Here is a 72,089-nt window from a genome sequence, read left to right on the forward strand (position 1 = left end):
CTGAGGGAAAACCAGGCTGGTTTCAGAAATGGAAGATCTTGTGCTGACCAAATTGCCTCCCTCAGGATTATAATAGAACAATCCATGGACTGGAACTCACCGGTATATATTAATTTCATAGACTTTGAAAAGGTGTTTGACAGTGTCGACCGTGAGACACTGTGGAAGCTGATGGCACACTATGGCATCTCACCGAAGCTCATCAACATCATCAAGAGCACTTACCAAGGGATGCGATGTCGTGTCCTACATGTCGGATGCCCAGAGGAGGCCTTCGAGGTCCTGACTGGGGTGGGTCAAGGATGTCTGCTTTCGCCTTTCCTTTTCCTCCTCTGACTGGACCATGAACCAAACAACCAAAAACAGCAAAACCGGCATACAGTGGAGCCTTAACGAACAACTAGAGGACCTAGACTTTGCAGACGATCTAGCTCTCCTGGCTCACACTCACCAACAGATGCAGGACGAATCACAAAAACTAGAAAGAACTGCTGCATTTCTTGGGCTTAAGATCAATTCACAAAAAACAGAAGGTCATGCGTATCAATAACAAGAACAATACACCAATAACAATGGACCATAATCAATTAGAGGAGGTAGTCAGTTTTACATACTTGGGGAGCATAATCAGTGTAGATGGAGGGACAGATGAAGATGTCAAATCCAGAATAGGGAAAGCAATAACATCATTCAACATACTAAACTAAATATGGAGAGCAAAAAACATTTCTCTCAAAACCAAACTGAAAATATTTAACTGAAATGTCAAATCCATTCTGCTGTACGGATCAGAAACATGGAAAACCACCAATAGCATACTCAATAAATTACAGACATTCATAAACCGTTGCCTCCGTCGGGTCCTAGGAGTCTACTGGCCAGACACCATCACCAATGCCAACCTGTGGGAACTCACCAAACAAGAACCAATGGAACTGCAAATCAGGAAAAGGAAGTGGAGCTGGATAGGCCACACACTCAGAAAACCCAATAAAGCAATCACCAAACAGGCCCTAACATGGAACCCACAGGGAAAAAGAAACAGAGGGAGACCAAAAACAACCTGGAGAAGAAGCACGGAACAGGAGATGAGGGCTGAGGGGCTGTCATGGCAACAACTCGACCGAAAGGCACAAGACCGAAATGGATGGAAGGCTTTCGTCGTCGGCCTATGTTCCTCAGGGAATACTAAGGCCTAAGTAAGTAAGTAAGTCAACTGTGGTCCGTATGGGCCGCAGCGGTACTCAGTTGTAGTACAGCCGTGGGTTGCTGTACCCCGTGTTAAACTGTGTGTAGGTTAGATATGGTTAATAAAAACGATTAAAATCAAGACAATTTCTGAGTCAATATTTGCGTGGGCCCTTCCGGACTGGCAAAGTTGGGCGTACGTCGCATGCAGAGGAATCCAAAGGTGTGCAAAAGAGAAGTAGAAGGTTATTACTCAGTGTACAAGTGGTACTTTTCATTGACAATATCAATCAAGTTGTAATACACTTACCCACCACTTGTGACAGTAATAACAATATCAATCAAGTTGTAATACACTTTTTTCACCACTTGTGGCAGTAATGATAACATCAAACAAAGAGAAGTCTGGAAAAATGTTAAAGCCCAAAAATCATGAATAAAGTCTACTGTGGTCCGTTGTAGTACACTTTTCCACCACTTGTGGCAGTAATGACAATATCAAACATTAGAAACCATTAGTAAATCAGAGGCTACTCAGAAGGTGAGATAACTCCTGGAAATTACTGGCTTTTAACGGCCAGATGTATAGATGTGTGTGTCCAAGTTAAAGGAAACGGCAGGCTGTCTTCTTTTAATAGATTTATTACAATCTTTGGCAAGCTAGGTAATGTTTGCTGTGGTCTGGAACAACATGGCACACAAACAACTATCAGAAATGCAGCCAATATTACACACAGATAATGTGTCATGAGACATGCAAAACTAAATTATATACAAAGAGGATAAATATAAAGGAAATTAAATGAGCTCAAATATACCTACAAATGAGGCATAATGATGCAATACTGAAAATTGTATTTTCCCCTCGGGGATTAATAAAGTATTTCTGATTCTGATTCTGATTCTGATATGTACATACACAGCTAGCCTAAATAGCATGTTAGCATTGATTAGCTTGCAGTCATGCACTGACCAAATATGCCTGATTAGCACTCCACACAAGTCAATAACTTCAACAAAGGTCACCTTAGTGCATTTACGCACAGCATAAAACGTTTGGTGGACAAAATGAGACAAAGAAAGAGTGGAAGATTTTACATGTAAGCAAACTGTTGCGTCACAGTCCACACTATGGTGAGTTCAAGAACCACCGAAATTAGTAGGACAAAACGACGTTCACTAAATACTCTCATCAGTGAAGATACACACAACCATATTAATCAGTGGGTTTTCTAACAATTGGGAAGGTTTGTGTCATGTTTGTCTTCAAACAAAAAACATACTAACACAAAAAAATTATTTTTCCCACATCTTTTTCCATTTTCAATCATTTTTAAAAAATGCTCCAGGGAGCCACTAGGGTGGCACTAAAGAGCCGTGGGTTGCTGACCCCCGTGTTAAACTGTGTGTAGGTTAGATATGGTTAATAAAAACGATTCAAATCAAGACAATTTCTGAGTCAATATTTGCGTTGGCCCTTCCGGACTGGCAAAGTTGGGCGTACGTCGCATGCAGAGGAATCCAAAGGTGTGCAAAAGAGAAGTAGAAGGTTCTTACTCAGTGTACAAGTGGTACTTTTCATCAACGCTGCAACACTAGAGGTACATTTCCTCGTGACCTTTGACCTGGGTGAGGAAAGTGGGTCACCTGTACCTGTCAGTGAGCCAATATGCCCGCCTAGTCGCCAGGTCACGCCCACCTACCTCCCCTCACCTGCCACAGAGAGCAGCCTTGTTCCAGCCCACTCCTGCTTTCCACTGGGACCCCTCAAAAATCCCAGATATCCCTGCAATTTCCGCTGCAGTGTTTATTTGGCCGGGGGGGGCGCGAGATACGTTGGAGAAGGAGCCTCACTCACAAACACTTGGAGGGTAAACATGTGCAGGACAGCTATGTGGGACTGAGGCTTGTGTGTTCTGGTCCTGACACGCCCATCCCACCTCGGCCTGCACATACAGCGCCGCTCTGTTCAGGTCCCAACCGCCACAGTCCAATAAACACCAGCGCTGGGCAAACCCATCCAAGTATCGATAGCACTGATGCCCTATAAGGCAGTATGGAACCCATACTAGCCTGATCAGGTTAATATTGGATGTTTATTTCCTATGTTGTTGATACGCTTACAACTGTGTTGAACTGGGCTCCTATTTGGTTAGGTTTGCTGTCATTAGGGCCCGGCAGCGGAGTAAGCACCGCAAGGGCCCTATTGAAATTGCTGTGTTTTTTATTATAAGGGCCCGACCAGACAAAGTGTTTGCAAAGACCCTATGAAATTGCAATGTTTATTATTATTAGGGCCCGACCAGAATCAGAATCAGAATAGTTTTTTATTGCCATTGTTTGAGAACGGGTTCACAAAATAGGAATTTTACTTGGTGCAATCGTGCAACATAAAACACATATAACACAGAATAGAATAACATGAGCTGTAACTGAGCTATCAGATCTTGTTATTGTTCATGTGCCTGATGGCCGAGGGGAAAAACTGTTCAAGTGGCGGGAGGTGTGGGTCTGGATGGACCGTAGTCTCCTGCCTGAGGGGAGAGGGGAGAATAGTTTGTGTGGCTGCGAAGGCCCTATTGAAATTGCAGTGTTTATTATTATTAGGGCCCGACCAGGCAAAGTGCCTGCGAAGGCCATATTGAAATTGCCATGTTTATTATTATTATATTATTATTAGGGCCCGACCAAGCAAAGTGCCTGCGAAGGCTCTATTGAAATTGCAATGTTTATTGTTATTATTATTAGGGCCCGACCAGGCAAAGTGCCTGTGAAGGCCCTATTGAAATTGCAGTGTTTATTTTAATTTTTTATTATTAGGGCCCGACCTGGCAAAGTGCCTGCAAAGGCCCTATTGAAATTGCAATGTTAATTTTTATTATTATTATTATTATTAGGGCCCGACCAGGCAAAGTGTTTGCAAAGACCCTATTGAAATTGCAATGTTTATTATTATTAGGGCCCGACCAGGCAAAGTGGCTGCAAAGGCCTTATTGAAATTGAAATGTTTATTATTATTATTATTATTATTATTATTATTATTATTATTAGGGCCCGACCAGGCAAGGTGCCTGGGAAGCCCTATTGAAATTGCAATGTTTATTATTATTTTTAGGGCCCGACCAGGTAAAGTACCTGCGAAGGCCCTATTGAAATTGCAGTGTTTATTGTTATTATTATTATTATTATTATTATTAGGGCCCAACCAGGCAAAGTGGCTGCGAAGGCCCTATTGAAATTGCAATGTTTATTATTATTATTAGGGCCCGACCAGGCAAAGTGCCTGCAAAGGCCCTATTGAAATTGCAGTGTTTATTATTATTATTATTATTAGGGCCCGACCAGGCAAAGTGCCTGCAAAGGCCCTATTGAAATTGCAATGTTTATTATTATTATTATTATTATTATTATTATTATTATTAGTATTATTATTAGGGCCCAACCAGGCAAAGTGCCTGCAAAGGCCCTATTGAAATTGCAATGTTTATTATTATTATTATTATTATTATTATTATTAGGGCCAGACCAGGAAAAGTGGCTGCGAAGGCCCTATTGAAAATGCAATGTTTATTATTATTATTATTACAAGGGCTTGACCAGGAAAAGTGCCTGCGAAGGCCCTATTGAAATTGCAATGTTATTGTTTATTATTATTAGGGCCCGAGCAGTGAAATAAGGCCTGCAGGGGTGATGCAGAGCACAGCAAGGGCCCTATTGAAATTGCTGTGGTTTTTTTTCTACATGTCTGGATGCCTTTTTAAGGCCCTCAACATGCAGGAAAAGTCCCCATAATTTGCAGTTGTATGGTGAAAAATGCGATACTGTTGGGATCTGAAAAATGACATTTCAAAATGGGCTCACTCTCACCACATTTAAAATGAGAAAAAAAAAATCAGCCCCTCCTACCAGTTTCAGGCCTGGACAGAAAAATGGCAGGAGATGTCCATTATGACGGTACGCACATAAAAGTCTCGAGAACCCATACCTGAAAACGCACAGGAAGTCGGCCATTATTTATTTATTATCGCCCCCTTGTGGTGGAAAAACATGACAGGTGTAACTTCCTTTCACAAGCTTTAATCTTTCTGATGTTTTGATGCTAGGTAGGGGTGTTGGGCGGGATGCAACTGCATGACTACTTTATCGCTCCATTGTGGTGAACTACACCATAAAAGGTTTCTTACACATACTATGGTGGTAGGAGTATTGGGTGTGATGCAACTGCAATACTCCAATATTGCCCCCTTGTGGTAGAAACCTTTAAACGTTGTAACTTACACTTGTTCCGATCTTCTTGAATTTTTTCGATGACGGGCTGCTGAAAGGCCACAAAAACTTTAGAAGGAACAACTTAATCCCCAGAGGAGTGTCATGTGGGTAAAGTGGCGCAAATTGCCAAAAGGATCTCCTTTTGGCAATTTGAGATGTTTACTATGCAATGCAATATGCAATGCAATATGCAATATGCAAATGCAGATGCAATATGAGATGTTTACTAATCATACTATTGCTTGTATTCCGTCACGTGACGTCTTGCTTTAAGTGAAAAGCAGTGGTGGTCAACCAAGCCAAGATGGTGCGCAAACTGTCCTATTAAAATCTTCTTGCAAAAAGAAGATGCCAGCAAAAAAATTTAATAAATCTTCATAATTGATCCAAATAACATTTGTGGAGTGATATCAAAGATTAGACGTTGGAACTATCAGACGTTCAAGTTGGCCTCTTTGTTTTTAATTTGCGGAGTGTGGGAGTAAACCAGGGTGCAGACTTGGTGAAAGAGACACTTCTGTTTTTCTCTGGAACCAGCATGTCCAGTAAATTATGAAGATTATTGTTGTCGTAGGTGACCAGTTCGTCGGGAGAAGAAAGAGAGTCTATGCTGCAGTGGCGTGCAGTCACTAGAGGCAGGAGAGACGGGGCCTCACCTGCCATCATGGAAAGAAAAAAAATTTAAAAAGAAAAAAAAATTAATTAAATTGTTATATGTATCCAGTGATTATACTAAAGTTATTTTCCATTTAACTTCACCAGTTTTAGATTATTTTTATTTTTATTTTCACATTTGCCGTTCAAATACTGAGAAGAGACGGTGCGGTGATCAGCAGCCAGTTGAGGCACGTCACTGATTTGTGCCTCAACATGGATTGTGCACAATGACTTGGCTAACTGCTGAGCTGCTGTGCAGTGAGACTGTATTGCTATATGAATTATATCAGCTAACTAAACTATGGCATAGTTTAGTTAGCTGAGGTATATAATGTACAGTGTATTTTGTCAAAAACTGTATGTGTGTAACGTATTTCTTGTGCTGAGCATTCATAAATCTGCTGCAAAAGACGTACTGGTTGAGGCTCGCAGTAATCCGGCCTCCTGGTGGTAGAGGGCGGTAGTGATCCCAGAGATCATTCCTCGGCCGCAGAAGAAAAGAAAAAAAAAAAAAAACGTTTGCAAGCGATTGTTTATTTCCTCTCGCCTGGACTTTTATTAAAAACATGGAGGATTACATATGTAAAATAAAACAGTTTTCTAAACTGGACTTTCAATCGAAGCAGGAGGTAATAATTTAAGGTAGACCAACGCCGGAGCTAAAAGGTTTGCTTTTGACTTCGGGACAGAAGACCCGTTCTTTTCAAACAGCGTGGTACATACGCAAAGGCTGGCTGTGTGGATGTCCAGCAAGAAAGGTAAGACCATAATAATGTTTTTTTTTATTAAATGTGCTTTTTTGTGTGCTACAGTTGTGTAAAGAATGCTGGTATGAGCTTTTAAACATAACCCGTTAACTGCTGCCAATCACATGGTGAATAAGATACTATTTAAGGTTCAAATGTTTGTAAATCTGACTGTGATGATGCAGTGCCTCACCAGACATTAACCTCACCGCACGCCACTGCTATGCTGTCTAGGCTGTCAATGGCGGTGGAAAGAGTGTCAGAGTTGATGTCCTTGATTTTGCGAAAACAGACATTGCGGAGAAAGGTAATTGTAGAAAACCTTTTTTTAATTTGACAGTGAAAGATACTAGCAGGTGATCGGAGTAAGGCAATGAATTGGAAGTGGCATTAACAACATTTACACCTGAACAGCAAACCAAATCGAGTGTGTGTCCTTTACAGTGGTTAGGGAAGTTGATGTACTGCTGCAGACCGAAGCTTTGAAGACAGTATGAAAATCACTGGCAATTGTATTGTTAGTGCTGTCCATGTGAAAATTAAAATCCCCCAGCAGTACAATATTAGGGGAAAGTGAGGAAAGATGAGCAAGAAAAGCCGAAAAATCACTAATAAAATATTTGTTATATTTTGGTGGTCGGTACCCAGCAGCAATGGTTGTGGGAGTAGGTCCGGATAGTTGCAAAACTGTGCATTTAAAGGATACCATCAGGACATTTATTCAAAAAGTAGATTTTGTCAACCTCAGTCACTTCCGCCCCGAGTGACTCTGACTCCGCCCCTAAGGACTCTAGCCCCGCCCACGACACAGACTTTTTCCTCCTATCCTCCCACACAATCTCAGGTGGGGGGTGGGTGGAATAGACAATTTGGACAATTTAGAGGGGAGGGTTCTGCCCCCCTCCTGACCTCCCTCCACCCACCCCGAAAGACTGTTCCAGACCGCGAGGAGCGTGTCTGCTATCCGCTTTTTGGGGGGCTTGGACCGGGAGCTGTGCTGATGGGGTGGCTCAGCTGCGCCCAGCCAGGCAGCAACCTCCAGCCCGGCCGCACCACCAGTCTTTCGACCTGCCAAGCCGCAACCTCCGGCCCGGCCACCACCACCAGTCCGTCGGCATGCCAAGCCGCAACCCCCAGCTAGGCCACCTCCGCCATGCTCATGGCTAACCTCAGCCTGTGTGGGCCTGCAGACGCCACCATCATCTCCGGTGGGCTTGCAGACGCCATCATCATCTCCGGTGGGCCTGCAGACGCCACCATCATCTCCGGTGGGCCTGCAAACGCCACCATCTCCAGTTCCTGTTCCTGCACTTCGGCTGACACCAGTTCCTGCACCTCGGCTGACACCAGTTCCTGCACCTCGGCTGACACCTGTTCCTGCACCACGGCTGGCTCCAGTGGCTGCACCCACGCCTGACTCGTCTGCTGCGGCTTCCACGCCTGACTTGTCTGCTGCTGCGGCCACGCCTGACTCGTCTGCTGCTGCGGCCACGCCTGACTCGTTTGCTGCTGCGGCCACGCCTGACTCGTTTGCTGCTGCGGCCACGCCTGACTCGTCTGCTGCTGCGTCCACGCCTGACTCGTCGTCTGCGTCCACGCCTGACTCGTCGTCTGCGTCCACGCCTGACTCGTCGTCTGCTTCCACGCCTGCCTTGTCCGCTGCTTCCAAGCCTGCCACGACGACTGCGACGACGCACCCACCTCCCTGTCGACCATGGATGTGGCCGCTCCCTGGTCGTCCGCCTCACCAAGTGCGCCCACCTCCCCGTCGACCCCGGATGTGGCCGTTCCCGGGTCGCCCGCCTCGCCTGCTGCAGCGGCGAGTGACGCCGCCGCCACTTGACTTGTCCTCGGTGGATTCGGGGACACTTGGCCTGGTGACCCACCGCCATGTCCCCCTCCCGCCCTCCCATGACTCTCGATCCTGCCTTGTTTTTTGTTTTGGTGTTTTGGACATCTGGAATCTGTCCTTAAGGGGGGCTCTGTCATGATCCGTGGTCCGGATCATGTTTTGTTTAGTTATGTTCTGTTAGTTTTGGACTTCTTTAGTTCCGTCTGCGCTTCCTTGTTTGTTTTTGTCACCATGGCGACTCATTAGTTTCACCTGTCATTTGTTGTTTGGATCACACCTGTCGTTAATCAGAGACTTCTATTTAAGCCTGTCTTTTCCAGTCACTCGGTTTGGCTTCATTGTTTACGTCACGTTCTGACCAAGTAAGTGTTCACGTTCTATGCCATAGCTTCTGCTAAATATTAGCTTCATGTGTTTTAGGCACGCTTGCCTTTTTGTTGTGTTGTTTGTCTTTTTGATAGTTGGGTGATTTATGTTAATAAATCCAATCCTACCTTTACGCCTTCGTCCGGAGCCGTGTTTTTGCATCTTGGAAGAACAACCGCGCAGCAAGCTGCGACCCGCCATGACATAAATGGGATGAAAATTAGCTCTATTTGAGAACTATATCTGCTAGAAAAGTGTGACTGAGTTTGTACACCTGGCACCCCATACATACCTGCATGTGCCAAATCATAAATCATAGAAGAACAATGTTTGTACCTAGATCTATGAACAATTGAAATGTCACTGACATTTGTGGGACACATCAAAAACATGGCGCTTTCAAATGTGCAATCTCTGTAGAAGCTGAGCAGTACAAACGTTTGCAATGCAACTACAGCCTCATTTGTTTGTTGGTCAGGGACTGGACCGTGTTTGGCAGCTTTACATCATCCAGTTTCAAGACAAGTACATTCAAATGTCTATACTTTAAGGAGCCATATGTAATAATCTCATGTCAAGTCATGATTAAATGACATGTCAAAAGGCATTAATAAATCATGTTCTTTTCCAATACCTCTATAACTGATAACGGTAGTTCAGCCGGAATATGCTAATTTCAAAATTATATTTACAGCCCAAAATCTTGTTATTATTTTCATTTCGATGCCCCGCCCTCCATCGTTTGACCAAATAGAAAGTCTGTGAGTGTGTCACATCCAGGTTGCCAGTTACGCCATACTTGCCAACCTTGAGACCTTCGAATTCGGGAGATGGGGGGGTTGAAGTGGGGGTGGGGGGGGCGGATTCTGGTGGTAGCAGGGGTGTATATTGTAGCCCGGAAGAGAAAGGGATGCAAGGAATTCTGGGTATTTGTTCTGTTGTGTTTATGTTGTGTTACGGTGCGGATGTTCTCCCGAAATGTGTTTGTCATTCTTGTTTGGTGTGGGTTCACAGTGTGGCGCATATTTGTAACAGTGTTAAAGTTGTTTATACGGTCACCCTCAATGTGACCTGTATGGCTGTTGATCAAGTATGTCTTGCAGTCACTTTCGTGTGTATGCAGATGTGACTGGGCCGGCATGCTGTTTGTATGGTGAAAAAGCGGACACGTCGACAGGTTGTAGAGGACGCTAAAGGCAGTGCCATCACGGCACGCCCTTAATATTGTTGTCCGGGTGAAAATCGGGAGAAATTTGGGAGAATGGTTGCCCCGGGAGATTTTCGGGAGGGGCACTGAAATTTGGGAGTCTCCCGGAAAAATCGGGAGGGTTGGCAAGTATGAGTTACGCACCGCCCTCTTCGTCTAGCTACTACCACTGGTAAAGTTACTAAACATGTCAGACCTTAGTCAATCTAAAAGTTACCATTCTCAACTTATTCATGACAAAACCAGGAACAAAACTAAGATTTGTATTGGGGATGCCTTTGAAAGATGGAGACCATTAAAGATTTTTTCATCTGACGCCAAATTTGCCAATTCCCTTCTTGATAGGTAAGTCAGGCATTTAACTTTTCTTATTACTTGTAATAAATAGAAATGGACACATTTGGTATGTAAACTATATTATACAATACAGTCTATGATCTTTTCTAACAAAGATAGTATGTTCCTGCAATCAATGCTTAGTGTGATGTGTAATGCTTAGCATGCTAGCCCGGTCAATGACACATAGACATACAGGCTAACGGGGGAAATATATGCCCGTTAGCCTGTATGTCGATGTGTCATCCAATTGACAGGTTTTATTTGTCCAAAATATATGTTGCCCAATGTGGATATGGGTAGTGTCAGTGCCTATTTCCTTCTCAATATGCTGATACGCTAAGGAAATGGGTTCCAACATTAGCACGGCTAATTGCAGTTTCTGGTACATATGGGGTGGTATTTGCTTGGCACAATATAATGCATTACATGTAATGATTTGTGTATTGACATGATAATAGACGATATGATTTATGTGTAACGTGGTTTATGCGTAACGTGGGTTGGCTCACAGAAAGATGGTGATGCGCTTACATGGAAGACAATGCAGTGCGTCAGGTTGGATGCAACATGGGGTTATGCTGAACGAAATGTGGCGACCATTTTACTGTTGGCTTTGGCTTGCCATCAAAGTAGGCCTATGCTATCTAAATATATAATTTTCTATTATATATTATTATTTGGATGGTGGACTGTGCGGTCAAACTAGACAATTTAACAATCTGTCCCGACTCTGGACTAAAATATTGCTGCGTAACTTTACAAATACATTTGGCTAATGGACATCAGTAAAATTTGGCATAATTACTTAGTAAACCATCTTGCAAGAAGCATAAACAAGAGAAACCTACAGCGTAGGACTCGTCAATTGAAGTTCCTTGGAGTAGGATTGGTATCTGGCAACCTCAGTCAGGGAGAGTGGGAAGCGACGACAGATTTTTGACCATGATTGCAGTACCATTTCTGGCCACATTCCTACATATGGCACCTTTAAGCTGAATTGGTGAATTGGTCAAAAATGTATAACAAGATTGATTTGGATTATTTTGAGCAATTTTAAAGAAGCTTTGTAGCATTTGAGTCAACATTGCCACTTTTTCTTGTCGCATTTCATCTGTTTGCTCTTTTTTTCCACTTTTTGGTGTTTTTATTTTTTTAGGGACGGCGTGGCGAAGTTGGTAGAGTGGCTGTGCCAGCAATCGGAGTGTTGCTGGTGACTGGGGTTCAATTCCCACCTTCTACCTTCCTAGTCACGTCCGTTGTGTCCTTGGGCAAGACACTTCACCCTTTGCCTCTGATGGGTGCTGGTTAGCGCTTTGCAGGGCAGCTCCCGCCATCAGTGTGTGAATGTGTGTGTGAATGGGTAAATGTGGAAATACTGTCAAAAGCGCTTTGAGTACCTTGAAGGTAGAAAAGCGCTATACAAGTATAACCCATTTATTATTAATTATTTTAAATTTTGAGAATGCGCCGCGGACCGTTAAAAAATTAGCCGCGGCCCGCAAATGACCATGCTTTGGACACCTTTGGCGTAAATATAAAGGGGCCTCCAATTAACAGTATGCTTACAGGGGAACTGCACTTGTTTTGGAATTTTGCATATCGTTCACAGTCAATATAAAAGACAAGAAGACAAAAGGTTGATTTTTTGCATTCTAACATGTAAACTCTGCAGCTAATGGGAGTAATCAGTTCTACCTCTAAATCACTTTAAAAATACATTCAAAACGTGGCAACAGTACTTCATTTACGTTCTGTAACCTGTATAATAACCAAACTTTAGCGACATTGTTATTGTAAGTGCGATTTGAGTTTGTAATACACAACATAATGGGATAGGACACCAATTTCTACTGACTGAAAAACATGAAAAATCATATTACAGTATCTGTAAAGTATTATTTTGTGTTTTGTTTGTACACAGCTAGCCAGACAGTGTAAGTACTGTAGTTATAACAACACGCATGATGTGCTGCGTGTATCATGATCAATACAAAGTGTGACTCATTCGATGGACAGTTGACTGTTTGATCCAGCTGGCAGGCGATGTTTTTTCCATTTTATTTGGGTAGGCCCTTCATTTATGTTGAAATAACTTGGCTCCAAGTTCCACATTTACAGCGTCAAAGTCGCTATCACCTCACTGTCTCGGCTTCCGTCTGCTTCAGCGTCTCACTCTTCCTTCATGTTGGCTTCTATAAGCAGCAGTTCATCCTCCGTATATTCAGCTTCAAAAAGATAAGGTTGTGAATCCTCATTTGTTCAAAAATGTTTGTTACCGAGTCTGCCATGATTAGAAAACATTTGTGTTGGTTTCCGGAAGAAGGAACACACAATTGTTGCCAGAAGTGAAGTTGGAACTATGGAAACGGAAATCATGGCGCGGAGGAAGTCATTCAAGCGTTTTTTTGGTCATCTTTAAAATGCTAAAAAAAAAAAAGATATTTGTTCTTGTCTTTCATAATGATTGTGAACAAAATTCCGAAAAAAAAGTGAAGTTCCCCTTTAAGTGATTCCACGCAACCTCCTGACTATAATTTCAAAAAGATCAAATCAACGTTACTGGACTTATTTGTGCGAGTCGACCAAAACAAGTCGAGTCCACACATCTCACGCCAACGCCTGCGGTGGTGCGCTAAGGGACAAGGTGTTTGACTTCAGATTGAGGGTGGGGGCTGACAAATGTCAAAAGTGGGACTCCTGTCTCTGCTGTGGCTTGCCGCTGCGTCTGGCTAACCCGGATCCGTGGTCCTTCCCTGCACGCGGACACAAATAGCCTTTGCGTGTTGTGTTGTGTATGCTAGCAGTCAACTTTGATCACAGCACATGTCACGTACGCCCTGCGGCTGTCTGCTACCGGGTGGACAAAGGGTCACAAAGTTCATCTTTTATTTCACACCTTCCCTTTTCCATACAGTTAGTCCTCCTGGAGCCTATCCCAGTCCAGATGGTTGGTGCTGGTGAGGTCAAGAAGCCAAGTTATTTCAACATAAATGAAGTGCATACCCAAATAAACTGGAAAAAATGTCCCCAGTCACGGACAAACAACCCTTCACACTCACCGGACGCTGGGGGTATATCGACGTCATCGTGTAACTTTTGTAATTGACCATGACGCATGTGCATACATTTTTTTAAAGCTAAAAAAAAGTTTTCTTTTTATTTATTTATTGGTATTAAAATGTACACTTTTTCTTTCTTCTGTATGTTATTTTTTTGTTTACGGGCCTATTAAAGGCCTACTGAAACCCACTACTACCGACCACGCAGTCTGATAGTTTATACATCAATGATGAAATCTTAACATTGCAACACATGCCAATACGGCCGGGTTAGATTAGTAAAGTGCAATTTTAAATTTCCCGCGAAATATTCTTCTGAAAACGTCTCGGTGTGATGACGTTTGCGCGTGACGTCACGGATTGTGCGGACATATTGGGACACCATTGTGGCCAGCTATTAAGTTGTCTGTTTTCATCACAAAATTCCACAGTATTCTGGACATCTGTGTTGGTGAATCTTTTGCAATTGGTTTAATGAACAATGAAGACAGCAAAGAAGAAAGCTGTAGTTGGGATCGGTGTATTAGCGGCTGGCTGCAGCAACACAAACACGTAGCGGCTACACCGTAGCCGGTGTTTCATTGTTTACATTCCCGAACGATGACAGTCCAGCTTTACCATTGGCCTGTGGAGAACTGGGAGAACAGAGACTCTTACCAGGAGGACTTTGAGTTGGATACGCATGCTTGTGGAGATGGGACAACAGAGACTCTTACCAGGAGGACTTTGAGTTGGATAGCAGATGCGCTACCGTGAGTATGCAGCTGCGGCTTCCAAACATTTGATCGCTTGCCCGTACGTGCGTGCCGCTATGTGCATGTCACGTACTTAACTTTGGGGAACTATATGTGCTGTATGAACTTCACGGAGGTGAACGGTACTTTTGGGCTGTGGGATTGAGTGTGTTGTGCGGGTTTTTGAGTTGTATTGGTGGGTTATATGGACGGGAAGGGGGAGATGTTTGTTATGCGGATTAATTTGTGGCATATTAAATATAAGCCTGGTTGTGTTGTGGCTAATAGAGTATATATATATGTCTTGTGTTTATTTACTGTTTTAGTCATTCCCAGCTGAATATCAGGTCCCACCCGCCTCTCACAGCATCTTCCCTATCTGAATCTCTTCCACTGCCCTCGAATCCTTCACTCTCACTTTACTCATCCACAAATTTTCATCCTCGCTCAAATTAATGGGGTAATCGTCGCTTTCTCGGTCCAAATCGCTCTCGCTGCTTGTGGCCATGATTGTAAACAATGTGCAGATGTGAGGAGCTCCACAACCTGTGACGTCACGCTACTTCCGGTACAGGCTAGGCTTTTTTATCAGCGACCAAAAGTTGCGAACTTTATCGTCGATGTTCTCTACTAAATCCTTTCAGCAAAAATATGGCAATATCGTGAAATGATCTAGTATGACACATAGAATGGATCTGCTATCCCCGTTTAAATAAGAAAATGTCATTTCAGTAGGCCTTTAAAAAGAAGCTGCAGTCAACAAAAGACCCTTAGACTGCACTGGACATTATGTATAAAGATAAAATAGGATTGTAAAATGTATCTATAATGATAATCAACGATTGTTAAATGAAATATAAGACAATAGTGTGTTATTTTTTTTGGTTTCCTGTCCATTTCCTGTTTCCCTCTTTTTGTCTCTACAACTCTTGGCTGAGTGCTGGCTTCCTCACCTGTCCCTGATTGGCAATCAGGACACACCTGCACCTGGTTGCCAGTCAGGATATGCTTTGAATGCCAGCCTTGTCTTTTGGCAAAAGCCAACACGCGTATCTCTTTAAATGTTTACATTTAGTAACACACCGCATTATAATAGCAATTGAGAGGAGACACAAACACGACACAGAACAAACCAAAAGTAGTGAAACAAAAATGAATATTATCAACAACAGTATCAATATTAGTTACAATTTCAACATAGCAGTGATTAAAAATCCCTCATTGACATTATCATTAGACATTTATAAAAATAAAAATAAAAGAACCATAGTGTCACAGTGGCTTACACTTGCATCGCATCTCATAAGCTTGAAAACACACTGTGTCCAATATTTTCACAAAGATAAAATACGTAATATTTTTGGATAATTTATTAGTTAAAACAAATTTACATTATTGCAATCAGTTGATAAAACATTGTCCATTACAATTATAAAAGCTTTTTACAAAATCTACTACTCTGCTTGCATGTCAGCAGACTGGGGTAGATCCTGCTGAAATCCTATGTATTGAATGAATAGAGAATCCTTTTGAATCTTGGCAAAAATCTTAGCCACACGATTATCAAATGTAATAGGAAAATTAATTCATACTGACCAAACTGGCTTCATGGAAGGTCGACAATCTTCAGACAATACAAGGAAATTGTTTAATGTTATTTACTATGCTAGAAGTCTCCCTTATCCCACAGCAGTATATACTGTTGATGCGGAGAAGGCATTCGACCGCATAAACTGGTCATTTATGTTTTGCACATTAGGTAAATTTGGATTTGGAGATAATTTTATACAATGGATTAAGATGCTTTATACAAGGCCCGTGGCATCAGTCAAAACCAATAATCATATTTCAGAACCTTTTTCGTTAAAAAGAGGAGTAAAACAGGGATGTCCTGCATCTGGATTATTATCTAATTTGGTTATTGAACCCTTAGCTGCAAAAATAAGAAGTGAAACTAATATTCATGGTATAGAAATTGGCTCTCAGTATAATAAGCTATCGATGTATTGTGACGACAAAATTCTCTACCTGTCACATGTTAACTCCTCTCTTCACTAGATCAATAATGTCATCACTGAATATGGCTGTTTATCAGGGTATAAATTCAATTGGGACAAATGTGAAATATTACCACTTAATAAACACTACAAGAAATCACAAGTTCAGAACTCCAAAATTAAATGGAAAGAGGCAGAAATCATATATCTAGGGCTACACATTACACCAAACCTTTATACAAGCAGAGATCTAAATCTTAAACATTTAAAAAAGAAGATAGAATCCAAAATGGAACGCTGGTCACGTCTCCAAATATCACTTTGGGGTCGAGTGAACATAGTAAAAATGAGTATACCGCCAGCAGTTAATTATATACTGAAAATGATGCCTGTCCTAATTAATAAAAGTTGGTTTAAGAAAATACATACAATGATATCACATTTTATATGGTGTGGAAAGAAGGCCAGTTGTTCATACTTAAGGTTGTCTTGTACACAAGATAAAGGAGGACTACAATTACCAAACTTCTTACATTATATCTCCTTCGGTTGTGAACAAGCAAGCCACTTATTCAATTCTTCTGCAGATAAGGACTGGATCAACATAGAAAAAAATATGTTAATAAATTTGGACATTGATGTGGGGAGTTTATATAATATTTAAAAAAAATACCTAATGAATTGAGGCAGAGCCCAATAGAAGCCACCTTTAACATTCTAAAACTGTGTCAGAAAATATTAGGAATCAAGTCAATGACATCTGTAAATCAACCACTTTGGTACAATCCTAATATCATCATTAATAAAAATGTGGTTAAATGGACAACATGGAAAGACAGAGGAATTACTAAACCTCATCATATTATTAATAAAAACTCTTTTAAACTGTTCAATGATTTAGTTGATCAATATAATGTACCCAGAAATCATTTTTTAAATTGTATTTCTTTAAAACACGCTGTAAATAAATGCATATCCTCTGAAAGTATGTCTTTAAATAGCCATGAACTGGAAAATGCACTTTTTAATCAAGATACATTTAAGAAATTAATTAAACTATTTTATGGAATAATAAATGAACACCACTCTACAAATGCAAATGATGCATGTGTTCGGAAATGGATGATGAACTTAAACATTTTAGATGAAAGAGACATATCATAGAATGATATTTGGAAAAATGCCAATAAGCCCTTTAGAAGCATTAAAGATAAACTGACTCAATTTAAGATATTGAATAGATTGTATTTTACATCTTCTCAGCTGTTTAAAATTGGTGTAGTAGATAGCAAGTTATGTATGAAGTGTCGGGCAGCCGAGGCAACTCTTGTTCATTTATTGTGGGAATGTCAGAGAATTAAAGAGTTATGGTTGAAAACAACAAAAGAAGCAATCACAGTCCTCAATATAAAAATCCCAATGACACTGTAAACTTGTATTCTTGGGGCTCTCCATCAATTTAGTAACGTGTCATTAAAGAGTAAAAATGCATTTCTTTCAATATGCATATATGCATATATATACACACACACACACACATGTATATATATATATATATATATATATATATATATATATATATATATATATATATATATATATATATATATATATATATATATATATATACACACGTGTGTATATATATATATATATACACACGTATATATATATATATATATATATATATATATATATATATATATATATATATATATATATATATATATATATATATATATATATATATATATATATATATATATATATATATATATATATATATATATATACATGCATGTGTATATATATATATATATATACACATGTATACATATGTATATAACACATGTATACATATGTATATATTTATACATGTATACATATGTATATATTAGGGGTGTAACGGTACACAACAATTTCGGTTTGGTACGTACCTCGGTTTAGAGGTCACGGTTCAGGTCTTTTCGGTACAGTAAGAAAACAACAAAATATACATTTTTGGGTTATTTATTTACCAAATTTGTAAACAATGGCTTTATCCTTTTAACATTGGGAACACTATAATAATTCTGCCCACGTTAATCAACATTAAACTGCCTCAAGTTGTCGCTCAGATTAAATAAAATGACAAAACTTTTCTTCTACATATAAAAAGTGCAACATTAAACAGTTTCAAGTCAACTCATCATGCTTAATTTATTACAGCATTTGGGAAGCCTGTAGTTGATTTTTATTATGTAAATGTTATATTTTTATCAACATGTGATAGCAGGGACCCTGCCAATTAAAAACTAGGCTGCTGCATTACTAATGATTAATGTAACTATAGCTGAAAAAATGGTACAATAGCAATAGGAGAGACTATTCATCCCTGAACACCATGGAGTTCATGTAGGCTTAATGATGCAGTTACATTATTATATGAACTATCAGAGGCAGAAACTCTTCATTTAACATAATGTCCTTTTTTTGCTGCACACACACACACCGCAAAATGAGCTAACGTTACGCTAAAAGCTATAGCCTTCACCTCAAGCCAGCTGCAGTTTGTTTCTAAAACGTCAATGGGCTCATAGTGATGTTACTAGTAGTTGACTGGGGGGTGTTTATTTTAATTTGGGGAGAGTCCGCTGCCTGATGCTCACCTGCTAAACACCTATCTGCTAACCCCACCGCAGAAGCACTGACTCCATGCGCTCTGAATACGCAATGCTGATTGGCTGTTACCGCTCTGAATACGCACTGCTGATTGGCTGTTACCGCTATGGTTGTAACCAATCAGATGGTTGTGTGGGTGGGACAATGCTGGGTGCTGTGTAGGAGACAGAGACAGAAAGCAGAGCAGCTTGTTAAGACTTTAGCTTAAGCTTAAACTTTAGCTTAACTTTAGCTACTTAATATGTTCGTGTGGAAACTCGTTCGGTACACCTCCGAACCGAACCGGAACCCCCGTACCGAAACGGTTCAATACAAATACACGTACCATTACACCCCTATTATATATATATATATATATATATATATATATATATATATATATATATATATATATATATATATATATATATATATATATATATATATATATATATATATATATATATATATATATATATATATACATATATATATATATATATCAGTGACGTGTGGTGAGGTTCAGGGCTGGTGAGGCACTGACTTCATCACAGTCAGACTTATAAACATTTGAACCCTAACGAGTATCCTATTCACCATTTGATTGGCAGCAGTTAACCGGTGAGGTTCAGGGCTGGTGAGGCACTGACTTCATCACAGTCAGACTTATAAACATTTGAACCCTAACGAGTATCTTATTCACCATTTGATTGGCAGCAGTTAACGGGTTATGTTTAAAAGCTCATACCAGCATTCTTTACACATACAAACTGCAGCACACAAAAAAGCACATTTAATTAAAAAAAAAACGTTATTATGATCTTACCTTTACTTATAAATGAATCCACACAGCCAACCTTTTCGTGTGTACCACGCCGTTTGAAAAGAACGGGTCTTCTGTACCGAAGTCTGAAGCAAACCTTTCAGCTCCGGAGTTGGTCTTCCTTTAATTATTACCTCCTGCTTCGATTGAAAGTCCAGTTTAGAAAACTGTTTTATTTTAGATATGTAATCCTCCATGTTAAAAGTCCAGGCGAGAGGAAAAAATAAACGATCGCTACCGCTGCACTTGAATTGCTAACTGTAGCTTGTTGTCACTTATTCTGCAGCCGAGTAGTCGCAAGAGTGATCCCTGGGATCACTAGCGCCCTCTACCACCGTGAGGCGTGCTTCACCCAGTGCGTCTTCGCAGCCGTTTTATGATTCCTCAGCACAAGAAATACGTTACACACATACAGTTGTTGACAAAATACACTGTACATTATATACCTCAGCTAACTAAACTATGGAAATGAATAATGAAATTCATATAGCAATACAGTCTCACTGCACAGCAGGCCAGCAGTTAGGAGAGTCATTGCGCAATCCATGGTGAGGCTCAACTGGCTGCTGACTCACCGCAAGTCTATTCTCAGTATTTGAACGGCAAATGTGAAAATTCAGCGATTTTGAATAAAAATAATCTAAAACTGGTGAAGTTAAATGGAAAATAACTTTATAGTATAATCACTGGATACATATCAGAATCAGAATCAGAATCAGAATCAGAATAGTTTTATTGCCATTGTTTGAGAACGGGTTCACAAACTAGGAATTTTTCTTGGTGCAAATGTGCGACATAAAACACATAACACATATTTGGTAATAAAAAGAGCTGTGACTGAGCTATCAGATAGACTTAGAAGGAATTCAAGGAATTCAAGGAGCTGCTGTTAGGAGTTATTGTTCATTTGCCTGATGGCCGAGGGGAAAAAACTGTTCAGGTGGCGGGAGGTGTGGGTCTGGATGGAGCGTAGTCTCCTGCCTGAGGGGAGAGGGGAGAATAGTGTGTGTCCAGGGTGAGAAGAGTCAGCTGTGATCCGACCCACACGCCTCCTGGTCCTGGAGGAGAACAAGTCCTGGAGGGATGGGAGCTTGCAGCCAATCCCCTTCTCAGCAGCACGTACGATGCGCTGCAGTCTATTCTTATCCTGGACTGTGGTGCCGGGGAACCACACTGTGATGGAGGAGGTCAGGATGGACTCTATGATGGCTGAGTAAAACTGCACCAGCATCTCGGCTGAAAGGCTGAAACGACACGTCGACGTAGTCGACGTCATCGGTTATGTAAATACGTCGACGCCGTTTTTTTGCGTCGACGCGTCGCATAATTACGTCACACTACCGTCATGGCGGAGCGCAAAGCAGACTGTGCGAGCGAGGGGAAAAACGCTCGCCAAAAGTCGTCAAAAGTGTGGGAGTATTTCAATACACAGCCTAATAATGTTGTTGTATGCACACTGTGTCGAGCGGAAATGGCCTATCATAGCAGCACAACGGCTATGAACGAACATTTGAAAAGAAACCCATCAACCATCAACTAGTCAATCGTCCGCGTTAGCATACGTTGTCATCATTACACAAAAACATGAATGTGTCATTTGTATCTGCTAGGGGTGTAACGGTATGTGTTTTGTATTGAACCGTTTCGGTACGAGGCTTTCGGTTCGGTACAGGGGTGTACCGAACGAGTTTCTAAGCTAAAGCTAACTTTAGCTGCTAAAGTCTTAACAAGTTGCTTTGCTTCTCTGCCTCTGTCTCAGCACGCAGCATTGTCCCACCCATACAACCATCTGATTGGTACACACGCAGCATTGTCCCACCCACACAACCATCTGATTGGTACACACGAAGCATTATCAGCCAATCAGCAGTGCGTATTCATAGCGCATGTAGTCAGCGCTTCAGCGTCGAGCAGATAGGTGTTTAGCAGGTGAGCATCAGGCAGCGGACTCTCCCCAAATGATAATAAACAACTCCCAGTCAACTACTAGTAACATCACTATGAGCCCGTTGACCTACTAGAATCTTAAACTGCAGCTCAGCTCGCTCGCAGTCCTGGTTTGAGGTGAAGGCTAATTACCTCTCAGTTCCAGCCACATCGACCCCTTCTGAGCGCCTATTTTCAGCTGCTGGGAATATTGTAAACAACAAAAGAAGCAAAGCATGTAGACATGCTAACCTTTCTTCATTACAACTGTTAGTCACTCACTGGAATGAGTAGAATTGGTTATTGTGTACTGTGTTGGACTGGATGTTTATTTTGCACATTTTAAAAGCAATACTTAATGTTTACAGTGCTCCAGAATATTTAGATTGGCACTTTTTTGTATTGGATATTTATCTTTATTTTTGCACATTTTAGCAAATAAGCAATACTTTCACTTTTGTTGAAATGTTTACACTGTTGTTACAGAATATTTCGTTTTGCACTTTTTTGTATTGGATGTTTATCTTTATTTTTGCACATTTTAAAGCAAAATAAGCAATACTTTTACTTTTGAAATGCTTATACTATTGCAGAATATTAAGATTTGCACTGGATGTTTACTTTTATATTTGCACATTAAAAAGCAAATAAGCTACTTTTAATTTTGTTAAATGTTAAAAGTTTTAAATGTTTACATTGTTACAGAATATTTTGTCATGTTGTTGTCAATGTTGACTGAGTGGCCATACTTTTTTTTTTTAAATAAAAGCCATGCCTTTTGAAAAAACTGGCCTACTTTTATTTTTTCATCTTCATTTTAAATAAAATAAAATAAAAAATAATCGGTAAAAGGAAAAATAATCTATAGATGAATCGAAAAAAATAATCTATAGATTAACCGATTAATCGAAAAAATAATCTATAGATTAATCGATAGAAAAATAATCGTTAGCTGCAGCCTTAGTCGGCACCTTAAGTTTCCTCAGCTGCCGCAGGAAGTACATCTTCTGCTGGGCCTTCTTGATGAGGGAGCTGATGGTCAGCTCCCACTTGAGGTCCTGGGTGATGGTGGTGCCCAAGAAACGGAAGGAGTCCACAATGGGGACGGGGGTGGGAGAGTCAATCAGGGTGAGGGGGGATGGTGGGGCTGTGACTTTCCTGAAGTCCATGATCATCTCCACTGTTTTCTGGGCGTTCAGCTCCAGGTTGTTGAGGCTGCACCAGGACGTCAGCCGGTCCACCTCTCTCCTGTAGGCGGACTCATCGCCATTCGAGATGAGCCCGATGAGTGTGGTGTCATCCGCAAACTTGAGCAGTTTTACGGATTGGTGACTGGAGGTGCAGCAGTTTGTATACAGGGAGAAAAGCCAGGGGGAGAGTACACAGCCCTGAGGAGTACCAGTGTTTGTGGTTCGACTGTCCGAGACAATCTTCCCCAGCCGTACGTGCTGTCTTCGGTCTGTCAGGAAGTCATTAATCCAACTGCAGAGGGAGTCGGGCACGCTGAGCTGGTAGAGCTTGTCTCGTACCAGTCCAGGGAGGATGGTGTTGAAGGCAGAGCTGAAGTCCACAAACAGGATCCTAGCGTAGGTTCCTGGGGAGTCCAGATGCTCCAGGATGAAGTGGAGGGCCAGGTTCACTGCATCATTCACAGACCTGTTGGCTCTGTAGGCGAACTGCAGTGGGTCCAGGAGGGGGGCGGTGATGTCCTTGAGGTGGGGCAGGACCAAGCGCTCAAAGGACTTCATGACCACAGACGTCAGCACGACCGGCCTGTAGTCATTTAGTCCTGTGATCCGTGCTTTCTTGGGGACAGGGACAATGGTAGAGGTCTTAAAGCAGGACGGCACGCGGCATAGCTCCAGAGAGGTGTTAAAAATGTCAGTGAAGACAGGAGCCAGCTGGTCCGCACAGTGTCTGAGAGTGGAGGGGGAGACACCATCCGGCCCGGGGGCCTTCCGCGTATTCAGCTTCAAGAACTGCCGGCGTACATCCACTTCTTTGATGGAGAGGGTCTTTACAGTCTTATGATGTTTTTGGAGTCCTGTGATGTCATTGGAGTCCTTTGAGTCCTTTAACTCCTTTAATGAAGTGCTGGCATTGGTGGGGAGGGTGATGGTGGGGGGAGCATGGCTTTGATGAGCTGAAGGCCGTTCATGACGACAGTAATGTGTGTTGAGGCCCTGAGCGAGAGTCCGGTCATTCAGGGCCTGGGGGGTTTTGGGCTTATAGTTCGTAAGGGCCCTTAGACCTCTCCAAACTGCCGCAGAATCCTTGGAGCGGAACTGTTTCTGTAGACGGTTAGAGTACACAGATTTAGCTTTCTCCACTTCCCTGTTGAAGTGGTACTTCGCTTCTCTGTATGTACTTCGGTCCCCGCTTCTCCACGCAGCCTCCTTCTTCTTGCGCAGCTGTCCGAGCTTGGGTGTGAACCAGGGCTTGTCGTTGTTATAACAAACCCTGGTGCGCGTTGAAATGATGCGCGCCTCATTGAACTGTATGTATGAGGTCACAGTGTCCGTATACTCGTCCAGATTGTTCGTGGCCGCTCCAAATGCCTCCCAGTCTGTCGTTTCCCAACAAGCACGCAACTCGTCCACAGACTCGGCGGTGAAACACTTAATGTTCCTCATAACAGGTTTAGCCAGTTTCAGTCTCTGTCTGTATGAAGGGATTAAGTGCACCATCACGTGATCTGATAGTCCAAGAGCAGCGCGGGGGATTGCATGAAAAGCCTTGCTTTTATAACAATTTAATTAATTTGTTTTCTTTTTACATTTTTTTTCTTTCCATGATGGCACGTGAGGCACTGCCTCACCTGCCTCCCCTGACCGCACGTCACTGATATATATATATATATATATATATATATATATATATATATATATATATATATATATATATATATATATATATATATATATATATATATATATATATATATATATATATATATATATATATATATATATATATATATATATATATTAGGGCTGCAACAACTAATTGATTAAATCTATTATAAAAATAGCTTTTTATTTAAAAATGTTTATTTATTTTTTATTTTTTATAAACCTTTATTTATAAACTGCAACATGTACAAACAGCTGAGAAACAATAATCAAAATAAGTATGGTGCCAGTATGCTGTTTTTTTTCAATAAAATACTGGAAAGGATAGATCTGTAGTTTGTCTCTTTTATCCGATTATTAATCGAGTAATCGAAGTAATAATCAACAGATTAATCGATTATCCAATTAATCGTTAGTTGCAGCCCTAATATATATATATATATATATATATATATATATATATATATATATATATATATATATATATATATATATATATATATATATATATATATATATGGAGGGGACGTGGCCTGCAGCGGAACGGGGTGTGCCACGACCGGCCTCGAAGTCAGCGACAGCTGCGTAGATGGCCCACCTGGACCTTGTTATCTAATCACTTGTCGCTCTGTATAAGCAGCCCCGGGAGGAGTGACGTGGTTGGAGCTGGGGGAGAGCGAGAGCAAGACGGACAGTCACAAAAAAACAATTGCTAAAAAGCAACACAGAGACATTATTGAAAAAATAAACTGTATTGTGAACCTGTACCGGGTTCTCATGTCGGTGTTTGGTGGTCCAAAGAACCCCCTGGAATATACACATGTATGTATATATATATATATTTTTATATATATATGTATATATATATATATATATATATATATATATATATATATATATATATATATATATATATATATATATATATATATATATATATATATATATATATATATATATATATATATATATATTAGGGCTGCAACTAACGATTAAAGGCCTACTGAAACCCACTACTACCGACCACACAGTCTGATAGTTTATATATCAATGATGAAATCTTAACATTGCAACACATGCCAATACGGCCGGGTTAACTTATAAAGTGCAATTTTAAATTTCCCGCTAAACTTCCCGTTGAAAACTTATTTGGATATGACGTATGCGCGTGACGTAGCCAGTAGAACAGAGGTATGGCTCCCCCATTGAAGCCAATAAGAAATAGCTCTGTTTTCATCTCATTATTCCACAGTATTCTGGACATCTGTGTTGGTGAATCCGTTGCAATTTGTTCATTGCATTATGGAGAAAGAAGCTGAGCAAGCAAAGAAGAAAGTTGTCGGTGCGAAGCGGAGTATTTTGCGAGGGAAGTCAGCAACACAACACAGCCGGTGTTTCATTGTTTACATTCCCGAAAGATGCAGTCAAGATCAAAGAACTCGGACAACAGAGACTCTTACCAGGATTACTCCAAACATTTGATCGCTTGCCCGTACGTACGTTTCACGTACCTAACATTGGTTAAATATATAAGCTTTATGAACCTTGGTTTAGGTGAACGGTCCTTTGGGCTGAGTGATTGTGTGTGTTGTGCAGGTGTTTGAATTATATTGGCGGGTTATATGGACGGGAGCTAGTAGCTCCTAGCGCTAGGAGCTAGCATAACAAACACCTAGGTGTTTTTATGCGGGATTAATTTGTGGCATATTAAATATAAGCCTGGTTGTGTTGTGGCTAATAGAGTATATATATGTCTTGTGTTTATTTACTGTTGTAGTCATTCCCAGCTGAATATCAGGTCCCGCCCGCACGCTTCCAAACATTTGATCGCTTGCCCGTACGTGCGTGTCATGTACGTAACTTTGGGTAAATATATAAGCTTTATGAACCTTGGGTTAGGTGAACGGTCTTTTGGGCTGGTTGTGTTGTGGCTAATAGAGTATATATATATGTCTTGTGTTTATTTACTGTTGTAGTCATTCCCAGCTGAATATCAGGTCCCACCCGCCTCTCACAGCATCTTCCCTATCTGAATCGCTTCCACTCCCCACTAGTCCTTCACTTGCACTTTCCTCATCCACAAATCTTTCATCCTCGCTCAAATTAATGGGGAAATCGTTGCTTTCTCGGTCCGAATCGCTCTCACTTCTGGCCGCCATCACTGTAAACAATAGGGAACTTTGCGGAAATGTACAACTGACTATGTCACGCTACTTCCGGTAGGGCAAGGCTTTTTTTTTTCAGATACCAAAAGTTGCGATCTTTATCGTCGTTGTTCTCTACTAAATCCTTTCAGCAAAAATATGGCAATATCGCAAAATGATCAAGTATGACACATAGAATAGATCTGCTATCCCCGTTTTTAAAAAAAAAAAAAATTTCAGTAGGCCTTTAATTTGATAATCGATTAATGTGTCGATTATTACTTTGATTGATCGATTAATAATCGGATAAAAGAGACAAACTACATTTCTATCCCTTCCAGTATTTTATTGAAAAAAACCAGCATACTGGCACCATACTTATTTCGATTATTGTTTCTCAGCTGTTTGTACATGTTGCAGTTTATAAATAAAGATTTATTTAAAAAAAAAAAAAATTAAATTAAATTTAAAAAAATTATTAAAAATTGCCTCTGCGCATGCGCATAGCATAGATCCAACGAATCGATGACTAAATGAATCGCCAACTATTTTTATAATCGATTAGTTGTTGCAGCCCTAATATATATATATATATATATATATATATATATATATATATATATATATATATATATATATATATATATATATATATATATATATATATATATATATATATATATATATATATATACATATACATATATACATACATATATATATATATATATATGTATATATATATATATATATATATATATATATATATACATATATATATATATATATATGTATATATATATATACATATATATATATATATATATATACACACATGTATATAAGTAGTATATATATACACATGTATATATATATATATTTATATTTATATATATATATATATATATATATATATATATATATATATATATATATATATATATATATATATATACACACATGTATATAAGTAATATATATATATACACATGTATATATATATATATATATATATATATATATATATATATATATATATATATATATATATATATATATATATATATATATATATATATATATATATATATATATATGTGTGTGTGTGTATGTGATGACGCAGTAAGTTGAATGATGTGGACGCGTTTGTTACTGTATACTTTTTTAATATACTTCTGCCATGGTGACTTTGTGTGTGTATTTATTAATATGTGATACTTGTTCATATGGACAAATGTCGTGTTGAAGATTACAATATTGTTCAATGAAGGACACTTTTAGCTTCTTCTAAATCACTAATCCTCGCCTCCATGGCGACAAATAAAGTAAGTTTCTTACAAGTAACATTATCACTGCAAGACGTTGAATAGCTAAACATGCTTCACTACACACCGTAGCTCACCGGCGTCAAAATTTAAACAAACGCCATTGATGGATCTACACCTGACAGCCACTATAATGATACCAATTACAGGCACGTATCTAGTTGATACTACTACGATTAATTACATCGATATTTTTTTAGCAACACAACATCTTCTTTTTTTTTTGTTATGTATATTATGTTTATAAACTCAGGAAATATGTCCCTGGACCCATGAGGACTTTGAATATGACCAAAGTATGCTCCTGTAACTACTTGGTATCAAATCGATACCTACATTTGTGGTATCATCCAAAACTAATGTAAAGTATCAAACAAGTGAAGAATAAGTGATTATTACATTTTAACAGAAGTATAGATACAACATGTTGAAAGAAAAAGTAAGCAGTTATTAACAGTAAATGAACAAGTAGATTAATAATTAATTTTCTACCACTTTTCCTTAATAATTTTGACAAAATAATAGAATAGAAAATGACACAATATGTTACTGCATACGTCAACTAATTAAAGGCCTACTGAAACCCACTACTACCGACCACGCAGTCTGATAGTTTATATATCAATGATGAAATCTTAACATTGCAACACATGCCAATACGGCCGGGTTAACTTATAAAGTGCAATTTTACATTTCCCGGGAAATATCCGGCTGAAAACGTCTCGGTATGATGACGTTTGCGCGTGATGTCACGGATTGTAGCAGACATTTTGGAACAGCATTGTGGCCAGCTTAAGTCGTCTGTTTTCATAGCAAAATTCCACAGTATTCTGGACATCTGTGTTGGTGAATCTTTTGCAATTTGTTTAATGAACAATGAAGACAGCAAAGAAGAAAGCTGTAGGTGGGATCGGTGTATTAGCGGCTAGCTACAGCAACACAACGCCGTCCGCTTACCGGTGTCTTGGTTGACTTCATCTGTCTCCGGGCCGCCGACCACACCGATGATCGTGGTGAAGTCCTCCGTCGCGCCGTCGATCGCTGGAACGCAGGTGAGCACGGGTGGTGATGAGCAGATGAGGGCTGGCGTAGGTGGAGAGCTAATGTTTTTAGCATAGCTCTGTCAAGGTCCCGTAGCTAAGTTAGCTTCAATGGCGTTGTTAGCAACAGCATTGCTAGGCTTCACCAGGCGGGACAGCATTAACCGTGTGGTTACAGGTCCAGGGTTTAGTTCAGTGTCTCCTGATAGTAGAAGTAATAGTAGTATTGTTGATCTTCGGTCTATCCTTCCAGTCAGGGGCATGTTTCTTCTGTTTCTATCCGCAGTTAAGCACGATGCTATCACGTTAGCTCCGAAGCTAAAGTGTTTCGCCGATGTATTGTCGTGGAGATAAAAGTCACTGTGAATGTCCATTTCGCGTTCTCGACTCTCATTTTCAAGAGGATATAGTATCCGAGGTGGTTTAAAATACAAATTCGTGATCCACAATAGAAAAAGGAGAAAGTGTGGAATCCAATGAGCCCTTGTACCTAAGTTATGGTCAGAGCGAAAAAAGATACATCCTGGTGTCCTGCACTGCACTCTAATCCTTCACTCTCACTTTCCTCATCCACGAATCTTTCATCCTCGCTCAAATTAATGTGGTAATCGTCGCTTTCTCTGTCCGAATCGCTCTCGCTGCTGGTGGGAATGATTGTAAACAATGTGCAGATGTGAGGCGCTCCACACCCTGTGACGTCACGCTACTTCCGGTACAAGCAAGGCTTTTTTATCAGCGACCAAAATTTGCGAACTTTATCGTCAATGTTCTCTACTTAATCCTTTCAGCAAAAATATGGCAATATCGCAAAATTATCAAGTATGACACATAGAATGGACCTACTATCCCCGTTTAAATTTAAAAAAAAATCATTTTAGTAGGCCTTTAAGAGCCTTTGTTTGCTTAATTACTACTAAAAGGAAAGTTGTATACTATGTTCACTATTTTATTTAAGGACAAACTTGCAATAAGAAACATATGTTTAATATACCGGAAGATTTTTTGTTAAAATAAAGCTAATAATGCAATTTTTGTGGTCCCCTTTATTTAGAAAAGTATCGAAAAGTACCTAAAAGTATCGAAATACATTTTGGTACCGGTACCAAAATATTGGTATGTATATATATATATATATATATGTATATATGTATATACATAAATAAACACAATATTATTACAGTATCGTAAATAAAAAATATATTATTATAAATTACTATTATTGTTATTTTTACCATCTATTTATTTGGCCACATTCTGTATATACAGTAGCCTGTACTTCCGGTACTGAGCCTTAGATGGCGGTAGTCGCCAATGCCAAGTAATAAATTCTGCCCAGCTGCCTGCACCGGAAGTACTACTTTGGTCCTCGAGACCAAGTACAGCGGTATCCAGGCGGCAAGGTAAAACATCTTAAAATACATCGTTTCGTTTGGGTTGTTTTCTATTTATGTGGTCTTTTTTTAGTCCGTCCGGTGTCTCCGGTTTGAGTATTTGGGGTGTTTTAGCGTGACAGGAAGCGGTGCCATGGTAAGGTTTAGTGAAAGAGAGGGCGAAGGGGGCAAAGTCATACGTAACGTTTGTTAATGGAGGAAGCAAAGCTCTACGGTACTTGTACATTCATAACAGCTCTATTTCACTCTATGTTTGTTGTCGTAAATAGTGTTTAAACGTGGCTGTAAAGTTTGAGTTGTAAGCTCGCACTAGCAGCATTAGTGCACAGCAGGTGTGCGAGACTGCTATGTTATTGGTGTCCATCATGAAGAAAAACATCCACAACCCTGTATAAATACAACTATATTTGACATGTTTGTTTTTCTTTTATAACCAGGAAAAATCAGGAATGTCATCTGATCAAAATGGTGAAAATATTCCATTAGCGTTTTATTTAATCTTGTATTTTTAAGTATTATTTAAAGTCAGTGGCGGGCCGTGCGTTTCTTACCTAGGCCTTCAGTGATGTCCTACTTAGTCCGACCTCACCTCTCAAAATACCGTAATTGATGTCACCACATGGACACGACTGGAGATACTATACAGCAGGGGTCACCAACCTTTTTGAAAGCAAGAGCTACTTCTTGGGTACTGATTCATGCGAAGGGCTACCAGTTTGATACACACTTAAATAAATTGCCAGAAATAGCCAATTTGCAAAATTTACCTTTTAACTCTATGATATTATTAATAATTAAAGATATTTACACTTAATTGAACAGTTTAAAAGAGGGGAAAACACGAAAAAAAATGACAATTAAATTTTGAAACATAGTTTATCTTCAATTTCGACTCTTTAAAATTCAAAATTCAACCGAAAACAAGAAGAGAAAAACTAGCTAATTCGAATCTTTTTGAAAAAATAAAAAAAAGAATTTATGGAACATCATCAGTAATTTTTTTTTATTAAGATTAATTTTAGAATTTTGATGACATGTTTTAAATAGGTTAAAAGCCAATCTACACTTTGTTAGAATACATAACAAATTGGACCAAGCTATATTTCTAACAAAGACAAATCATTATTTCTTCTAGATTTTCCAGAACAAACATTTTAAAAGAAATTCAAAAGACTTTTAAATAAGATTTAAATTTGATTCTACAGATTTTCTAGATTTGCCAGAATTTTTTTTTCGAATTTTAATCATAATAAGTTTGAAGAAATATTTCACAAATATTCTCCGTCGAAAAAACACAAGCTAAAATGAAGAATTAAATTAAAATGTATTTATTATTCTTTACAATAAAAAAAATGTTTTTACTTGAACATTGATTTAAATTGTCAGGAAAGAAGAGGAAGGAATTTAAAAGGTATATGTGTTTAAAAATCCTAAAATCATTTTTAAGGTTGTATTTTTTCTCTAAAATTGTCTTTCTGAAAGTTATAAGAAGCAAAGTAAAAAAAATTATGAATTTATTTAAACAAGTGAAGACCAAGTCTTTAAAATATTTTCTTGGATTTTCAAATTCTATTTGAGTTTTGTCTTTCTTAGAATAAAAAATGTCGGGCAAAGCGAGACCAGCTTACTAGTAAATAAATACAATTTAAAAAATAGAGGCAGCTCACTGGTAAGTGCTGCTATTTGTGCTATTTTTAGAACAGGCCAGCGGGCTACTCATCTGGTCCTTACGGGCTACCTGGCGCCCGCGGGCACCGCGTTGGTGACCCCTGCTATACAGAAACACAATTATTTATGTCGCCACATGACCATTGCTCGAGATACTATACAGAAACACACGTGCACGCTACTGGTCATTGAATCCCCTCGACTGTGTACAAAAGGGTCTATCTTTTGGCGCATTTAACAGAGGTGGGACCAAGTCATTGCTTTGCAAGTCACAAGTAGGTCTCAAGTCTTTGCCCTCAAGTCTCGAGTCAAGTCCCGAGTCAAGACAGGCAAGTCCCAAGTCAAGTCCAAAGTCAAGACTGGAAAGTCTCAAGTCAAGTCCCAAGTCCTGCATTTTGAATTTCGAGTCCTTTCAAGTCCTTTTAACCACAGACTAATATATTTACACAGATTGTGTATGCTTTTAAAACGCTGTATTTATTTATTAAAACAAGTGCATTTGAAATTGCAGGGGGAAAAAAGTGCTGACATTGCACTTCATAATAGCACTATTATCCAGTAATTTTAAACATTTAACTCATTCTTTTACAGAATAAACACATTTGAAAAAACAAGTGCAACTGTACTTATTTGCACAAAAGTGTTAACATTGTATTTCCATGGCATATTGCATTGTAACTAGTTCCACAGCAGTTTCTCTCCTGTTCTTACCTTATCTCATTGATCTCATCTCGTACTGTCTGTGTGTTTATGTGTGCGTACATATGAAAAACATAACAAAAACATGAACAAAACAATGAACAGAGTTGTACTTTTTAGATGTCAGGGCCCTATGCAATATGTACACATATTGTTAATATAGTATACATTTTAACGTTACGTTACTGTGTGTGATACATTGACTAACGTAACGTTTTGTCTAGGTACCTCATGCAACCCTGCTTAAAAAAATCACTTGGCAAAAAGTGTGAATAAGGTAGCGAACTGCAGTGGATGCAACAGATTGCCGTGTTTGCAATGACGTTATAACCATAGACATCTTATAAGTAGAAGCAGCATTGGTTGCTGTGACGCGAGCAATTTGGCCGCCATCTTGAAGTAGTGACAGTTGACAGGTAGAAAATAAAGATGGTGTTCAGCGTTTTCCTACTCAAATGAGCGGACTGTTGAAAATAGGAATCGGGGGATTACTTTTCACAAGTAAGATTTAACATTAATGTACTATTGGTTGTATTTTATGAAAATAATATTACCACAGAGTTGAGAAGGAGCAAAGATCTTCAATATTTGTATGTGAAAATCACAAAGAAATCTTCTGGGGGAGGATGACTGCCCTACAGGGGTTTGGTTTACAAACTTTCAGCCCCACCTAAAACAAAATTCACCAGCCGCCACTGATTATGATGCATTCTCATTTTAGGCAAAATATAAGACAATACGTTCTTAACAGTATAATTGTAACCAGGAATAAGTCTTCAAGTAACAATATTCAAATACTAACATTGTTGGGTAAGACAGAATTTGGTTTTATTCTGAATCCAGTGAAACAGATTGGTGGTTTTAGCTGATAAAGACTTTCAGGTGTTTATATATGTTTATGTTGAAGTATTTGGCAGACGCTTTTATCCAAAGCGACATACATAAAAAATACATATAAAACAATGACTGTAAACATGATCATTTAAGGGAAGAATGTAATACAAAATATCAATACAAAGTGCCAAGACAGACTCTCTGCTGCTGCAGCAACAGAGATACAGTCTATAAGATATATATATATATATATATATATATATATATATATATATATATATATATATATATATATATATATATATATATATATATATATATATATATATATATATATATATATATATATATATATATAATGTATTCATACATTGTTTATGTAGGATATACGCATGTTTACATAACCTAATCATATTGTTTCTTCAATTTAAAAATAGCTGACTGTTTTTTTCCCCTTTCTCTGGGATTATATTCCCAGTTTTGATCTCGGACGTCTGGTCACTTATAGCGTATAAGAATATTATATTACTGTTAAGCAAACTATGAATAATAAAACACGCCAAAACATGTTTCCTTTATCATAGCTACTACACGTATGACAAAAAAGCGCGTGAAAATCAGTGGTATTCAGTGAGGTAAAATGAATTAAATGCGCTGACAGTTCATTGCTCCTGCCAAATGAATTGCGCTGAGTGGAGCGGATCACCACTCCAAGATGGTGGCCCCGCGTCTCGTCTGCGCCTGTAGGCAGTAGCGCTCGATGCTGCGTACCCTTATAAGATGTCTAAGGTTATAACGTTAGCAGTGAGTTTACAGCCTCACTGATTTAACTACACAGCAAATAAAAGTTACGTTACTTAGCCAATAAACGTTATCTTACATTCAAAACTTACCCTTTGTGCAACTTCAAATGTCGAACGAAGTTGGAAGTTGTTGCGTCTCCGTCTGTAATATTCGAACTGCGTGATTTGCATACGGCAATTCGTTTTTTGTTGACCAAGTCGTAGTTTTAATACCCGAACGAAATTAACTTTGGCATAATTGTTTCTCACTGCCGCATTGTTTGACAACTCTTGTTCGGTGGTTGTCCTGCAATTTGATTGGATGAATGCTGTGTGATGAAAACAACGTAGATCTAATTTGATTGGCTGTTGTACTGAGAGCACACCAGCTGACAGGAACAACACGCTGATAGACACAGACGAAGAAAATGAAAAATACGGAGCGGCGCGCTCCCAAATAACTTTTTAATCTTTGGGTTTTGGGGAAAGTAGCAAGTCATGTCAAGTCAAAAGGCTCAAGTCCAAGTGAAGTCACAAGTCATTGATGTTAAAGTCTAAGTCGAGTTGCAAGTCTCTTTACATTTTGTCAAGTCGAGTCCAAAGTCATCAAATTCATGATTCGAGTCTGACTCGAGTCCAAGTCATGTGACTCGAGTCCACACCTCTGGCATTTAACATTCAATAAACCCGCTTCGGCAATTAAAACATATACCCTTTTGGTACTGTCAAAATTAAAAGAATTGTATAAAACAAATTAAACATGAAAAAATTAAGAAATACAATATTTGAACTCACAATTTGTAGCACCCTTCCGACGCCGTATAAGCAAGTGGTACCGTCGTAGTCGGTTGATTTGTGTGAAAGTGGCGGGCATTTCCCCATTTCACCGCCGGTGTTGAGCCAAAATGTGATTGTCTGCCAAAAATGTATATATATATATATATATATATATATGTATATATATATATATATTATTAATAAATACAAAAATAGTGTTCATGTATGAGATCTAGGGCTGCCAATTATGGCCAAAGTAATAATTAAGATTATTGTTATCAATATTAAAATCATGATTACTGATTTGTTAAGTAAAGCAGTGTTGGGGTGTGAATGTAATACCATCTTGTCATTTGTAATATCTAATAAAACACTATAGCTAAATGTTATCAATGTATTTATAGACAAATATTAGGTTTTTTTATTCTTTAACAAAATCAACTTGTCATCTTTTTGTTATTACATGATGCCTTTATCTCTATTTTTACATTTTGATGGAGTTTTTTATTTATATATATTTTTAAGTTATGTACATTTATATGTAGTTGTGGATGCTGTGTCGGGACAGATCCTTTAAGAGTTTGAGCAGAAATATGTCATATAGGAATTAACTATACACAATAAAACATTAACAAAATGAAGTGTCACATGAATGTTTTTTGAAGTAACACCTCAGTCTGGTGTTTACTTTTTGATATCAAAATAAAACACAAAGCAGTTTGACTAATGAAGATGAAGTCTAATAAACAAGCTTTGTTCTTCTCCAACGCCTCCCTAGTGTTTCAGTTTGGTCAACAAAAAAAAACAGAAGTGATACCTCTCACATCGAATAAACAATCTTCACCGCCTGTGTTCAATTCGATGAGATGATTAAACATTTTAGTTAATATTGATGTTATTTGAACACTGATACAGTTTGCAGTTAAATAAAGGACAAGTGAACATCCCAGTCAACAAAGTAAAGACTTTATAAACAAATTGTGACAACGTTCACGACACATCACCTGCTGCAAAACATCAAATGGTTTTCTCCTTCGCTGTATACTTTGTGTAGGGACAAGTGTCTCCAATATTGTCCACACCTGTCTTTATCTAAACACAGCAGTGCGCTCTTAAACACACGCCGGCAAGCGAGTGGAAATGACGTTAAACCAACTAGGGCTGGGCGATATGGCCTTTTTTTAATATCTCGATATTTTTAGGCCATATCGCGATACACAATATATATCTCAATATTTTGCCTTAGCCTTGAATTAACACTTGATGCATATAATCATAGCAGTATGATGATTCTATGTGTCTCCATTAAAACTTTCTTCTTCATACTTCATTAATATATGCTCATTTTAAACTTTCATGCAGAGAGGGAAATCACAACTAAGTCAATTTACCAAAACTGTATTTATTAAACAGTTATTAAGCAGTGGCACAAACATTCATGTCATTTCAAAACAACGTGCAAGATTGTCAGAGACATTTTAAAACAAGCTATTAGTGCACTTTTGTGAATGATGTCACTAAGATGACAAATCAAAACAACACTAAATTAAAGTGCACTTTTTGTACAGAACGCCACTACAATAGTTTAAAACAAATAAAGTGCACTTTTGTGCATGATGTCACACAAGATATTTCAATAACTGTCAAATAAAAATGAGCTGCATAATAGGAAATCAAATTGTGTACGTCCTTCGCTATGTGGTAGGTTCCTGCAGACGTTATCTCCTTATGTCGTGGACAATTTTTTTCATACGGTGTTGATGTGGAAATGGTTGCTCGGCATTTTGTTGGTGTGGCACCGAACGGAGATGTTGACATGCGGAGTTTCAAACACTCTTCATTCTCTAGCGGGTGACTTTTCAAATGATTCTACATATTAGCAGTAATGCTACTTTTTGTGGCAACGTTTTCGCCCCACACTTGACAAATTACGGTTTTCCGTTCGACATCTTCCAACTTGAAGCCAAACCACCGCCAGACGATGGACCCCGTGCTGTTTTTCTTAGGAATTAATTCTTCCTTCATTTGTTACCAGATTCGCACCTTCTTTCTCTCGTATTACCACTCGCACCACAGCTAACTTTAGCCATGCTGCTACCTCTCTGCTCAGCGAGGGCGTATACGTATGTGACATATGTAAGAAGGTGCGCTTGTTTAAGTCTCTGTGAGAAGGAGAGACAAGAAAGAGTGAGAAACGCCTGTAGTGTAATGCCTGCAGCTAAAAGCAACTGTCTGAGAACGTATACTCGAATATCATGATATAGTCATTTTCTATATCGCACAGAGACAAACCCGCGATATATCGAATATATCGCCCAGCCCTAAAACCAACCATGATTTTCAAGCCAAACACCGCTAATGCGCATGCGCCTGACTTCGTTTTACTGAAAATGCATTAATAAATGACAGTTTTTCGGTAATTAAAAAATTTAACGGTATTATTAACCGTAGGGAATTATCGCAAATTATCATTATACCATTTACTGTTACATCCCTTGTCCATTAACGGGTAAAATGTCAAGGGCGGTCACAGCATGTTCTTGCCCAAATGTTGGTCAATTTTTTGGGGCATTACGGCAAATGATGAGGGCGGTCGCGGCACTTGCCGCGGTTAAATTTGAGCGCTGCTGCATTGCTTGGCTTTGTCTGTCCATAGCTGTGTAATACAAACACTTTATCTTCATGGTTATTGTACCGGTGAGTTTTCTGTGGCTTTCTATGGCTCGTATGGTTCCGGTTCCACTTCCTGTTTTGGCAACTTGTGATTGGATACTCACTTGGGACTCCCAAGTGAGTATCCAATCACAGCGTAAGGCCTTACTGACAACAACTCGTGATCTGGTTCGCAATTGTCCATCAACTCTATGTCTCCGTTCACTTACAGTGCATAGTCGCCGGCATTGTTGATTCTGAAGGCCCCAGGCAGATTTTGTACAGCATGGCAACATAAGCTAGCTGAATTCTGATTGGATGCAAAATCTTACCTAAAAACAGCATTGGAAGGAGCATAATATGACATGAAGAGAATATAAATACTTTTAGATATTTAGGGAAAGTTACTTTTATCTTTAATTATGATCATGATTCCTGGTTATGTTAGGCCAGCAGAGAAGGCCTTGCTGGCCCTGACGACCCACCACTGTTTAAAGTATTTTAGTTTTAATGGCTACGCTTTTATTGTTTTAAATATTGTAGAACTTTAAGATGTATTTAAAATGAAAATTGCCTAACAAATAAATTATATTTTTTATTATCTATGATGTGGAAATGCATACACGGAAGCCACAAACTCAATATTCACACAGTTTAACTTATTTGAATTTCATAAACTGGTGGAGTATGATATTCTAAAGAATATTTATAAAGCACATATACAAATTCTACCAAACATTTAAAACAAATTTGTAAAAAGAGAATAATTATAATCTAAAAGGAACTTAGTATTTATAAAATCTAGTTTTAGAACATTATTATAAAAGGTGTTAGTTAATGGAGCAAACTTGACGATGGACAAAACAATTAAAAAGTGAAAATCAGAATGATGAAAATATATGATGTTTTATTTATTTTGTTGTGATGTAGACTTTTAGCTTGTTGCATGAATAGGGGCAGATGTTATACATTAACTTCCTTCTGCTCTATTTCATAATTTACTTTAATCTTAGGTTGATTGTATTTTCATTTGTTTGAAATATAACGGAAATGGAAATTATTATTCTGGCGGGGGTTGTGGCCTAATACTTTGTTCAGTGTGCCATGAATGCAGCGTAAAAAAACACATCTCCGACTCCTGAGTTTAGAACAATCACGCTGTGCTAAGAGAGCATAGTTCATAGTACACAAATATCAGACAGCAATGTGTTTATAGAAGTTTAGATTGGGGTACTGTATTTTTTTTCCGACCGTAGGGCGTACCGGAATTTAAAGCACACTGCCGATGATTCTGGTCTATTTTCATACAAAAGGCACACCGTATTATAAGGCGTGTTAAAAGGGTTATTCTATGATTTTTTTTAAAGGGTTATTCTATGATTTTTTTACCGGTCCGTGGATCGATTGGTACCGGGCCGCACAAGAAATTAAAAAAAATAAATAAATAAATACATTATTTAATTACTTTTTTTATTAAATCAACATAAAAAACACAATATACACTTACAATTAGTGCACCAACCCAAAAAACCTCCCTCCCCCATTTACACTCATTGACACTCATTCGCACAAAAGGGTTGTTTCTTTCTGTTATTAATATTTCTGGTTCCTACACTATAGATCAATACAGTCTGCAGGGATACAGTCCGTAAGCACACATGATTGTATTTTTTTATGACAAAAAATTTAAAAAAATACCATACCCCCCCGGTCCGTGGGACAAATTTTCAAGCGTTGACCGGTCCGCAGTTACAAAAAGGTTGGGGACCACTGGTCTACATAACATGTAAATGTGGTTCTTTGGTCAAAATGTTGCATAAATGATGTTTTACACACCATCTTCAAGTTGCTTTGTGACCGTCTCTTCAGGATGTGCCGTTTTGTGGGCGCTCTTATTTACGTGCCTCAACTTTGACAGCGCCTTCTCCCCGTCATCTTTAGTGAACCGGTAGTTTCTAGCGCTTCTACTGACATATTTAAGTTAGAACTGTACGCTACTTTGTGTTAGAAATGGAAGCCGTAATGCTCCGCGTTCCATCAAGCGGTGCAGCTTGGTAGCTTACGAAAGTCGTACTAAAACATTTTGACAGATTTTGGTATAGTATGGTCTTTATTGTCATAGTACAAATACAACCAAACTTTGTTTTGAGCCCCGTGTGTAATGTTTCATATTCTCAATGGAACATTTAAAGTTTTGGTGTTGCTTGCTTATGGGTACTTCCTAGCGTCATTTATTGAACAGGCGTCAACCTGCAGTCCACTTGTATCTCTTATGGGTGACTGCCATGTACTGGTCACGCTTATCATTACACCATATACCAAGTAACATTGCTTTGAGATCGGTAAGCGTGACCAGAATGAATACATACATTAGGTGCACCAAGTTATAAGGCCCACTGTCCATTTTGGAAAAAATTCAAGCATTTTAAGTGCGCCTATCGTCTGAAAAATACACTGTCGTTTGGTAATGTCTTGTTTTCATGTTAGCATTTAAGCTAGCCAGGAGGCACCAGTAGGTATGTGAGTTTATCATGGTTTTTCCATCATTTTAATTGACTAACTAATCGTCGGGGGTTTTATCATTAATACTGTTTATGGTTAACATCTACAAAACACATATGAAGCCAGAACACTGCCAAAAAGTTTGGTATTAAAATACATTTCTGCATTGTAGATCAAGATGTACACAAGTATTGATGCTCAGAAACTTTCTATTAAAAACAAAAACAGTTATTAAAAAATCCTATATTTAATCTGAATTTTGTTTTGATTATATGATGTTTCAAACATAGTCCTCACATTTCCCTTGTTTTCCAGTGACGGTGCTTTTATTTTTTTACCCTGTTTTTTTTCCTGTTGTCTGTTTTTGTTACTTTTCTCGTAGCTTGACATGGACTATGTATGAATAACATTGGCCCGCTGATGTCGTGTCTTCCCCAGATGGCTCATCGGCTGCTAGTACGCAGGATTTGGACGCTCTCCTCCAAAAAGATCCGCTGCCTCCCAGCATCCATCGCCGCCTCCAAATCCTTCTCCTCCTCCTTGCAGCCTTCCACAGCCCGGGTCTCCCTCCTCTCCCCCTCGCACATCTGTCCTCACCCCTTCCGCCGTCTGGTCTCTTTCAATGTGCAGGACAACGAGGATTTCACAGAGCGAGTCATCAACAGTCAACTTCCTGTGCTGATTGACTTCCATGCACAGTGAGTACAGTACGGAGTTATGTGTTCTAACACAAGAATACTTCACAAAACACTACGCTGTGTGACAAGATCATTCCATACATTTCACAATGATGTTTTGGTGAATTTACTGAGGAATTTGTGAAACTAAAACAATGCAAAAAGAATGTCATTGTAGGTTAATAATACTAACACGGACATTCGTAAATGTGTTGGCATATTAGCCAATGCTAAAGACGCTGGCTTGATTACGTTACGATAGCACGTACAAATATGCATGAAAACACTCTTACAGACATCACACATGGGACGCATTAGTCAGTATAAACCATTGTAGTTATATTGTAAAACTTGCAAAAGGAGTGATGAAAGAAGAATCCATACGAGTAGAAATGCTATTGAGGGCTAGAAGACGGAACGACACTTCTACTTCCGGTTGAAAGCACTAAATGGAAAGACACTGCAGCACTTGCAGTAAGCGAACTCGTCCAAAAGATTCCGCAATAGCACAAACAATAATACACTTTTTCATTGTATTTGCTTGTTCTTTTTTTAAATTTTTTTATACTATTTGCATTAAGGCCGTCTACAAAGAAAAATCAAAAAATTAGCCGCATTGTTTTTTGAAAGCCGACAATGTAGGAAAAAAAGTAGCGGCTTATAGTCCGGAATTAAAATAATGCGCAGGCCTATTGACTGATTTACGACAAATCATTACTTGAAGTATCATCATTTTGTTGAATAATTATTGCATTCGACAGAAGCCTAGCAAGTGTTTTTGAAATGTAAACAACAAAATAAGTTAGTGTTCAAATTAAGGCTGCAGCTAACGATTATTTTTCTATCGATTAATCTATAGATTATTTTTTCCGATTAATCGGTTAATCTATAGATTTTTTTTCGATTAATCTATAGATTATTTTTCCTTTTACCGATTATTTTTTTATTTAAAATGAAGATGAAAAAATAAATGTAGGCCCGTTTTTTCAAAAGGCATGGCTTTTATTTACAAAAAAAACGAAGTATGGCCACTCAGTCAACATTGACAACAACATGACAAAATATTCTATAACAATGTAAACATTTAAAACTTTTAACATTTAACAAAATTAAAAGTAGCTTATTTGCTTTTTAATGTGCAAATATAAAAGTAAACATCCAGTGCAAATCTTAATATTCTGCAATAGTATAAGCATTTCAAAAGTAAAAGTATTGCTTATTTTGCTTTAAAATGTGCAAAAATAAAGATAAACATCCAATACAAAAAAGTGCAAAACGAAATATTCTGTAACAACAGTGTAAACATTTCAACAAAAGTGAAAGTATTGCTTATTTGCTAAAATGTGCAAAAATAAAGATAAACATCCAATACAAAAAAGTGCCAATCTAAATATTCTGGAGCACTGTAAACATTAAGTATTGCTTTTAAAATGTGCAAAATAAACATCCAGTCCAACACAGTACACAATAACCAATTCTACTCATTCCAGTGACTGACTAACAGTTGTAATGAAGAAAGGTTAGCATGTCTACATGCTCTGGTTCTTTTCTTGTTTACAATATCCCCAGCAGCTGAAAATAGGCGCTCAGAAGGGGTGGATGTGGCTGGAACTGAGAGGTAATTAGCCTTCACCTCAAGCCAGGACTGTGAGCTGAGCTGAGCTGCAGTTTAAGTTTCTAGAAGGTCAACGGGCTCATAGTGATGTTACTAGTAGTTGACTGAGAGGTGTTTATTATCATTTGGGGAGAGTCCGCTGCCTGATGCTCACCTGCTAAACACCTATCTGCTCGACGCTGAAGCGCTGACTACATGCGCTCTGAATACGCACTGCTGATTGGCTGGTAACGTTTTGAATACGCACTGCTGATTGGCTGATAACGCTTTCTGTGTACCAATCAGATGGTTGTGTGGGTGGGACAGTGCTGCGTGCTGAGACAGAGGCAGAAGGAGCAAAGCAGCTTGTTAAGACTTTAGCTTTAGCTTAGAAACTCGTTCGGTACACCCCCGTACCGAAACGGTTCAATACAAAACACGTACCGTTACACCCCTAGCAGATACAAATGACACATTCATGTTTTTGTGTAATGATGACAACGTATGCTCACGCGGACGATTGACTAGTTGATGGTTTTCTTTTCAAATGTTCGTTCATAGCCGTTGTGCTGCTATGATAGGCCATTTCCGCTTGACACAGTGTGCATATAACAACATTATTAGGCCGTGTATTGAAATACTCCCACACTTTTGACGACTTTTGGCGTGATTTTTTCCCCCTCGCTCGCACCGTCTGCTTTGCGGTCCGCCATGACGGTAGTGTGACATAAATGCGACGCGTCGACGCACAACAACGGCGTCGACGTATTTACGTAACCGATGACGTCGACCATGTCGACGCGTCGTTTCAGCCTTAGTTCAAATAATGTAATCTCCATTTGTTAAAAAAATGTTAAGACTTTTATGATGAAATAACTTTTCAGCATAGTTAGCCTTAAGCACATTATATTTTGTTCATAAGCAGTGTTGAGACAAACGCGTTACTGTAACGCCATTAGTTTCGGCGCTAACTAGTAATCTAACGCGTTATTTTTTATATTCAGTAACTCAGTTACCGTTACTACATGATGCGTTACTGCGTTATTTTACGTCACAAGGAAGAGGCGCTGTGTGTGTGTCTGGGTGTGGAGAGGGAGGAGGGGTGTGCGCGCAGCAGAATTCGTGAGGGAGGGGCGGAGACAGAGAGAGCGAGAGAGTTATGATAAACACGCATGCATCGCCAGGCTCAGCTTTTTATCGATAGATTTATCAGATTTAATTTTTTATTATCTATAGCAGGGGTGTCAAAAGTGTGCCCCGGAGGCCATTTGCGGCCCACAGCTAATGTTTTAAAAGCCCACAGCACATTCTAAAAATACTATTAAAATAAACAAAAATATAACAAAAGTGTAATGTTATTATGAATTATTGACCTATCCAAGGTTCCGATTACTTCACATCTAATATTCCACTTTGAAAAATATTTTTGGTGTAAGATTTTGCATATTTTGTGTGTTTGCCATTAAAAACATAGTTTTGTTTGACAAAAAAGGGTGGAAAACAAACAAACAAAAAAACAACATAAGAAAAATAAGGGATAGATCTGAAGTTGATGTAGACTCCAGAGATTTAAGCGTTAAATATAAAATGTATGTATGCCCTGGCACACCATTACCATCATTTCATGACCGAAGCAAAACACTTATTACACTTTTATACTGAAATAAATACATCTACAACTTATTAAATAAAAACATAGAAAAAACAAAGTTCAGATCCATGAAGGAAAGAAGAAAGTGAATGAATGTTTAGAACTGAATACATTTACATATGTATACATATTTTTTTTCTTTTTTTATAATTTTTTTTAATTGATTAAGTAACGTTTATGACAACCTTTTTCAAAAACACAATATAGAATGTGAGATATAACAGGATAATGCATATATTTATCTTTTTTTTTCAAAACACTTACAAAAAAGTGGGGCCCCAAAAATGTACTGTGGGAACTAGGGGTGTGGGAAAAAATCGATTCGAATTTGAATCGCGATTCTCACGTTGTGCGATTCAGAATCGATTCTCATTTTTTAAAAATCTATTTTATTTTATTTTTATATATATATATATATATATATATATATATATATATATATATATATATATATATATATATATATATATATATATATATATATATATATATATATATATATATATATATATATATATATATATATATATATATAAAAAAACATTTTTTTAAATTAATCAATCCAACAAAACAATACACAGCAATACCATAACAATGCAATCCAATTCCAAAACCAAACCCGACCCAGCAACACTCAGAACTGAAATAAACAGAGCAATTGAGAGGAGACACAAACACGACACAGAACAAACCAAAAGTAGTGAAACAAAAATGAATATTATCAACAACAGTATCAATATTAGTTACAATTTCAACATAGCAGTGATTAAAAATCCCTCATTGACATTATCATTAGATATTTATATATAAAAAATTAAAAAGAACAATAGTGTCACAGTGGCTTACACTTGCATCGCATCTCATAAGCTTGACAACACACTGTCCAATATTTTCACAAAGATAAAATAAGTCATATTTTTGGTTCATTTAATAGTTAAAACAAATTTACATTATTGCAATCAGTTGATAAAACATTGTCCTTTACAATTATAAAAGCTTTTTACAAAAATCTACTACTCTGCTTGCATGTCAGCAGACTGGGGTAGATCCTGCTGAAATCATATGTATTGAATGATTAGAGAATCCTTTTGAATCTTGGCAAAAATCTTAGCCACACGATTATCAAATGTAATAGGAAAATGAATTCATACTGACCAAACTGGCTTCATGGAAGGTCGACAATCTTCAGACAATACAAGGAAATTGTTTGTTATTTACTATGTTAGAAGTCTCCCTTATCCCACAGCAGTATGTACTGTTGATGCGGAGAAGGCATTCGACCGCATAAACTGGTCATTTATGTTTTGCACATTACGTAAATTTGGATTTGGAAATAATTTTATACAATGGATTAAGATGCTTTATACAAGGCCCATGGCATCAGTCAAAACCAATAATCATATTTCAGAACTTTTTTCGTTAAAAAGAGGAGTAAAACAGGGATGTCCTGCATCTGGATTATTATTTAATTTGGTTATTGAACCCTTAGCTGCAAAAATAAGAAGTGAAAATAATATTCATGTTATAAAAATTGGCTCTCAGTATAATAAGCTATCGATGTATTGTGACGACATAATTCTCTACCTGTCACATGTTAACTCCTCTCTACACTATATCAATAATGTCATCACTGAATATGGCTGTTTATCAGGGTATAAAGTCAATTGGGACAAATGTGAAATATTACCACTTAGCACTGCAAGAAATCACAAGTTCAGAACTCCAAAATTGGGTTTGGTTTTGAAATTGTATTGCATTATTATGGTATTGTGTATTGTTTTCATTTAAAAAAATTAAATTAAAAAAAATCGTTTTTGAATCGAGAATCGTGTTGAATTGAAAAAAAAAATCGATTTTGAATCGAATCGTGACCCCAAGAATCGATTCTGAATCGAATCGTGGGACACCCAAAGATTTCCAGCCCTAGTGGGAACCCATTTTTATGACTTGATGGGGACCCCATTTTGAAAATTCCTAGCGCCAACACTGCTGTCAACAGAAGAGAAAAAATGCAGTATTTAAATGAATATATTATTATATTATTTATAAAGCAAGTTCGAGTATCATTGGCAAATTTTCACCTAGTCCCGGCCTTGGCGTGCTGCCCACCTTGGCACGCATATGTGTCCTCTTTTTGGGATTTCAGAATATGGTCAGCCGAGATATTATCACTACTTTTCTTTTGTCGAGCACAAAGAAAAGAACATTTTAGTTAAATGTAAGTTGTGTCAATTCAAATCGGCTGAAACAGCTACAAAAGCAACATGCTTCGACGAAGCTAGTAAAGAGAGACACACTTCACCTCCTAAGCAACAGCGGCTGGATTTTAACGAGGCACTGCTAGCAAGGACAACATTGATAGAGCCATTGCAGCGTATGTGCTAGAAGACATGCAGGCTATTTATACAGTGGAGTCACCCGCTTTCAGGCAGCTAATTAGCATGATACCGGCGTCAAACAGCAAATGGCACGAAAACATTTTCCAAGCTCCTGGACACAGTGGGCAGTGAGTACATAAACATGGAAAGCAAGCTAAAGAAGACACTCCACTCTCAGCCTCTACTCATCAGATAGATAGTACTTAATTGATTCCTTCAGGAGAGTTCCCTCATTCCTCATTGAAGGTACACACTCTGTCAATTCTCTTATATACTCTTTCATTCTAGACTTCTAGAGTTTTTGATTATCACATCACTCTAAATGTATAGACTATAAAGTTCACAAACATAAAGAGGGATCCTAGTGGGCCAGGCCAATCTTTCCTTATCTCTAAACTAAAACTGGGGAAATGCGTAAAGTGTTCTGGGCTTCAGACATGATTTTATTTCAGAATTCCTTGAGAGAAAAAACGCCTGGTTAGGCTTTGGTATGTAAAGTTAAAGTACTTCCTTGGTTTACAACTATGTTGCTATTATGCTGTTTGTTACTAATGTATGTTATCTTGCAGCTATTTAAAATAGTTTTGTCAATTTGTTCTGGCCTGAAATAATTTGGCCCTTTGAAACATATCTTTGTCTTTGTGTGTTGTATGTAGACCACATTGCTTAGCAGAGTTCAGTGATGCAAATGCATGTCAAGTTGATCAACAGATTGTATTATTCTCCACTGCAATAACAGTACTGAAATGAAGGCTAAAAGGGCATTAATGGGAGCTTTAAAAAAGAAGAAAAAATAAGTAACTAAATACTTACTTTTCACAGTAACTCATAATTTTTTGGTGTAAGTAACTGAGTAAGTGAGTTACTTTTGAAATAAAGTAACTAGTAACTGTAACTAGTTACTGGTTTTCAGTAACTAACCCAACACTGTTCATAAGTGAAGTGAATTCTGCTGATTGGTTGATATTGTCATCAAACAATTTAGCCAAAATTAATCATGTGAGGAGTTGAAATAGAAGTTCCTAACATTCAGAGAGAGAGAGGAGAGAGAGAGAGCTTCGGAAAAACATTTATTGATCGTCAATTTCAACAGAGTTCTGTGGCATTGGGTTGTCTATGGCCGGTGGGTGTGTGGTATCCCTTTTTAATTTGCAGTCTTGTCAAAAAATTAAAATAATTTAGGTTTGTTAAAATCCTGTTCCGGCTTTTAGTTGCACTGCAAGACCAGCTTCTCGTTGAGAAGAGCAATACATAGTCTCCAAAAGTGTCCAATAAAACCAGAAAATGTTGCTAGAATTGTCTTCCTTTTTTTGTAAAAAGACAATTCATAAAACAATACAGATTCTTCCTGCTACGTCTGCTTATTCTCTGGCAGACCAGGTGCTTATAAGAAGCAGAGTTTAGACGTACGGAATTGTAACGACAAGCTGCTTTCGCAGACAGTCCGGTTATAATGAGTTAATTTTGTACTTGCAGCGGGACGCCACAAATACATTTATTTAAATGTATTATTCTGTTCCTTGTGTCCTCAGGTGGTGCGGTCCTTGTAAGATCCTTGGGCCGAGGTTGGAGAAGGCTGTTGCCAAACAAAAAGGCCGCGTTGCCATGGCAAAAGTAGACATTGACGATCACACAGACCTGGCTATTGAATATGGGGTGAGTTTCACTTTCTATTTAACTCCCAATAGTGGGGACAAAAAGTCCTGACGCTGATCCAGATCAGCCCCAAAATCTCATCACTTGTTCCATTTCTGACATTTCCTGAAAGTAAGATGAAAACTATTAAAATTATATATAGTAAAATAAAAGACAGAGTGAACCCTCTTGTCAGTTATCCACTCTGTCTCTGTTTGTGTAGACGAGGCGGCTAGCATACACACACACACTATAACGTTTTGACTTATTTTTGGTGAAAACTAACACACAGACAAGCCAACGGCAACAAATAGGTAACGTCCTGGTGGCGCTATCTACGAACGACTAAAATGTTTCTCACATGTGCAATATATTTTTCTTGGATAACAATATGAAAAGTTATGGTGCTGTGTACTTTTATAATTTGTAGCACCAACCAGGGTTGTCCCCATTCCAATATTTCAAATGTATTTCAATACTTTTCAAAATAAAAGACACCACAAAAATGTTTTATTGTCTTTATTTTAACAAAAAGGTTATGATACATTAAACATATGTTTCTAATTGCAATTTAGTCTTTAAATAACATGTTGAACATACTAGAAAACTTGTCTTTTAGTAATAGGTAAACAAACAAAGACTCCTAATTAGTCTGCTGACACATGCAGTAACATTGTCATTTATAATTGTATTATTTTGTCAATTATTAATCTACTTGTTTGTTTACTGTTATTATTTGCTTATTTTTTGTTTTAACATGTTCTAGTTTCTACACTTCTGTTCAAATGTAATAATCACTTATTCTTCTGATGTTTGATACTTTATATTAGTTTTGGGTATCAATCCGATACCAAGTCGGGGTCATCAGGGTCATACTTATTAGTCTTCCTGTCTCCAGAAAATTTCCTGAGTTAAATTTTTTTTTTTTAAATGACTAAATATTTTGTGATAATCAAAATCAATGTAATCATTGTAGAACAGACTATATACGGCTTCTGTACTTGGTATCATTACAGTCGATATTTATATAGATCCACCCATTTGTTTACATTTAGAAGTGCAACCTAGCAGTTAGCGGTGATCTATTGTATCCTCCTACGGTGTGTAGTGAAACATGTTTAGATATTCCTGGTCCTGCAGTGATAATGATACTTGTAAGAAACTTAGTGTTCATTTTGTTGTTATCGTCAACGACCTGTTTATACACAATGTAGAATACAACTAGTGTATTTCTACATAAACATGCAGACATATTTTCATGTTCTTTTTCTTATAACAAACTATAGATCAGTGATATGTTGTTGTCATAATTGTCTAAATAAATGGTACACATGACATTTTACCGATGGAACAGAAAATAGATTGATCATATTTGTAATTTGATGTTCAATAACATTGTAACTAAGTTGTGCTCTCCAAATTGCCAACAATTCATGTGTACAACATTGTGTATGTTAACACTGAATTATAGCAGTTATGGAAACATTCTTAATATTAAGGTTTGAACGTCAAATACATGTTAATGTGCCATTTCATCATTTGCTGTTAAATAAATACAATTACTTTAATAGAAGTGTTATATAATTTTTCACGCCGTTCAGAGCAAGTGCATACGTTGCTCAACCTAACTCCTTTGCGTCATAAAACGATCTGCTCGACAATTTTCACAATAGCCTCTCTTGAATGCACGTACGGAAATGAAGTATATATAAAAAAAAGATGAGGCTTTAATTAATCTCTTGGTCTGAATAGATTCTGAAATAATGTGATGGACCATATTCAGATTTATTGAAATGCATCTTTTATGTGCAGAGTTGATTTATTACCTTGTGTAGTAATTTTAATAACCTTAATAAAAGTGCTATCAAGACAAATTTAAAGATGTCTTCTACTCTTTATTTTAGTTGACAAAATTTACTGTAATTTGAGTCGACTAAAACTAAATTAATTTAGATGACTGAAACTAAATGATTTTTCGTCCAGACTATGACTAAAACTAAATTGAAAACTTCTGCCAAAATTAACACTAGGAACATACTTTATTTGTCGACATGGAGGCCAGGATTAGTGATTTAAAAGTACCCAAAACACTGCGACGGTACGTTAGCCGCCAGCTAGTTATGTTTTAGGCAGTGCTTGCAGAGTGACACTTAAGTGTTTAAAGCTTTACTTTTTATCATTCCATTCCCCCTCTTCTGCTTGTAAGTGCTGTGTGTGTGTTGACTGTCATGCAATTGGGCAGCAATGTCACCAAGGCCATATCCATGAAGACAAAAAGTATTTTTCAAAGGCTTTTCCTAATTCATTAGTACCTTGAAACTTAACCTCCTTGTTTGGTGGTGAGCCAAGGCTTTTATTAACTCCCTTCATGCCTTCAGGTGTCTGCTGTTCCAACAGTCATCGCCATGAGAGGAGGCGATGTGGTCGACCAATTTGTGGGGATCAAAAACGATGACGAACTGGAGTCTTTTGTCAGCAAGATCATTGGACAATAAATCAGGGTTGGGATGTCAGTGTTTCTGTGGTGCAGGCGACACATTTTGAGTCTGTCAGCGGCCAAACTGTGACCTTGCTCACACTAGTCCTTAGACTCACTGCTTTGACTGTAGCGTCTCATTTTGTCTGTATTAGTTTAGAAAGTATGTGTGCCTCTTTCAACGCTGGGCACTTCTGTTAAGCACTTGTCGTCTTGTCCCAACTGCAGGAGTGGAAATACCAGCACAGTCTTCTTCTTATATTGTGCATTATGAGGCTCTGTAGTTATAACGGTGAAGGGTTTATTTATGGATATAAACCTCACTGAAGGAGGTTGTGACTGTCAACTGTAGTTTTGGTTTTCATCCACACGATGGCGGTGTTTGTCTTACATGACCAAGCCACACAGGCTGGTTTTCTGCCAATATGCCTAATAATGTTAGGCGTGTCAAGTTTCAAAGTCAGGAATTGCAAATAATTGAATTTCCTTTTATTACTGTAAAAAAAGATTCTGGAATCATGGCCACGTGACGCAATAAAGAAATCAAATGTGGTTGTTCCATTTTTTTCCTTCACATTGACAATACAACATTGCCAACTAGCGGCGAATGCAATGAACTACGTCACGCAGTCAACACTCACTTGTTGCCAGGACAAATCACGTTCGTCTTTAAAACGAAACTTTCCAAACATTTTCTATAAATGTGCATGAATAACACAAGTTTTATATAAGTAATACTGTAATGGTATATCTATGACGTCATGTAATGCTGGATTGAACTCTCTTTAACCGCAACAGCTGTTTTCTCTCTACATCTTTAAACAATACGATGCAAACAAACTGTACATTCACGTCATCTTTCAAACGAGCAACTATTTGTTCATGAATATAAATATTTTAAAAAGTGGTCATATAAAAATATGTTCCCGAGTTGTAAGATAACGTTCTCTTTTTGCCTTTCTGCAGTACTTTCTGATTCCGCTGACAGGTTCCGGTTTGATGACATCACTTCTGGTATGTGAACGACTTGCTGTTTTACCATCGGTTTAACGGAATTTTGCATATATATGATTAGTCGCGTTGCGAAACAATATTCCAGTCCATCAATAAGATAAAAGCGCTAATTGCCGTAATTTTTTAAAATGTGATATTTCAACCCAAGTGGAAACATTAAATACGTCAAGAGGCTGTTTGTAACTTGTTCAAAGTTCAATTTTACGAAACCACAATAGGAAAACGCACCCCTGCCGTAGAATGCACCCCCTGACGCGGGAGCGCGCTTACGTCACTCGTCTCGAAAATCATATCTAAACTCGGCTGTAATGACCGAAGTGGCAGAAATCGCCTCTTTTAAATCGCCTCTTTCGGCATAAAAAAGTACATAAAGTGAAATAATCCAAGTTTTCCTTACTTTTGGATGGATTAAAAATTGTGAGCCTTTAATGATTTCGCCGTCATTCAAGTGGCTGAAATCGCCTCTTTTAAATTGCCTCTTTCGGCATAAAAAAGTACATAAAGTGAAATAATCCACGTATTCTTTACTTGTGGATGGATTAAAAATTGTGAGCCTTTAATGATTTCGCCGTCATTAGATCAGATAAGGCGAAAACAATAACCAATTAATATTGGAATATTTACTGTCCCGAAAATGTAGTATTGTCTACCTTGACAGCTTACTGTAAAGAATATATACACCGATCATCACATGGTTTTCACTGTACACAGAGGGGGCTATGATGAGTAACCAGGGTGAGTGTCATGTCTCTATGTCCTTCCTAGCCAGAGATAGATATAGGGGGTGCATTCTACGGCAGGTGGAAACAACGTCCTGCCGGAAAATGCACCCCCACCCTAACTCCACTTCTGGTAGTCCGATCATCACATGGTTTTCACTGTACACAGAGGGGGCTATGATGAGTAACCAGGGGGAGTGTCATGTCTCTATGACCTTCCTAGCCAGAGATAGATGAGGGGTGCATTCTACGGCAGGTGGAATCACCTGAAAATGCACCCCCGCCCTAACTCCACTTCTGGTGGTCCAATTTTCACATGGTTTTCACTGTACACAGAGGGGGATATGATGAGTCACCAGGGTGAGTGTCCTGTCTCTATGACCTTCCTAGCCAGAGATAGATAGGGGGTGCATTCTACGGCTGGTGGAAACAACGTCCTGCCGGAAAATGCACCCCAACCCTAACTCCACTTCTGGTAGTCCGATCATCACATGGTTTTCACTGTACACAGAGGGGGCTATGATGAGTCACCAGGGTGAGTTTCATGTCTCTATGACCTTCCTAGCCAGAGATAGATGGGGGGTGCATTCTACGGCAGATGGAAAATGCACCCCCACCATAACTCCACTTCTGGTAGTCCGATCATCACATGGTTTTCACTGTACACAGAAGGGGCTATGATGAGTAACCAAGGTGAGTTTCATGTCTCTATGACCTTCCTAGCCAGAGATAGATGGGGGGTGCATTCTACGGCAGGTGGAAAATGCACCCCCATCATAACTCCACCTCTGGTACTTCGGGTACTTTTGGTAACGTTATTTGTGAATGTTCAATTTGAAACTTCTTAAAACCAAATCAATGGTAGATATCAGATGCATTCATTTATTTATTCATCCATCTACCCATGAGCTTCTTAAAGTTAAAGAAAATGTCATATTTTAAAAAATACGAGTATTGGATCACGACAACACGTCGAATGAAGCAGCAAACATTCGTTCTCCGTAATGTCTCTAAAAAAGTACATATAATCAGAATCAGAATAGTTTTATTGCCATTGTTTGAGAACGGGTTCATAAACTAGGAATTTTTCTTGGTGCAATCGTGCGACATAAAACACATATAACACATATCTGGTAATAAAAAGAGCTGTTACTGAGCTATCAGATAGACTTACAAGGAATTCAAGGAGCTGCTGTTAGGAGTTATTGTTCATTTGCCTGATGGCCGAGGGGAAAAAACTGTTCAGGTGTGGGTCTGGATGGAGCGTAGTCTCCTGCCTGAGGGGAGAGGGGAGAATAGTTTGTGACCAGGGGGAGAAGAGTCAGCTGTGATCCGACCCACACGCCTCCTGGTCCTGGAGGAGAACAAGTCATGGAGGGATGGGAGCTTGCAGCCAATCACCTTCTCAGCAGCACGTACGATGCGCTGCAGTCTATTCTTATCCTGGACTGTGGCGCCGGGGAACCACACTGTGATGGAGGAGGTCAGGATGGACTCTATGATGGCTGAGTAAAACTGCACCAGCATCTCGGTCGGCACCCTAAGTTTCCTCAGCTGCCGCAGGAAGTACATCCTCTGCTGGGCCTTCTTGATGAGGGAGCTGATGGTAGGCTCCCACTGGAGGTCCTGGGTGATGGTGGTGCCCAAGAAACGGAAGGAGTCCACAATGGGGACGGGGTTGGGAGAGTCAATCAGGGTGAGGGGGGATGGTGGGGCTGTGACTTTCCTGAAGTCCATGATCATCTCCACTGTTTTCTGGGCGTTCAGCTCCAGGTTGTTGAGGCTGCACCAGGACGTCAGCCGGTCCACCTCTCTCGTATAGGCGGACTCATCGCCATTCGAGATGAGCCCGATGAGGGTGGTGTCATCCGCAAGCTTGAGCAGTTTTACGGATTGGTGACTGGAGGTGCAGCAGTTTGTATACAGGGAGAAGAGCCAGGGGGAGAGTACACAGCCCTGAGGAGTACCAGTGTTTGTGGTTCGACTGTCCGAGACAATCTTCCCCAGCCGTACGTGCTGTCTTCGGTCTGTCAGGAAGTCATTAATCCAACTGCAGAGGGAGTCGGGCACGCTGAGCTTTTAGAGCTTGTCTCGTAGAGGTTTACTTTGGTGTATATATTCTTTACAGTAAGCTGTCAAGGTAGACAATACTACATTTTCGGGACAGCAAATATTCCAATATTAATTGGTTATTGTTTTCGCCTTATCTGATCTAATGACGGCGAAATCATTAAAGGCTCACAATTTGTAATCCATCCACAAGTAAAGAATACGTGGATTATTTCACTTTATGTACTTTTTTATGCCGAAAGAGGCGATATCAGCCACTTGAATGACGGCGAAATCATTAAAGGCTCACAATTTTTAATCCATCCAAAAGTAAGGAAAACTTGGATTATTTTACTTTATGTACTTTTTTATACCGAAAGAGGCGATTTAAAAGAGGCGATTTCAGCCACTTCGGTCATTACAGCCGAGTTTAGATATACTTTTCGAGACGAGTGACGTAAGCGCGCTCCCGCGTCAGGGGGTGCATTCTACGGCAGGGGTGCGTTTTCCGGCCCGTGGCATAGGCCGTATAGGCAAATGCTAGTGGCGCCATCCATCAGGGGGCGCCAAGCCAGTGCCACAAATGTTGGAGAAAAAAAAAAAAAGTTGGTACTATTATTTCTAAATACAAAAAATAATCCCACGTTAATTAAAATGCAAAGTAAAGCCTATTTAATAGAAATATTATTTGTTACAACATTGAAGTGCATCAAAAAGTTGTTCTGCCAAAAGTAAATATCTTTATAGATGGCCACAACATAATGATAGAAAATAAGACAAATACGACACTGTAATGCAGGGGTGTCAAATTCAAATACAGAGTGGACCAAAATTTAAAACTGAACAAAGCCGTGGGCCAAGGTTGGACAAATTAACCTTTTAATAGGGACCCAAACAAGTTTTGCATTGAATATTGAACAAGCAAGGCTTATATAACTTTATAATGACAATCGAGTTTCAAATAATAATAATAATAATAATTAAAAAATATCAATGGCATATCAAATACAATTTAAATAAAAATGTAATGCCTCTTTTCTATTTGCAGCCTTCTGAGGTAAATATCAACATTAACTTTTTCCACAGGCTAATAAATTTGAAAATAAAATAACAATGAATAAACCAACCATTCAGGACTTTAAACTGCTCAGTTTGCAACACACTGATCTAATCTGATGTGATACCTGGCATCTTTTCTTGGATGCTAGTTCATTAATGTCGGGGCTCAGGCTTTGAGCTGAGGCAACCTTTATTATCGAACGAAGGTGTTCATCAGTCATTATATCTCGTAGTCCACCCGGACCACAGTCTTGGGGGCGTGCCTTAAAGGCACTGCCTTTAACGTCCTCTACGAGCTGTCGTCACGTCCGCTTTTCATCCGTTCTAACAACGTGCCGGCCCAGTCACAAGATATGTGCGGCTTCTGTACGCACACACACGTGAATGCAAACGCATATTTGATCAACAGCGATACAGATTACACTGAGGGTGGACGTATAAACAACTTTAACACTGTTAGAAATATACGCCACACTGTGAATCCACACCAAACAAGAATGACAAACACATTTCGGGAGAACATCCGCACCGTAACACAACATAACCCAGAACCCTTTGCAGCACTAACTCTTCCGGGACGCTACAAAGTACACCCCCCGCTACCACCAAATCCCCCCCACACACACACCTTGTAGCGTCCCGGAAGAGTTAGTGCAGCAAAGGGTTTGGGGTATTTGTTCTGTTGTGTTTATGTTGTGTTACGGTGTGGATGTTCTCCCGAAATGTGTTTGTCATTCTTGTTTGGTGTGGGTTCACAGTGTGGCGTATATTTCTAACAGTGTTAAAGTTGTTTATACGGTCACCCTCAGTGTAACCTGTATCGTTGCATTCACTTGTGTGTTATGTGACTGGGCCAGCACTCTTTGGACTGGATGAAAAGCGGACGTGACGATTTTCGGGAGGGGCACTGAAATTTGGGAGTCTCCCGGGAGGGTTGGCAAGAATGAGAATATGCGGTGTTACAGCGGCACCGCCGCTGAATATAATCGGTGGGCCAGCTCTAGTGTTAATTTAATATCGCCTCAAGGGCTAAGGGAAATTACACGGCGAGCCAATTTTGGCCCTCGGGCCAGAGTTTGACACCCATGCTGTAATGTGTGCAAAACATCAATACAACTTCAAGTCACGTACCAACAGAAGGACTAAGTCGAACACTATTTTGAAACTTTTTTTGTACGGCAACAGCAGCCACCGTTAGCACGGCGGCGCTATGCTAGCTAGCAGCCACAACAATAACAACAAAGCACTTCCTCGTTATGCGCTGTCACGCCAATTTTCTTCCCATTACAAAAACCTTCCTACCCCCCATTTACTTCCGGGGTCATTTCCTCTTACGTCTTTGACAGCGATCGATAGCACTTCGTTTGACTCTTTTTTATAATACAGCGTTAACAAAACGTCTGTATTAATCGGACAAGTATTAATCTGACAAATTAATTTGACTCTTGGACATATGCGGAAATTAATAACAGTGTACAATAAGTTAATTAATTATCAATCAACATTATTAAACTTTATTAAAACTAAATGTATTCGTTAAATTCAGTTTTTTTTTAGTTCTCTGTGTAAGTGAACTAAATTAAAATGACATTTATGTGCACATATGTACCTCAGTGAAGTCAGATGACCCGTGGTCAGACAAACGACAATATTTAGAATAAGAACATAATAATAAAGAAAAACCTTGGGTATTTCTTCAAGACTTTAAAATGAGGCAAAAAACTGCAATGTAAAATGTTTTTTTATTGTTTACAAATGTTTTGTTCCAAACATTGCGCGAGCTGCACCTAAAGAATGGGGAACACAGATAAAGGACAAAGCGTCAATTATAATCACAAGTGGTGGTCACCTCAGAAGTAGACATGTTATAGTGAAAAGCTCTTAAACCACATCAAGGTACAAACCAATAAAGGTTATTAGATTATTATTTTTGAACCAGTTATTTTTCCCCCAGCTTACATATTTCTCCAATCATTTCTTTTTATGGAGCAACATAGGTATGATACAATTTATTCACTTTTGTGTCATGGCATACCAGTACTGTATTCAGTTCATCTTTGATGACGCAGTCCATGGCCTGGACTGAGTTTCTGGATACCCTAAAGACTGGCTGAAGAATGCCCTGCAATAGGCCGCTCGCCTTGTCTGTCCAATAACAGAACCTCTGGCCATGCCTTTGGGGAAATTGAAGAAAAGCTTTCCAGATTACAGTTACTAATCCATCCATCCATCCATCCATCCATTTTCTACCGCTTGTCCCTTTTTGGGGTCGCGGGGGGTCGCTGTAGCCTATCTCAGCTGCATTCGGGCGGAAGGCAGGGTACACCCTGGACAAGTCGCCACCTCATCACAGGCAGTTACTAATCATGATAAACAACACATCAGATATTTCAAGAAATTGTCCTACCGTTCAATGCCAAAGCGCTCCATTAGAAGGACACACCACCAACGCCGCATGTCCAGCTAGAGCAGATATAACAATGAGTTCATTATTTTTACCTCTCAGAGCCACTTATTTTGAAATCTTTTAAATATCTAAATACTTACCACACTGTAGTGAAAAGTAGTGTCCGTACAGAGCCAGAGGGAGTACTAAAAATAGAAAATAGTAATTTTTCTGAGCACATGTAATAATTGTGTAATGAAAAAAATATTTCTCTACTTTGTAATAATCTACTAAATTGATGAAAAGAGCCGTCAACATCAATACTGGAAATGTGATGAATAGGAATATCTCTGGAAGCAATAATTGCAACCAAATATTTTTGTAATTTGATACTGTGTTTCACATCATTGTGGGGGAAGTTTAACCTACTCTTCTTTAAAAATGCTCAACTTACCATGAGCATGAAAACACCACAGTCATTCCCCGAGGTCTGGCATGGGATCTCCTGGTAATACACATTAGCACCATGAAAATGTATATATTTTTAATCATATACTGGCTCCAATGTCAAAATTTTACTCAATTTGAAACCTGCTCACCAGTTGTTTCTGGTCGGGGTGCAGCTCCTTTTTCCAGGGTGATGTGGGGCCAGCATATGTATGGTCTGTGAAACAATGACACTGGACATGTGTCAATCATACAAATAGTTAGAAAGCTACATGTATGGACACATAAACACTTTTTTTCTGAAAAAGTACCTCAGTTTCCTCCTCCGATGATGAAGTCAGCATTTCAGCATCTCCTGGAAGCACAGGGGCTGAAGGGGAATCCTTTGGCCAGCCAGGGTGAGTCCCTAAATGAGAGAGGAGGCATATTATGATACAGGGGAGGGATATTAAGATCTCTGAACAAAAATGCCTGTAAACAGCATTCAGTTTGACATACTCGGGCGCAGAGGTTTCAGTGATGCATACGGGGTCATCATATACTTGGGCTTTCCATCCAGGGTCTCCAGCCTAACCATATTGTTTGGAAGAACCTCCATAACTCTGTAACATCAAGGGAATGAGTTCTGGCTTGGTCATCACCAATATGACAATCATTTTACCAGTAACGTTGTGGTTAGAATTCAATATTGCATTCAAGCATGTGAGTACATTCAGACTGAATTACAATCCTATAGTACAATAGTCAAAGACCACCACCTAAAAGCAGTAATAAAGGGAAACATATTGTAGATATGATTTGATTCCACAACACTTTGCGACCTACTACTAACTACTAACCTGAGTGTTTCAACTAAAAATAAAAATTAAAAGCAAATATCTTCCTTCTAGGAGCTTGCTTACCCAATCCAATGTGTCCTTTGTGATGGACCGCCAATAAAACCGGGGAGCAATCTTCGCTTGCATCCTCCGTGGTCCAAAATGGCCTGCATGGGCTTCGGTTAACACAGCCACTTTCTCCTCCTCTGTCCAAATGACCCTTCTGTTCCCATGGTACAGGACCTCTTCTACACACACACAATATTGTAGTGAAATGGTTTCAACAATAATGTTGATTTAAAGTACAGACATTTAACAGTATTATATATTAATTAATATTAGTGAAATGGTTTCAACAATAATGTTGATTTAAAGTAGTACAGACATTTAACAGTATTATATATTAATTAATATTAGTGAAATGGTTTCAACAATATTGTTGATTTAAAGTACAGACATTTAACATTATTATATATTAATATTAGTGAAATGGTTTCAACAATAATGTTGATTTAAAGTAGTACAGACATTTAACATTATTATATATTAATTAATATTAGTGAAATGGTTTCAACAATAATGTTGATTTAAAGTAGTACAGACATTTAACAGTATTATATATTAATTAATATTAGTGAAATGGTTTCAACAATAATGTTGATTTAAAGTAGTACAGACATTTAACAGTATTATATATTAATTAATATTAGTGAAATGGTTTCAACAATATTGTTGATTTAAAGTACAGACATTTAACATTATTATATATTAATATTAGTGAAATGGTTTCAACAATAATGTTGATTTAAAGTAGTACAGACATTTAACATTATTATATATTAATTAATGTTAGTGAAATGGTTTCAACAATAATGTTGATTTAAAGTACAGACATTTAACAGTATTATATATTAATTAATATTAGTGAAATGGTTTCAACAATAATGTTGATTTAAAGTAGTACAGACATTTAACAGTATTATATACTAATTAATATTAGTGAAATGGTTTCAACAATAATGTTGATTTAAAGTACAGACATTTAACAGTATTATATATTAATTAATATTAGTGAAATGGTTTCAACAATAATGTTGATTTAAAGTACAGACATTTAACAGTATTATATATTAATTAATATTAGTGAAATGGTTTCAACAATAATGTTGATTTAAAGTAGTACAGACATTTAACAGTATTATATATTAATTAATATTAGTGAAATGGTTTCAACAATAATGTTGATTTAAAGTAGTACAGACATTTAACAGTATTATATATTAATTAATATTTTTTGCACGTTACCACGAAGACAGAAGTTCCCAGCAGCGGCCCTAACACTCCGCTTGAAATGTTTCGAAGCCTGCTGGTGTTTGACATAAGTCCCCTGGGAAAGATAAAGACGAATATCATTCAGTGACACCACCATTTTCAGCAGATTTGGATTCTATCGATCGCTGTCAATGGCGTAAGAGGAAATTACTATATTATAAAAAATAAAAAAAAAACAGCGACGGGCAGTAAGAGGAAATGACGTACGTAAGAGGAAATGACGTAAGGGGAAATGACCCCGGAAGTAAATGGGGGCTAGGAAGGTTTTTGTAATGGGAAGAAAATTGGCGTGACAGCACCAATGACGAAACAGCAAGCGAGTTTGCATTCAGCAACACCTGCAATTTTGAGCATCAAACATTACAACAAAGGTGTTTTTGTTCTGTATTTCTGCAATAATTATGACAATATCTTTTTTCCTAATCATTTAAATCGCTGAATTATTTCAATAGCTTGTTTGTTCAACTTCAAAGAGATAAAAAGGCTTTGTGTTGTTTTTTCACCCAAAAAATGGCACATTCTTCAAATTATTTAAATGGAATGTACAAACCCCGTTTCCACATGAGTTGGGAAATTGTGTTAGATGTAAATATAAACGGAATACAATGATTTGCAAATCCTTTTCGACCCATATTCAATTGAATGCACTACAAAGACAAGATATTTGATGTTCAAACTCATAAACTTTTTTTTTTTTTTGCAAATATTAATTAACTTAGAATTTAATGGCTGCAACACGTGCCAAAGTAGTTGGGAAAGTGCATGTTCACCACTGTGTTACATGGCCTTTCCTTTTAACAACACTCAGTAAACGTTTGGGAACTGAGGAGACACATTTTTTAAGCTTCTCAGGTGGAATTCTTTCCCATTCTTGCTTGATGTACAGCTTAAGTTGTTCAACAGTCCGGGGTCTCTGTTGTGGTATTTTAGGCTTCATAATGCGCCACACATTTTCAATGGGAGACAGGTCTGGACTACAGGCAGGCCAGTCTAGTACCCGCACTCTTTTACTATGAAACCACGTTGATGTAACACGTGGCTTGGCATTGTCTTGCTGAAATAAGCAGGGGCGTCCATGGTAACGTTGCTTGGATGGCAACATATGTTGCTCCAAAACCTGTATGTACCTTTCAGCATCAATGGCGCCTTCACAGATGTGTAAGTTACCCATGTCTTGGGCACTAATACACCCCCATACCATCATAGATGCTGGCTTTTCAACTTTGCGCCTATAACAATCCGGATGGTTGTTTTCCTCTTTGGTCCGGAGGACACGACGTCCACAGTTTCCAAAAACAATTTGAAGTGTGGACTCATCAGACCACAGAACACTTTTCCACTTTGTATCAGTCCATCTTAGATGAGCTCAGGCCCAGCGAAGCCGACGGCGTTTCTGGGTGTTGTTGATAAACGGTTTTCGCCTTGCATAGGAGAGTTTTAACTTGCACTTACAGATGTAGTGACCAACTGTAGTTACTGACAGTGGGTTTCTGAAGTGTTCCTGAGCCCATGTGGTGATATCCTTTGCACACTGATGTCGCTTGTTGATGCAGTACAGCCTGAGGGATCGAAGGTCACGGGCTTAGCTGCTTACGCGCAGTGATTACTCCAGATTCTCTAAACCCTTTGATGATGTTACGGACCGTAGATGGTGAAATCCCTAAGTTCCTTGCAATAGCTGGTTGAGAAAGGTTTTTCTTAAAGGCCTACTGAAACCCACTACTACCGACCACGCAGTCTGATAGTTTATATATCAATGATGAAATCTTAACATTGCAACACATGCCAATATGGCCGGGTTAACTTATAAAGTGCAATTTTAAAATTCCTGCGAAACTTCCGGTTGAAAACGTCTATGTATGATGACGTATGCGCGTGACGTCAATGGTTGAAACGGAAGTATTCGGACACCATTGTATCCAATACAAAAATCTCTGTTTTCATCGCAAAATTCCACCGTATTCTGGACATTTGTGTTGGTGAATCTTTTGCAATTTGTTTAATGAACAATGAAGACTGCAAAGAAGAAAGCTGTAGGTGGGATCGGTGTATTAGCGGCTGGCTGCAGCAACACAACCAGGAGGACTTTGACTTGGTCAGCAGACGCGCTATCCGACGCTAGCCGCCGACCGCATCGATGATCGGGTGAAGTCCTTCGTCGCTCCGTCGATCGCTGGAACGCAGGTGAGCACGGGTGTTGATGAGCAGATGAGGGCTGGCTGGCCTAGGTGGATAGCTAATGTTTTTAGCATAGCTCTGTGAGGTCCCGTAGCTAAGTTAGCTTCAATGGAGTCGTTAGCAACAGCATTGTTAAGCTTCGCCAAGCTGGAAAGCATTAACCGTGTATTTACAGGTCCATGGTTTAATAGTATTGTTGATTTTCTGTCTATCCTTCCAGTCAGGGGTTTATTTCTTTTGTTTCTATCTGCAGTTAAACCCGATGCTATCACGTTAGCTCCGTAGCTAAAGTGCTTCGCCGATGTATTGTCATGGAGATAAAAGTCACTGTGAATGTTCATTTTGCGTTCTCGACTCTCATTTTCAAGAGGATATAGTATCCGAGGTGGTTTAAAATACAAATCCGTGATCCACAATAGAAAAAGGAGAAAGTGTGGAATCCAATGAGCCAGCTTGTACCTAAGTTACGGTCAGAGCGAAAAAAGATACGTCCTGCACTGCACTCTAGTCCGTCACTCTCACGTTCCTCATCCACAAATCTTTCATCCTCGCTCAAATTAATGGGGTAATCGTCGCTTTCTCGGTCCGAATGGCTCTCCCTGCTGGTGTAAATAATGGGGAAATGTGAGGAGCCCTTCAACCTGCGACGTCATGCTACTTCCGGTACAGGCAAGGCTTTTTTTATCAGCGACCAAAAGTTGCGAACTTTATCGTCGATGTTCTCTACTAAATCCTTTCAGCAAAAATATGGCAATATCGCGAAATGATCAAGTATGACACATAGAATGGATCTGCTATCCCCGTTTGAATAAAACAATTTCATTTCAGTAGGCCTTTAAACTGTTCAACAATTTGCTCACGCATTTGTTGACAAAGTAGTGACCCTCGCCCCATCCTTGTTTGTGAATGACTGAGCATTTCATGGAATCTACTTTTATACCCAATCATGGCACCCACCTGTTCCCAATTTGCCTGTTCACCTGTGGGATGTTCCAAATAAGTGTTTGATGAGCATTCCTCAACTTAATCAGTATTTATTGCCACCTTTCCCAACTTCTTTGTCACGTGTTGCTGGCATCAAATTCTAAAGTTAATGAATATTTGCAACAAAAAAAAAAGTTTATCAGTTTGAACATCAAATATGTTGTCTTTGTAGCATATTCAACTGAATATGGGTTGAAAAGGATTTGCAAATCATTGTATTCCGTTTATATTTACATCTAACACAATTTCCCAACTCATATGGAAACGGGGTTTGTAAAACAAAAAATCATGATCATTAAAGACAATGAGATTGTTGTCTTTTTACAAAAAAAAATCCTCAATTTTTATTATTTATTTATTTTACATACTTGTTTGAGCACTGTTGAAGCAATGGCACCATTTTTAGGGCCCCAATTTGCTACGATTATCGGTCAAAGTGTAAACCATACACATCCCTAGCCAGCACTATGATAAAGAAGGTGAGAAACGCTATTGAATTCAAGAAAGGGGTAGTGGCAAAGTACAAAGGTGGCGTCCGTATCTCTGGGACGCCATTGTGTGTTGGAACAATGAACAATGGATGTTGTCATGCCGAGGCCCGATTGTGCTTTGCAAAGAACATTGGAGTCATGTTTAGGAATTAGTGCAATGAATGAAAGTAAACAAATTCCCATACTAGAGCTTCACTGGGATTGGTGAAGATGTTTGTAAGAATGTTGCACAGTTAAAAGTTTTTTATTTTCTGCCATTTACAAAACCCAAAACCAGTGAAGTTGGCACATTGTGTAATTCGTAAATAAAAACAGAATTCAAGGATTTGCAAATCCTATTCAACTTATATTCAATTGAATAGACTGCAAAGACAAGATATTTAATGTTCCAACTGAGAAACATTTTTTTTTTCTGCAAATAATCATTAACTTAGAATTTAATGGCAGCAACACATTGCAAAAAAGTTGGCACAGGGGCGTTTTTACCACTGTTACATGCAACATTCCCTCTAAGGTGCGCGCCTGTGCAATTGCGCACTGCTCAAGCGTCCTTTGCGCACGGCAAATCTATGCTACGCACAAAATCAAATAAAAAAATAAGTGCATAACAATTTTCGACACACGGACACGACAGACAAAACAGTTTTCGTCATCATTGTTCAAATATTGTAACGTCTGTCGAGACGCTTTGAGGACATGAATTCCATCGATCACTTTACTGAGCAAAACTCTTTATTGTCGGCCATAAACACATCACCAAAACATTAGTAAAAAAAAAGGATAACTAGCAAAACTGGTCATTTTCTGCAGTACAAACCAGACCAAAAGCAACTTTGTTGTATCAACAGCAGCCGCTCGCTCTTTCTCACTTGCGCCAACACATGCACATATGGCACTTAGCCAGTGATGCGTTTACAGCCACACAAAAAGTCGGACAACTCCAACACCACACATAAAGTGTCAGGTCGTTACACTATGATTTACCAATCAAATGCTTGCTTATTCTAGTCATTTATTATGAATCTTAATTGATAAATATTAATCATGAAATGAATATTAAATAAATACTAATAAAAATATATTTTTTACAAACAGGAAGTTGCAGGAATGTACACATGATCCCCTGCTTACATCTCATTGTGCAACATGTGAATGTTTTAATGGGAACTAAATGCAATGTCTGAAAGGGGTACAAATTATTTCCAAAGCAGGACCCCCACCCAGACAAACAATACAAGTACACAGTTCATGAAAAACAATATTTTTTGTTATTGTCATTTTAAGTGGGCCTAAACACTTATATTAGAAAATAACCTCATGGAAATGACTGCTGTCATTTGATTATAATAATAAGAGAATGTTGTCTGTCTATCTGTGTTGGCCCTGCGATGAGGTGGGAACTTGTCCAGGGTGTACCCCGCCTTCCGCCCGAATGCAGCTGAGATAGGCTCCAGCACCCCCCGCGACCCTAAAAGGGACAAGCGGTAGAAAATGGATGGATGGAGATTGAACTTGTTATTTAGTCAGGTTTGGGACAGGTGTGCTGCTGGTGTAGCCACAGTGTGCACGTCTGATGTTTGCGTTTGCTCACACACATGAAAAATTAGAGGGAACATTGGTTACATGGCCTTTCCTTTTAACAACACTCAGTAAACGTTTGGGAACTGAGACCAATTTTTGAAGTGGAATTATTTCCCATTCTTGCTTGATGTACAGCTTAAGTTGTTCAACAGACCGGGGGTCTCTGTTGTGATATTTTAGGCTTCGTAATGCGCCACACATTTTCAATGGAAAACAGGTCTGGACTACAGGCAGGCCAGTCTAGTACCCACACTCTTTTACTATGAAGCCACGTTGATGTAACACGTGGCTTGGCATTGTCTTGCTGAAATAAGCAGGGGCGTCCATGATAACATTGCTTGGATGGCAACATGTTGCTCCAAAACCTGTATGTACGTTTCAGCATTAATGGTGCCTTCACAGATGTGTAAGTTACCCATGCCTTGGGCACTAATACACCCCCATACCATCACAGATGCTGGCTTTTGAATTTTGCGCCAAGAACAATCTCGATGGTTCTTTTTCTCTTTGGTCCGGAGCACACAAATTGTTTCCAAAAACAATTTGAAATGTGGACTCGTCAGACCACAGAACACTTTTACACTTTGCATCAGTCCATCTTAGATGAGCTCGGGCCCAGCGAAGCCCGCTGCGTTTCTGGGTGTTGTTGATAAATGGCTTTCGCTTTGCATAGTAGAGTTTTAACTTACACTTACAGATGTAGCCACAAACTGTAGTTACCGACAGTGGTTTTCTGAAGTGTTCCTGAGCCCATGTGGTGATATCCTTTTACACACTGATGTAGCTATTTGATACAGTAGCGCCTGAGGGATCGAAGGTCTGTAATATCATCGCTTACGTGCAGTGATTTCTCCAGATTCTCTGAACCTTTTGATGATATTATGGACCGTAGATGGAGAAATCCCTAAATTCCTTGCAATAGCTGGTGGGGAAATGTTGTTCTTAAAAAAATTTGCTCAGGCATTTGTTGACAAAGTGGTGACCCTCGCTCCATCCTTGTTTGTGATGACTGAGCATTTCATGGAGGCTGCTTTTATACCCAATCATGGCACCCACCTGTTCCCAATTTGCCTTTTCACCTGTGTGATGTTCCAAATAAGTGTTTGATGAGCATTCCTCAACTTTCTCAGTCTTTTTTGCCACTTGTGCCAGCTTTTTTTAAACATGTTGCAGGTATCAAATTCCAAATGAGCTAATATTTGGAACATCACAGGACTTCAAAGGCCCTCTCCATCCGAGAGGAGAATGTACGCCGGCAGTTCTTGAAGCTGAACACGCGGAAGGCCCCAGGGCCGGATGGTGTCTCCCCCTCCACCCTCAGACACTGCGCGGATCAGCTGGCTTCTGTCTTCACTGACATTTTTAACACTTCTCTGGAGCTATGCCGCATGCCGTCCTGCTTCAAGACCTCCACCATTGTCCCTGTCCCCAAGAAACCACGGATCACAGGACTTAATGACTACAGGCCGGTGGCGCTGACGTTCGTGGTCATGAAGTCCTTTGAGCGCTTGGTCCTGCCCCACCTCAAGGACATCACCGCCCCCCTCCTGGACCCACTGCAGTTTGCCTACAGAGCCAACAGGTCCGTGGATGATGCAGTGAACCTGGCCCTCCACTTCATCCTGGAGCATCTGGACTCCCCAGAAACCTACGCCAGGATCCTGTTTGTGAACTTCAGCTCTGCCTTCAACACCATCCTCCCTGGACTGCTACGAGACAAGCTGTGCCAGCTCAGCGTGCCCGACTCCCTCTGCAGTTGGATCAATGACTTCCTGACAGACCGAAGATAGCACGTGCGGCTGGGGAAAATTGTCTTGGACAGTCGAACCACAAACACTGGTACTCCTCAGGGCTGTGTACTCTCCCCCTGGCTCTTCTCCCTGTATACAAACTGCTGCACCTCCAGTCACCAATCCGTAAAGCTGCTCAAGTTTGCGGACGTCACTACCCTCATCGGGCTCATCTTGGATGGCGATGAGTCCACCTACAGGAGAGAGGGGGTCCGGCTGGCGTCCTGGTGCAGCCTCAACAACCTGGAGCTGAACGCCCAGAAAACAGTGGAGATGATCATGGACTTCAGGAAAGTCACAGCCCCACCATCCCCCCTCACCCTGATTGACTCTCCCACCCCCGTCCCCATTGTGGACTCCTTCCGTTTCTTGGGCACCACCATCACCCAGGACCTCCAGTGGGAGCCTACCATCAGTTCCATCATCAAGAAGGCCCAGCAGAGGATGTACTTCCTGCGGTAGCTGAGGAAACTTAAGGTGCCGACCGAGATGCTGGTGCAGTTTTACTCAGCCATCATCGAGTCCATCCTCACCTACTCCCTCACCGTGTGGTTCCCCGGCTCCACAGTCCAGGATAAGCATCGACTGCAGCGCATCGTACGTGCTGTTGAGAAGGTGATTGGCTTCAAGCTCCCATCCCTCCAGGACCTGTTCTCCTCCAGGACCAGGAGGCGTGTGGGTCGGATCACAGCTGACTCTTCTCACCCTGGTCACAAACTATTCTCCACTCTCCCCTCAGGCAGGAGACTACGGTCCATCCAGACCCACACCTCCCGCCACCTGAACAGTGTTTTCCCCTCGGCCATCAGGCACATGAACAATAACAACATCTGATAGCTCAGTTACAGCTCATTTTATTACCTATTCTGTGTTACGTGTTTTATGTTGCACGATTGCACCAAGAAAAATTCCTAGTTTGTGAACCTGTTCTCAAACAATGGCAATAAAAATATATTCTGATATTGATTCTGATTCTGATTCTTTCACAAATTCCTCAGTAAATTCACCAAAACGTCACCGTGGAGATATTGAGTCTGTTTAGCTGATTGGAGAGCTATCGTCCGCAGCTAGTGGGTCCATGACAATGACTTCTGTGTTTGATTAGCCGTTTTACTGCCGTGCTACAGACACCGTTTGGAAACCATTAAGGTATGTAAATAAACATTATGTCAATAACACATTTCACAATGTATATATCTGCAACTTATAGCCCGGTGTGGCTAATATATGGAAAATATTTAGTTCTTCTAAAATTTAGTGGGTGTGTCTTATTTACAGCTGCGCTCGATAGTCTGGAAAATATGGTAGATATGTTCTGGATATGTTAATCCCATCTTTAAAAGGTTTTTACATGGGTTTTTAAAAAGCCGGTTTCAACCCAATCCATGTAATAATGAGTCTTTCAAGCACATGTAAACATACCAAGTGTGAGCATACGGGGCGGGGCTGTGGGTGAAAGGTGGGACCGGGGGCCCTTCGGTGGTCTTGTGTACGGGGGTGGAGGGGGGGGACACACACACAGAGTTATGGTGCTCCGCCCCTGCACGTGGACCCATAGCACATACACAGAACTCTCGGCTCATGTGTACTTGATGACATCATTGCATGCTCAGTAGGGGAGGGGGAATTCCACTGCCATGACATGAGTAGGTAGCACTGAATGTTGCATCAAAAAACATTTCCAACATACTTGTGGGATGTCTGAACAACAGCATGGTTGTTAATTATTAGGAAACACTGGCCTCTACACGCACACACACGCACACACACACACACACACACACACTAGGTGAGGTCATGCTCTTGATGTCTGCACAAAAAGGCTCCAAAGGTTTCAGGAACAGCCTTGAAACTCGATACCTCTTCCGCCAAAAACAATAGACCACACCTCCTTCCTCTCTACCCTGCCTGTGTGTGTGTGTGTGTGTGTGTGTGTGTGTGTGTGTGTGTGTGTGTGTGTGTGTGTGTGTGTGTGTGTGTGTGTGTGTGTGTGTGTGTGTGTGTGTGTGTGTGTGTGTGCGTGTGTGAGTGTGTGTGTTACTCAACTCTCTCTTGTGACCATATAAGGCAAAAAAAAAGTGCTGCTGCAGAATTCTTCCTCCTCCAGTCTGTTCGCCTTTTCTCAGGGCCTGAAAGTGTCCTAAGAGAACTTCTCCGCCAAATAGAATTTTTGTTGTTGGACGCGGCTTCCACTGAGAGTGTGGCTCTGCCCCCCGACTAGTCAGTGTTTACAGTCAACGTGTTTGTTGTCGTCTAACCTCTCGTCCAAGGAGAGCAGCCATTCTTTCATGTTATGCTTGAGGGAATCAAATGGTGATGGTGAACAAGTGAGAATGAAATGGTGATTATGAACGAGTGAGAATGTAATGGTGATGATGAACGAGTGAGAATGTAATGGTGATGATGAATGAGTGACAATAAAATGTGATAATGACGAGAGAGAAAGAAATGGTGATGATGGAGAGAGAATGAAATGGTGATGGAGAGAGAATGAAATGGTAATGATGATGAACGAGTGAAAATGTAATGGTGATGATGGAGTGAAAATGAAATGTGATGATGAACAAGTGAGAATGTAATGGTGATGATGAACGAGTGAGAATGTTATGGTGATGATGGAGTGAGAATGAAATATGATGATGAATAAGAGAAAATGTAATGGTGACAATGGAGTGAGAATGAAATATGATGATGAACGAGTGAGAATGAAATGGTGATGATTAACGAGAGAGAATGAAATGGTGATGATGAAAAGGGAATGAAATGGCGATGATGAACAAGAGAGAATGAAATGGTGATGGAGAGAGAATGAAATGGTAATGATGATGAACGAGTGAGAATGAAATGGTGATGATGAAGGAGAGAGAATTAAATGGTAATGGTGATGAACGAGTGAGAATGAAATGGTGATGATGGAGAGAGAATGAAATGGTTCTTCAGGCGGTTTAGTGTCTTCCACTGGACCCATGGTGTTTCCGACCCGGGGGGCAGGTCTTCAGAAGGGGGTATTCCCATGTCAATAGGAGGGGGGTCTTTCTCTAGTCTTTGTGTCCATAGCTGGAGTCTGGTTTCTTCCTGACATGTTGTTAGGGGCTGGACATTGCTGAGGAAGCTTCTCCTTGACTTCAGACGTTGGGCTGAGAGTTCACGTAGGTTGTTCAGGTTGGTAGGCTTCAAGCAACCAGTATCAAGCAGCAGGTGTTGTTCAGTGCTGGGTCTAGTTTCTTGGCATAGGTTGATCTCTCCCAGACAGGACATGCATACTCCACCGAGAAATAGCACAGGGCCAAAGCAGTACATCTTAGTGTGTGTGCTGTGGCTCCCCATTTGGAATTTGTCAGTTTTCGTAAGATGTTGTTTCGGGAGCTGACTTTCAGTTTGGTGTTTTTGATGTGTTCCTTGAAGGAGAGGGTGCGGTCCAGGATTACGCCAAGGTAGACAGGTTTGGTACAGTTCTCAAGTGGTGTTCCAGACCATTTGATGTTAAGAGGTCGGTTCGCATCCCGGTTCCTGAGAAGGAACGAGCAGACTTAGGTCTTCGCAGGGTTTGCGTGTAGATGGTTTCGCTCGTAGTAGAGTAGTAGCTCATCTAGGGCTGAGGTGAGGTTTGCTTCTACAGCTTCAAACGTACTCTCTTGAGATGTTACACAGAGGTCGTCAGCGTAGATGAAACATTCAGTGTTCTGGTCCATTGGCTGGTCGTTGGTATAGATGTTATACAGTAGTGGAGCCAGCACACTACCTTGAGGTAGGCCTTTCTTCTGTCGTCGCCAGCGACTTTGCTTGTTGTTTAAAGTAACATAGAAGCGCCTGTCTTTCAAGAGGGCTCCAATGAGGTCTGTGAGTGCCAGATCTTTTGTCATCTCCAGGATATTTTTTAGGAGGAGGCGGTGGTTCACAGTGTCGTACGCGACAGACAGATTGACGAAGACGGCACTTGTTACCAGTCCATTCTGAAACCCATCCTCAATATGTTGGGTGAGATTCAGAAGTTGTCTTGTTGTGGATTTGCCAGGTCGGAATCCAGCTTGTTGGGGGATGATGGCAGGTTCAGAAACTGGGGTCACCCTGTTGAGGATCGGGCGCTCAAAGTGTTTATATGGGTGACATAGCAGGGAGATTGGGCAGGAAACTTTTTGCATGGGATGGATCTTTACTTGGTTTGAGAAGAGCTATGTTTCTGTTTTTTCTCCAGATCTTTGGGATAGTTCTTGTCAGCATGCAGTTGTTCATCAGGTCGAGGATCCATTTCCGTGTCAGAGGTCCAAAGTGTTTGATCTCTTCAGTGAAAATGTTGTCCAGGCCGATGGCTTTACCGGTCTTAAGGGCATTGATGCTGGGCATTGAGCTTTTCAGGGGAG

General features: G+C 39.3%; 1 protein-coding gene and 1 long non-coding RNA gene across 2 annotated transcripts; one reads left to right on the top strand and one right to left on the bottom strand.

Annotated features, from left to right (window-relative positions):
- Nucleotides 1-30,439: 30,439 nt before the first annotated feature.
- txn2 (thioredoxin 2) lies at nucleotides 30,440-51,428 on the top strand. The gene is made up of 4 exons (XM_062037348.1): nucleotides 30,440-30,564; nucleotides 40,908-41,167; nucleotides 48,302-48,425; nucleotides 50,783-51,428. The coding sequence occupies exons 2-4, from the start codon at nucleotides 40,908-40,910 to the stop codon at nucleotides 50,897-50,899; spliced, it is 501 nt and encodes a 166-aa protein (XP_061893332.1). The 5' UTR covers nucleotides 30,440-30,564; the 3' UTR covers nucleotides 50,900-51,428.
- Nucleotides 51,429-57,344: 5,916 nt separating this feature from the next.
- LOC133642503 (uncharacterized) lies at nucleotides 57,345-58,150 on the bottom strand. Its single transcript, XR_009824526.1, has 3 exons — nucleotides 57,972-58,150; nucleotides 57,757-57,895; nucleotides 57,345-57,508 (listed from the first exon to the last, which is right to left on the bottom strand). It is a non-coding gene; the product is annotated as an uncharacterized LOC133642503 (long non-coding RNA).
- Between the last annotated feature and the right edge of the window lie 13,939 nt (nucleotides 58,151-72,089).

The sequence above is a fragment of the Entelurus aequoreus genome, linkage group LG25, assembly GCF_033978785.1.
Source record: "Entelurus aequoreus isolate RoL-2023_Sb linkage group LG25, RoL_Eaeq_v1.1, whole genome shotgun sequence".
In the NCBI taxonomy this organism is placed as follows: domain Eukaryota; kingdom Metazoa; phylum Chordata; class Actinopteri; order Syngnathiformes; family Syngnathidae; genus Entelurus; species Entelurus aequoreus.

Excerpts from the sequence above, each read along its gene's own strand:
- txn2 (XM_062037348.1), top strand. The coding sequence starts at position 40,908 with ATGGCTCATCGGCTGCTAGTACGCAGGATTTGGACGCTCTCCTCCAAA. Across the intron at positions 41,168-48,301 it reads CTGATTGACTTCCATGCACA|GTGGTGCGGTCCTTGTAAGA; the intron begins GTGAGTACAGTA and ends TTGTGTCCTCAG. Across the intron at positions 48,426-50,782 it reads ACCTGGCTATTGAATATGGG|GTGTCTGCTGTTCCAACAGT; the intron begins GTGAGTTTCACT and ends TCATGCCTTCAG.